Source organism: Podarcis tiliguerta (genome assembly GCF_965153285.1).
Source record: "Podarcis tiliguerta genome assembly, chromosome: 1".
NCBI classification, from domain to species: domain Eukaryota; kingdom Metazoa; phylum Chordata; class Lepidosauria; order Squamata; family Lacertidae; genus Podarcis; species Podarcis tiliguerta.
In genome coordinates, this window is record NC_139534.1 from 97,418,744 (window position 1) to 97,490,832 (window position 72,089).

General features: G+C 43.4%; 1 protein-coding gene across 5 annotated transcripts; it reads left to right on the plus strand.

Annotated features, from left to right (window-relative positions):
* Nucleotides 1-1,847: 1,847 nt before the first annotated feature.
* Nucleotides 1,848-27,122, plus strand: LOC310683616 (uncharacterized protein). 5 transcript variants are annotated; one of them, XM_083453787.1, is made up of 6 exons: nucleotides 1,848-1,896; nucleotides 3,191-3,280; nucleotides 4,747-4,860; nucleotides 6,239-6,398; nucleotides 22,633-22,749; nucleotides 23,270-27,122. In XM_083453787.1, exons 3-6 carry the CDS (start codon nucleotides 4,792-4,794, stop codon nucleotides 23,320-23,322), a joined length of 399 nt encoding a protein of 132 aa, XP_083309913.1. In that variant the 5' UTR covers nucleotides 1,848-1,896; nucleotides 3,191-3,280; nucleotides 4,747-4,791; the 3' UTR covers nucleotides 23,323-27,122. The 5 variants fall into 5 exon arrangements, 2 of the variants coding, with proteins under 2 accessions (XP_083309913.1, XP_083309914.1); XR_014514448.1 differs by lacking the exon at nucleotides 22,633-22,749 and having other exon boundaries at nucleotides 23,523-23,578; XR_014514449.1 differs by lacking the exon at nucleotides 6,239-6,398 and having other exon boundaries at nucleotides 23,270-23,419.
* The last annotated feature ends 44,967 nt before the right edge of the window (nucleotides 27,123-72,089 follow it).

Sequence of the window (72,089 nt, forward strand, 5' to 3'; positions counted from 1 at the left end):
AATCCTTTTTAAAAATCTTGCTCTTACTCCCTTAGGCGGACAGAGTGGTGTACAAAAGCAAAAGGAGAAATAAAATGTAACAGAGAACACATACAATAATTTAACTCTCCCTCTGAAATTAATGGGACTTAAACGTTCCTAATTTTCCAGTCATTGTTCCCCACATGTTTTTATTTTCTGTCATAAGAGTAAACGCATTGTTTCCCCTTCTAAAAACAGATCAATGTGTCAGCACAACCTTGATCCCTGTGTGGCTCAGCTGTGGCTATGACGTGCTCAGAAAGCTCACTGTTGGAATACAGCTGGTGTTAAGGATCATACTGATAGAAACACATGTGTAGCCACCAGTGTTTTAACCTCCTAATTAGAAGTTCGGGGAGGGCAGGCGCTGATGTGATATGAAGTCTTCTTGGAATTATATCTTCAGCTTGGGTGTAGATATTAGGGGCATGCATGGACCCGCACTGTTCAATATTACTTGCACAAGTCACCAATAACTTTGTAAATATTGTATAGATCAGTGCCCTTGTTCTTATTTGTTTGCCACCCTTTCTTCCAGTTCCCTCACCTTCATTCTGAGTGATTAATGAGACATGTGCATTGTTGAAACTGCCTTTCAGGATAGTTAGGCAATTTGGTGCCATGCACATTCATATAAACAGATGGCAAGAAGAAGAAAGCAGATAGCAGGAGGTGAGGTCTTGATTGATCACCTAGGAAGAATCCGGTGAAAAATCCGCCACCATATCCAGATTGCCTTTTCCTTTCCAACTGAACAGAGTGTGAACAAGGCTTTGGGCTACTCTCGTGTTTATCTGGCTTTCATTTAACCTTGTCAGAAGATCAAGGACTCCTGAGCTTAGCAATTTCCATGATGCCTTGAATAGACTACATGTGTCTGGGGAATATCAAAGGCGTTTGTACAACCTGCACCCCATGAAATCTGGAAAGAATCTTTGCTGCTCCCACCTCAGAAAAGTAATATGGGCTTTGGGGTAAGAGGGTGCACAAGTTATAGGTGCAGAGCCCTTAAGCCCTCATGTATTTTGAAGTGATGCCATTAGGTAGTAGATACAGAAGCCATGATGATGATGATGATGATGAAGCTAGATTGTTAGGTGTCCAGCAGATATCCATGGGGTAGATGTGAGGTAAATTTGGAATCTGATGGAATATGGAAAAAGTCCACTCAGAGCTAACTTTTATACATCTGTGAAACTTTCCCTTTAACCCAGGTGAAATGACAAGAATTCTTTATTTGTTTAGCAACCAGTCAAATACAGGTTGAGCCACATCTAGTTTGGGGTTTTTGTTTTTGTTTTTTAAAAAACAGGTCCAAAGAAGGGTAAACCCAACTGCTTTGAGAAATGCAGATCTGAGGTCCTGTGCACCAAACTAGATTTTAGAGGTCCTAATACACCAACAGCCAATTGTGTGGTAAAATCTAGAATATACTGGTGTGTCCTAGACTATTCTAATATATCTTGTGGTATGAATAAACCTTTAGAGGTTCATTTCGACTAGCTTTCGCTTGTAACGTTTTTTTAAAGGACATATTACTATGACAGACGACAGATGTAACTTCCACCAATGCTTCCCACCCCCACACCTTGTCTAGGCCATCTTTAAGGGGTTTCCTCTTTGGACTTTATGCCAGCTGCTCATGGAACAACATTTCGCACCATGCCATGTCAGTCACGAGACTAAAGAAGATAGAAGAACTGGGCGGCCAGCCAATCAGCTGTCACCACAGTTGGCCTGGCAACTGCATGGCGAGTGGAGAAGGGAGGAAGGCAGCTTGGCTTTCTCCTCCTCCCCCTGCTAATCATTCATTTTAAATTAGAACGGTAACAAAAACAATCTGTGGCAGCTCTTTATGTACCCAAGTACAAAAAGGTAAGCTTGTGTTGCGACATTTTTTGTTGCCGCTACTCATTTTGTAGTGTATTTGTGCCTTTATTTATTGAATACAGTGGTACCTTGGGTTAAGAACTTACTTTGTTCTGGAGGTCTGTTCTTAACCTGAAACTGTTCTTAACCTGAAGCACCACTTTAGCTAATGGGGCCTCCTGCTGCTGTGCGCCACTGGAACACGATTTCTGTTCTCATCCTGAAGCAAAATTCTTAACCCGAGGTACTATTTCTGGGTTAGTGGAGTCTGTAACCTGAAGCATATGTAACATGAGGTAGGTACCACTGTATCTTCTTGGTGTCTGTCATCTTTTAAAATGGGAAGCTTTCAGGTAGCCATAAGAATAACTGTGCCTCATAGGCATTTGGTGAAGGTGAAACCCATTCAAAGTGCTTAGCTGTTGGCATTATAAATGTTAAACATGAAGTTTGCGAGGAAGATTTACACAGTATGTGGAAGCTTCAGGTCAATCTGTCTATCCAGTATTGGTATACATATTCCAGTAACAGTCCATATGGAGTATCAATGCAACTTATCAGGATGTGGCTGAGGAACGGCAGGACATTTCTGAGGTTGGGTCTGCATGGGCACAGCAATAGGAATGCCACTGGTGTGCCCACAGTGCCCAAACCCCACCAAAACCCCAACCCCAGCCCTGTCCAGGTAAGATGCAGTGATGAGGTGATGGAAGGGGGCGCTGCTTCAACACACAGGCTGCTACTAGTATATTACCTGCCTGTTTTCTCTGCCCATTTTCCTTCCTATTTTAGATTTTGTTGTGTTCACCCAAGACCTTGGGAACTGTTTGGACTTATTTGCTGATGGGAGAAAGTTGTTGCATGAACTGGATGGAAGCATAGGATGGCTGCTTGCAGTATAATCAGGTGCAGCCTTCCCTAACTTGGTGGCTTCCATTTCCCAATACAGTTGGACCTTGGATCCTGAACGCCTTGCAAGTCGAATGTTTTGACTCCTGAACGCCACAAACCCAGAAATGAGTGTTCTGGTTTGCAAACGTTCTTTGGAAGCTGAACATCCGACGGGGCTTCTGTGGCTTCAGATTGGCTGCAGGAGCTTCCTGCAGCCAATCAGAAGCCACGCTTTGGTTTCCGAAAATTTGGAAGTCAAATGGACTTCTGGAACAGATTTCGTTCAACTTCCAAGGTACAACTGGAATCTGTAACATAGAATTGACATTTTTTGGGAGTTGCCATGTCTTCTTTAGTTCTCTATTTCTTTCTACATATAAACTTAAATTTATTTCATCTTCAAACCAAGCTTTCTTTAATGTTTCTCCTGTGGGAGCACTTGTGATGATAAAGAACATTATTTGTCATGAGCTGGAATGAATGCCAGGCACAGTCTCAGGTAAATATGAAAAACGACACCTTTGAACCATCTGTGTTATTTATATCGGTTCTATGATGGAATATTGCAAAGATAGGTCCTCTCTCAACTCTCATTTATGCTGTCAGATAGGGTCAAACTGATGTAGAAGCAGTAATTAGATAGAACCTTGTGCATAGTTATGCAGGAATCCTAAAATCACATACACATGCAAGCTCAAAGATGGCCTTTATGTATACCAAAGCTTTGCATAAAAGGTAAAAGTAAAGGGGCCCCTGACCATTAGGTCCAGTCGTGGCCGACTCTGGGGTTGTGGCGCTCATCTCGCTTTATTGGCCGAGGGAGCCGGCGTACAGCTTCCGGGTCATGTGGCCAGCATGACTAAGCCACTTCTGGTGAACCAGAGCAGCGCATGGAAACACCGTTTACCTTCCCGCTAGAGCGGTACCTATTTATCTACTTGCACTTTGACGTGCTTTCAAACTGCTAGGTTGGCAGGAGCAGGGACCGAGCAACGGGAGCTCACCCCGTCACAGGGATTCGAACCGCCGACCTTCTGATTGGCAAGTCCTAGGCTCTGTGGTTTAACCCACAGCACCACCTGCGTCCCTAAAGCTTTGCATAGCAGCCCTTAAAGTATTTTCATTATGCCAAGTGGAGCAGAACTGTGAAACTCTAAATTACTGGGTGACAAAACAGGCACAATTGTGGCAACAAATTTTCAGCTGGACCACCCAAATGGATCTTAGGATGCCATGCTGCTAGACCAGAACCCCACAACCCCATCCTGGCACCATTGTATGCTGTGCAGTGGCAATCATTCGTCACAACATCTATAGTTATAGCAGGAAAGGTCTGGAGTTCAGTGGTCGAAAACATCCAGTGCCTACAGAGGGTCCAAGGTTCAATCTCTGGTCTCTCCAGGTAGGAATGAAAAAGATTTCCATCTGAAACTCTGGAGAGCTGCTGCCTATTGATATAGATAATTCTGAACTCAATGGACCAGTGCTGTAAAGCAATGTCCTATGGTCCAGCATTAAGCCTAGATTGATGGAGAGGTCCAAGGACATCACCAGGGAACCTGTTGCTGGGCTCCATTTTCCCTTCCCCCTGACCATTAGACATGTTGGGTGGAGCTAATGGGAGTTGGAGCTGAAGTTCAAAACATCTGGAGCATTAGAGGGTCTCCACTCCTGCCTTAACCCAGTGTTGGAACCCTCCAATGTATTCATGTTTGGAAGTAAGTAGTATTTGTTTTAGTAGTGCTTACCCTTCTAAGTTTATGATTGTATCCATAAACTCACTCCTATATGCTACAACTGTGGGGTGCAACGGGGAGAAGGGAGGAGAAAACCAGAGTGTGCAACCAGACCACCGACCTATCAGTTTTCAGAAATTTAATTTCAGAAGTGTTTACGATCAAGGGGTAGCTAGCCAGGCATGTATACAGTTACAGGCACTCATTTCATTATTTCTCTTTGAAAAAGCTTATTCTCCTTTTCTACAACAAAATGACACTTATTTCCAAATGAATGTGTCCCGCATTAGGACAGCAGAAACAAGCCCCATTTTGTTCCTGTGGTCATGATGGGTGCTATGATGTAAGTGAATTTACAATTTGCAACTTCAGATGATCAGAGTATTTCTCTTTCTATCAGGGCTGGCAACTTTGGTTTGTTTGTTTTTGTGCTCTGATGTATCAGGAATGCAGAAGAAGGGAATAAGGATGTAAAGCAGGGAATGGGGAGGGGGAGGGGTGGGAAATGTCAAGTATGTGATTCACAACTGAAGCAGCATTCGTGGCCATCTAAAATCTCGCAGCTGCACCATTGCATTCACTCAAGTGTAGGTCATACTGTGTTCAGTGGCGCTTACTCCCAGATAAGAGTGCATTGGATTGCAGCATTACACTTAGAGATGGCAACTCTATGACCCCTCCAGCCACTGCTCTGACTCCTCAACCCACAGCAACAGGACTCCTTCTACCTGTTACGTACAGGCTAGATATCAGGGTATGCTGCTCTTTTTGAAAGTACTACAGACTATCCCACAGAGTCTAAACTATGAAGGGAACACATTGCTAAATAAGTCCTAATGCATTTCTAATTGTCACAGATAACTCCTACGCAGAAGAGAACACTCATAGACTAAGCAATTTGGTTTCTTGGTTTTTTAAAAGATATTTGCGAAGTACATTGCTGGTACTTCCAAAACCAATTCATTTGTTTTCTATCTGGACAATGTAATACTGCTGCATGTCAAAGACTTCTGCATATCCTGTGAAGGATGGAGATCAGGAGGGGTGTCCTACCTTGGACAGAATTAGCAAGGAAATGGCGGCTGGCAGGGACAGGGGCAAAGAGACAGAGAATGGTATATGCTAGATGAACCCGGAATATTAGATGCTGTGCTTTGGACTAATCATTTGGGACATGTCAAGTTGATCAATTCAGATTACATCTAGCTCTTAAACATGAGTTGGTCCCTCTAGCGGTGCTGTCAGACTAATAGCAATGCTAAGAAAGATGTCTTCCCTTCAGAGATGAAGCAAGCAATATCCAGGCAGAGCAGAACTTTTTGCCCCTCCTTCCTTCATGACGCTGAATTCCATTCTCAGCTCCTTTAGCAGGATTAACCCTTAGCTTACTAAGGAAGAGATACGGTGCGCAGTGCTTGGGCTTTTCTTCTGCTCAGTATTAATTTCCTCCATAAAATATTTTTTTTCTAAACAGAGTCAAACCATACTGCTGAGTATCAACAGGGTTGCCATTTGGCTATTTTTGAGTGATGCAGCATTGCCTCATGACTTTCTAAGGAGCTTATATTTGGCATCAAGAAATGGGCAATTGAAAGTGCAGCACAATTCTAGATGTGTCTTTCCAGGGGTACGAGATGACTCCCTTCCAGCTCTTCAATTCTATGACTCTATGATTTCAGTGAAGGTTGCAAACTAACTCGAAGAAATAAAATTTTACCCAGCTCTTTGTTGAGGAGATTGCGGTGGTATACACTCCCTTGAAGCAGACTTGTGAGGAGAGAAAATGGCTGACTTTACCACACAAGACAACTCCCTCAACTCCCTCACAAGTATCTCAGCCTATAAATTGGAACCTTATACTAGACCTTCACAACAACAAAGGTATGTTCACAGGTGCATCTGCCACTTAGAAGTTTTGAGTCCAGATCTCTCCCCCCCTTTGTGAGTTTCTATGACATCTTGATTGAAATTTGGAAGTTCAGCCAGATGTTACGGTGGGCAGGAGGCATATCTGGCTCATATATCGGATGTTTTCTACTTTACACACCACATACCTATGTTTTACATCGGTGTCTTCCTTTGTTAAACATATTGGTACAAACAGTTTGTTATTATGAGGTCACACAGTTGTCTTGTTTTATCAGAACACAGCTGTTACCACAATGCCCACAACTGCCTTTTCCTTTAAATTTGATATTTGGCTTTGAAATAACACACATAATCTAGATAAGGTTCTTACAAATGATTGTTATTGACTGCTTTGGGGGAGTATCCAGTTATTATTTATTTTATGCAATTTTCTTACACGCTTTCCCACAATTGTTTCCCCAAATGTCTGCAAAGAAAAGGTCACCAGTGCACCTTAATCTGCTTATCTTTCTCTCCCCTATCTTCATAGCCCTGACACACTCAATCCAAGCACTGTCTATCTGGCTTTACATTTAAAGTAACTACCTCAAAATAGAAAGAACCCTCCAATGTCTGAGGGCATTAATCATACATCGCTGCTGGCATCCATTCCATTGCAAAAGGTTGGAACATTGCTAATGGCCCTGTCTCTGATCTTTGCTTTCATTACAAGAACTTCTGGGCTGTAGATGTTCCTTGTCTATCTTTAACTATTTCTAAACATATCCTCCTACATAACTGCTAGCTACAAGCTATGGGTATGATCCAGCTGAAGTCAAGCACTTTTTGGTCCCATTGGAGAGGTTCAGTTACTTGGTTAACTTATGTTAACCATACAGGGGAAGGTTGTAGCTCAGTTGTGGAGCATCACCTACAGTATGCATGCAGAAGGTCCCAGGTTCATTCCCTGCCATTTCCAAGTAGGTTTGGGAGAGACCTCTGTCTATAATACCAGAAGGTCATTGTCAGTCCATGTGGACAATACTGAGGTAGATGGACTATGGGTCTAAGGCAGTTTTCTGTGTCTCTGTTGAACACAGTGTGATTTTAAAGTGCCTAATTTTGACTCAGTCATGCTCCATGATTCTAAGGAGGTGGGACTGAAAGGCACTGCTTATGTACATTTTAAACTCAATTACAGTTCAAAGTGAGAAGCATTGCCTCAGCAAAGGGTGGAACATGGGTACACAAAAACTGCTCATGATAAAGGTAAAGGACCTCTGGATAAGTCCAGTTAAAGGCAACTATGGGGTTGTGGCGCTCATCTTGCTTTTCAGGTTGAGGGAGCTGACGTTTGTCCTCAGACAGCTTTCCAGGTCATGTGGCCAGCATGACTAAACTGCTTCTGGCACAACACATGACGGAAACCAGAGTGCATGGAAACACCATTTACCTTCCTGCCACAGTGGTATCCATTTCTCTACTTGCACTAGTGTGCTTTTGAACTGCTAGGTTGGCAGAAGCTGGGACACAGCATTGGGAGCTCACCCATTGTGGGGATTCAAACCGCCGACCTTAAAAGAGCACTGGTGAAATGTGCATATTTCAGACATAGGAGACACCAACACAAAGAATTTGGGGACGTATCAGCATCTGGAAAGCAACGGAAGTAGCATTTATGCATATAAATGGGTGTTTTCAGCTCCAAAAGCATTTCTCCCTCACCTCTGAAAAATGTCCTCCATAAAGTCAGGGGTCATTCTGGAATGGCACCCTGCCAAGTGCAAGGGTCTGGCTCTGGAAGGGAATATTGCCTTCTGCATCTTTTGCACAGGTGGAGGGAGGGATCCTGCCTTATTTTTAAAGTTCCTAAAAATAGTTAAGTGTTGTAGAATAATAAGTAAAAACCAAATGGTCCTCCCTGCAGTCTCTGCATGCCAATAACACCAGTGTGACAGGCACAGCGTGAGTTACGATCTTAAGATTCATTACAGGGCTCCTTTTCATCAGGCACCAAACTGGAGTAGTGTGTTGCAGAAAGCTTAGTGTGTGTGCAGCCACTAGACATTTGCTCCCACTGCTTAAAATAGAACGTCTAACTGCGATGGATTAATCTTCCTTTGGCTCTGGTTTTGCTTAGATTACTGTAGCTGCTACTGTCTGAAATACCGCTGTACAATACAAGTATTTCACATAAGTCACTTAACATACTGTCTGCAAAGACCATGCATCTCCTCTGAATCTGCCAACCTTATATATATATCTGTCTATATGACAGAGGAGGAGGTTCAGCTGTGTTTTCTGACAATTTCATTAAGCATTTTCAAGGTCAGATCCACAGTCCAGCTAAGGTGAAATAGTAGGATTTTAAGCCATTGTAGTCCTATTGACGTTAATGGGACTAAATTGGTTTAAGTGCAGAGACTTCAGCATAATAATTGGGAATGTGGATTGATCTTGTTAGTTGCCTCCATTAAATTAAAGCTTTATGCCAGATAATGGCATTATACAAAACAAGCAAACAAACACCCGAAAAACATTAACCTGCAGTCATGGAATCTTCTTTTTCTATGCATTGCAGACCTGGGGATTTTCCCAAAGTGCTTTGAGTCTTTTGAATTGTGCTGAATTTTAGTGGTTGGTGATAAAGTGATAGTGATTTGAGCAGGGTCAGGAACTTGTGGACTTCCAGACATTGTTGGACTGCACCTCCCATAACTCCTGACTATTGGCCATGTCGGCTGGAGATGATGGAAGACAGATATAAATTACAGCTGAGAGGCCTTTAAAGAATCTCTTCTTAAATCATCTCAGTTTAGGGTTGAGCAGTGATGTGGCAAAGTTTGATGATGACACCAGATTGTGCAGAGTGGTGAGGAAAAAAAGTGATTGTGAGGAGTTCCAAAAGGATTTCTCAAAACTTGGTAAATGGGCATTAAAATGGCAGATGTGATTCAATGTAAACATGTGTAAATAATAATAATAATAATAATAATAATAATAATAATAATAATATTCCTATACACTGCCCATCTGGTCAGGCCTCCCCAGCCACTCTGGGTGGCTTCCAACAGAATATTAAAAACACAATAAAACATCAAACATTAAAAACTTCCCTAAACAGGACTGCCTTCAGATGTCTTCAAAAAGTCAGATAGTTGTTTATTTCCTTGACATCTGACGGGAGGGTGTTCCACAGGGCGGGTGCCACTACCAAGAAGGCCCTCTGCCTGGTTCCCTGTAACCACACTTCTCGCAGTGAGGGAACCGCCAGAAGGCCCGCATCACTGGACCTCAGTGTCTGGGCAAAATGATGAGGGTGGAGATGCTCCTTCAGGTATACTAGGCCAAGTAAATTTGAGCAAAATATTCCCAACTTCACAATACTCTTATGGGATCTGAACTGGTGGTGACTGGCCAGGAAATAGATCTTGTATATGGCTCAATGAAACTGTCAAACTAGTGTGTGTCAGTGGCGAAAAAGATAAATTCCAGGGATTATTGGGAAACTTAGATTGTCTTAGTGACAGCACTAGAACCTGGGGTTTTCCAAAGAAGCTGAAGGTTGGAAGATGTAGCGGTACTTCTTCAGCCAGCACATAGTTAATTTTTAAACCTATCCAGTTATTTATGCATTATTATTGTTGTTTTTAAAAACCATTTTAGCTGCTTCCATTATATGTTTGTAAATTACCTTGATACACATGTAAATTCAGTTGCAGTAGCAGTAGTAGTATTAATAAATTCACGACCACACAATAGAGTAATGACCAACTTAGATGACTTTAAAAGGGGATTAGAAAAAAAAAATCATGGAGCTTAAGGCTGCCCATGGCTTCTAGCCATGATGATTGTGTATTACCTCCAGCAGGAGGGCCAGTATGCCTCTGAATGCTAGATTCTGTGGAACCCAACTGGGGAGGATGCTGTTGCGCTCATTTCCTGCTTGCAGGTTTCCTACAGGTATCTTGTTGGCCACAATGAGGACAGGATGCTGGAATAGATGGGCATTTGGTTTGGTCCAGCAGGGCTTTTCTGAAGAGCCCACAGGCAGTGTTCAACTACAGTGGTACCTCAGGTTACATATGCTTCAGGTTACATACGCTTCAGATTACAGACTCCGCTAACCCATAAATAGTACCTCAGGTTAAGAACTTTGCTTCAGGATGAGAACAGAAATTGTGCTCCGCTGGCGCAGCGGCAGCAGGAGGCCCCATTAGCTAAAGTGGTGCTTCAGGTTAAGAACAGTTTCAGGTTAAGAATGGACCTCCGGAACGAATTAAGTACTTAAACAGAGGTACCACTGTAGTCCAGCCCACCAGGGCAAGGATTTCTGCTTCCCGTCTCTTCTCCCCCTGCACATACTTGGCACTCTCTTCAGATATACGACAGAGGGCTGGAAGAGCCCGAGAACAGATTTAGGCATTGCAGGAAGGAGGGAAGAGAGGGAGAGAACATTCCCTTGTTGAAGAAGTACTTGCGCTGTCCGTGGAGCTCTACTTTGGATACAACCCAAGGGGAGTCATGTAGCAGGGACAAAGGTGGCAAATGCTCCCGCCTTATTTATATATATATATTTAAAAATCAGGGCCAGTCCTTATTTTCTAAGAAATGCTGCCTATATTATGTCCAGAAGTATCACTTAGCTTGCGTTGGCTCTGGCATCTTCTGATTACACTACAGTATATAATGGGATTTCCTCCCCCGCCCTTCTTTTTGCAAATGCTAATAGTTTTGTTAGTGAAAGTGCTGGACTTCTCTCCAATCTAGCTCTGATGCTAGATTACTAAGCAATAACAAGGAAAAAGTAAACAGGGGATTTGCTGATGAATTGGGCCATTGGCCAAAAATAGTACAACATTAAGAGTAAACCTAGTTACTATAGCAACAGAAAGGGAGGGGATGTACCCAAAAGCTAGGGCAGGGTGACAAGACACTTGGGAAGTGCAGAAGCAATAGGGGCACAGGAAATAGCCAAAAGAAAGAGTATGTGATCAACAAAATAATATATCCCCCCCCAAGAAGGCCAGAATATGTATTCTCTATTCACTGTTCATGGAATCGTTAAGCTGATTTGTGCAGCTTTGCAATCAAAAGCCTGGGAATTGAATCAATTCCCTCAAGGTAGACAATAAGTTATGCATGTCATCTTTAAGACCTGGTCCAGAAGCAAGTACAAGCGATAAATTATATAAGACAAATTGTATCTGGGAACATATAACACAAGCTGGCAGAACACAACATGTTTCTGTAATCCAGGTGTAACCTTAGAAAATGTCATCCCAGATGTTCAGGGATTAGTGGACTCAGGGCTAATTCAAAGAACAGTCTGCATATAATTTAGCATTTGGCAGAGCAAAGGTGCACCAATTTATTGTATATGTGCTTATTTATTTATAATCTGTTTTTCTAAACACAGCTGGAGGTATGAATCTGCAAAACCTGGGGCATCCTCTTGTGTGAGAGGATGTGACATGCAGGCTGTTGAACCCAAACCCAGAAGTTTAAACTTAATTAAACCAACGTTTAAATGGAGCTTTCTGGACATTGTGAACTGTGCAGTTCAGTCGAAACAAGGCAGTAATACACTTGATGAAAGAGTAGCAAAAAACTGCTGGAGAAGTGAATATAAACAAAAGGCACATTGAATAACCACATAGCACAGAGCTCAGTATAATAATAATAATTTTATTTATTCTAGTCATACCCCACCCATCTGACTAGGTTGCCCCAGCCACTCTAGACAGTTTCCAGCATATACAAAAACATAATAAAACATTAAATGTTTAAAAGCTCCCTAAACAGATGTCTTCTAAAGCTTGTATAGTTACTTATCTCCTTGACATCTGATGGGAGGGCGTTCCAAAGGGTGGGCGCCACCACCGAGAAGGCCTCGTGAGAAGTCTTGTCACCTTCAGTGCCATTCGGGCTTCACAGGCTTCTAGTAAGATAAACAATACACATTGGCAATCTGTGGGGCAAAGGCAGTGCTGCCCCCATGGGGGTACTCAAGGGTACGCAGTACTGGCACCTATTTTTCTAGAAGGTAATGTTCATAACCGGGATGCTGGTGGTGCTGTGGGGGACGCGGGTGGCGCTGTGGGTAAAAGCCTCAGCGCCTAGGGCTTGCCGATCAAAAGGTCGCGGTTCGAATCCCCGCGGCGGAGTGTGCTCCCGTTGCTCGGTCCCAGCGCCTGCCAACCTAGCAGTTCGAAAGCACCCTCGGGTGCAAGTAGATAAATAGGGACCGCTTACTGGCGGGAAGGTAAACTGCGTTTCCACGTGCTGCGCTGGCTCGCCAGATGCAGCTTTGTCACGCTGGCCATGTGACCCGGAAGCTGTCTGAGGACAGCGCTGGCCCTCGGCCTCTTAAGTGAGATGGGCGCACAACCCTAGAGTCTGTCAAGACTGGCCCGTACGGGCAGGGGTACCTAATGTTCATACCCATTCTATGTGTGCCCTGACACGTTGAAAGGCACTAATCAGGAGCAAAATCTATAGCATTAGCCTGCCATGGTATGCCTTTTTTGGTTATCAGTTGCTGGCATGCTATATATGCATGACCACACACACACACTAAGGTCCTTCAGTTTCAACAGACTGGTGTGCAAGTTCTGTCACCTACAATGGAACTACACAGAAAACATAACTGAAGTCACTCCAAAAGAAGATACTGGAGGAATCTTTGCATGAGTTAATACTTTTTAAAAATCCTTTTTGAGCTGTATGGTATCTTTTATTTCTGTCCTTCCAGGCCGTGATGCTTTATAGTACACATTTGTGATTTACCATGTATGTGCACAGAAAATAGTAGATCTGAAAGGCAAAATAAGGAGATCTGCATTTATGATTGCAAAATTGCTATTATTCTATAATTATAAGATTATTATATAATCTTAGAAAGTTGTCTATGCTTAGAAGGGGCATGCATTTGAGGGGGAGTAGTTGTAACTATTATGAAGGGAACCTGCACTTATGAATTTTCCACTACCCTACTGCATATGTACACTGGCTGATGAATATAACATGCACACTTAAACAAATAAAGGGTATGTGTGGAATGTTTGCATGAGTAAATGCTTTCCTTTCAGGACACATAATATATAAAGCGGGCTTTGTGCAACGTGTAAGCAAGACAATGAAAAGAAAGGAAGGAAGGAAGGAAGGAAGAATGGAAGAATTTCATGGGAAGATATATAGTGGTCCCAAAGCTCCTAATGTCTTGGCAGCAGTGACTTTTTATTTAAATATGAAATGTCACCTTTCCTCCCATTTAGAATTATTCCTAGTAACTTCACATCCCTGCCTTCACTTGCAAGCACTTTGTCCTCTTGGAGCTGCAAGCATCTCCCGGAGCTCATTCTGCCTCTTTGCACCACTGCAGTCCAACAGCTGAACTCATTTGTAACAAGCTCCTATTTTCCAGTTTGATGTTGCGCTTGAATATTTCCCCTGGCATCTCCGCAGGCACAGCCTGCGTTCTATGATCTGAGCTGCAGAGTTTTTCCACTCGCATAATAACATGCAAAGTATGGTCTGGCGGGTGTCTTGACTTCACCCGTGAGCCTGGAAATGTGATTGATGCACACACACAGCTGAGGTGGGGATTAATTTGTCAACCTGTGCTGAGAAACGTCTACAGTGCACCATGGAATAGCTTGCTAGAGACAGGAGAGTGAGGCTTTCCCTGGGCCAGAGCAAAATGTATCTGCTATGGCAATAAATAGCTCTAATACTCTCACTATGACGTTCATCTCATTCCCACAGAATGGCTGTTATTAATTATTGTGTATTAAACACCAACTGTGTGCTTGACCCTGTAAAAGAAATGTTCTTTGCCAAAGGAGCTTATTAGCAAAGGAAATACATAGCCAGCACACACAGAGAGAAATTTTAGCTTTTGTCATCCAAGGCATAGTAAAAGTAGCCTTTGGGTGGAATTCAACAGTGCGCTAATAATATTGTTCTGTCAGCACAAGCATTTCCGTTTGCCAGACAAAACCATCTCCCCCCCTCCTTTCCTGCATGCTGTTTTGGGGGTTCTCCTGACCCTCCAAACTAGATTTGGAGGAGGTTGGTGTGAGAGGAGAGAAGGAAAAATTCTTTTGTTCTAGTGCAGGTCCTTGTGCTGGCTTCCATTAGCCCACCTGGTTAGCTGAATTGAGCCATTTGTGTGGGACAGCTGGGCTGCCCGGGGATTGGGACAAACCATTGCCATATCCAGTATGCACCAAAGAGCAAGTGATTCTGGCTATAGGACCCATATGATGTGTTTCATTGGTGCAACACCTTCTTGGACTGTACCACTTAGAGCTGTAAGTGGGGAGGCATTTCCCAAGGTGCAGTCAAAGTCTTTGCACACACAAAACTTTAATGGCATCTTTCTGATTTGCTAGCTGAATGTGTAGGTGGAGCTTCACATGGTTCAGTGCTCTTCTCTGATACTCCACCTGCAGTGGGAAATGATACAGTCCAGGAGAACATATAACACCTGGACCTCTGCATTTGTAAACAAGGCATAATTTGACATTGTGGGTTCCTCCTCCAGTACAACCTCTTCTTTCTTCTTTCTTTATTTGTTGAATTAGTTTACTGCTCTTCATCCGAAGATCTCAGTGTGTTTCACAGAATGAAAATACAAGATAAAAGCACTAAAAACATAATAAAAACAAGAACAAAACAATACCCTCGGCCACAAGCACATTTAAAAGGACATAGGATGTTAATCAGCCAAAGGCTTGGTTGAAGAGGAACATTTTCGCCTGGGGCCTAAAGATATATTAGGCACGAGGAGAGCCTCCCTAGGGAGAGCATCCACAAAGGGGGGGCCACCGCAGAAAAGGCCCGTTCTTGTGTTGCCACCCTTCAGATGTCTCATGGAGAATGCACACAAAGAAAGGTCTCAAATGATGCTTGCAGGGTCTGGATAGATTCATATAGAAGGAAGAGGTATTGTGGTCCTGAGCTATTTAAAGCTTTATAGGTCAAAACCAGCCCTTTGAATTGGGCCTGAAAACTAATTGGCTGCCTGTGCTGTCAGGCCAGGATCAATGTCATACGCTCAAACTGTCATGTCCTGGCGAGCAACCTGACTGCTGAATTCTGCAATAGGCAGGATGGAGAACTGGGCCACAACTAACAAAATGAATTTCAAGGGAGCGAAATGTAAAGTTCTGCTGTTAGGTAGGCAAAATAAGAAGCACATAATGGGTGACATCTGGCTTGTCAGCAGTACATGTGAAAAGGATCTGGGTGGCTGCTTTTTTTAAAAAAGTAGATTGCAAGCTAAATATGAGTCAGCAGTTCTGTGTGTGCAAAAAAACAAAAAAGGCTCACGAGATTCTAGATGACATCAACAGAAATATGATGTTCAGATTACAAGAAGTATTGATTCCACTCTTGTTTGCTTTGGTCAGATCTCACCTGGAGTGCTGTGTCCAATGAAAGTACAAACTGGAATGTGCCCAGAAGAGGGTAACACAGATTGTGAGTGACCTAGAGACCAGTCCTCTGATGGAAGATTTTAGGAACTGGGCATGTTCAGTCCAGAGACAATTAAAAGGTGATATGTTAGCCATCTCCAAATATCTGAAGGGCCCTTACACAGATAATGGAGCAAATTTGTTTTCAGCTGCTCCAGAGAGTGGACCCTGAATTTACAGGTTTGAAACATAGGAAATAAGATTTCAACAAACAATTGAAGATGGTGGAGTCTCTTTGGTTAGAGGGTTTGCCGCAGAAGCTGGATGACCATCTGGCAGGGCTGCGATTTCCTGAATTCCACATTATGCCAACTCATATATGTGAATACTCAGCAGCATGCAGATACTACTATGGTTGACTAGCTTCCACACTTTATGTGAGTGGCCTGATTGCATAAGCAATGCCACTTTGGAAGAATGCACTCACACCTAGTGGCCACTTCTCTTTCATGGACAGACACACAAAAAATCACAACTGGCATACTTCCTGTTCATAGAAGAGAAGTCACGTGTGAGCTGCTCTTGGTAGCCTTGGCATTACTCTCACACTTGACCCATCTGTAAACATGGGTGGACTGGAAGGGGTACAATGAGATGGTCCTGTACAAATCTGTGTTAATAGGAGATGGGAACATAATAATTGGCTACAAACCTGCCAGGTAGGGGATTATCCAAAAGTCAGGAAAGATGCCTCCATCGAGCCATGCAAGCAGCAAAATGAATAATCCTCCAACTTGGGAAAGCCACACCAAGAGCAGAAAACAAGACATCCTGCAACTAGGAGCCCATGAGAAAATTGAGCTCCAGAAACTACAAAAAGTCAAGTTTCCAAGATATTTGGAGTACATTTTTAGAACTCTTCGCCAAGACTGAGCAAGCTAGTTTCTTGCTGATCCAGAGTGTAGGGCCATTGAATTCAAATTACAAGAAAGGAGATTCTGACTAAACATTAAGAATAACTTTTGGACAGTAAGAGCTGTTCAACAGTGGAAGGGACTCCTTTGGGAGGTGGTGGACTCTCCTTCCTTTGAGATTTCTAAGCAGAGGTTGGATGGCCATCTGTCCGGGATTCTTTAGTTGTGATTCTTGCATTGCAGGGCATTGGGCTAGGTGACCCTGGGGGTCCCTTCCAACTCTACAATTCTTTGAGTAATACCCACAACCAGGAAAAGTGGGAGGCACAATGCAGGGATGGAAACTTCTACAATTGTTCATAATCATAAACTTTATTGCACTAGCCAAAGGCCATGGCATCATCTAGAAACACAACAATTTTTACAGTTGTTAACCTGGGATTCCAATGCAGATTTGACACTGACTGATCCTAACTCTTATCTGAGCATGTGAGCTTGAGCCCTGCATGGCACACCAAAGAACTGAACATCAGAAGTGAAAATGCTGTAGCTGTAAAGCAGGGGTGTCAAACTCAAATTCATCGGGGGCCGCATCAGCAGTTTGGTCACCCTCAAAGGGCCGGATGACACCGCCTTTAGCACAAGGAGGAAGATGGCAGCTAAAATATAACTCATTCTCTTTGAAGGCATGCAGGCATAGATGGAAGGGGGTATTAGTTCTCCGCAAAGGTCGAGGACCCCAACATACACTCATGTAAGAAAACTTTTAGGTGCAGCTGCCCCCCATTGAGAGAAACAAGCGTCCTTTCACTATGTACAGCCTCCCTTGATTTCCCACAGCCCCACATAAAGGCAAACCACTCTTTAACATTCAAGCGTGTGTGATTAAAAGAAGCAATTTGCTATCATTCCCCTCCACACACACCCTTTGTAAATATGGGGAACAGATAAATGACGTCTAAGGGTTAGGTTTCATCCTTCATCCCCCAAGGAGGAGGGACGTAAATACTTAAAATAGGGAGGTGCCTTTTCTCTCTCTGTTCCCCCCCCCCTTTTCCCTTTTTGGCAGGCGATAGAGCAAGTAGGTCTTAGGGAGTGGGTGGGGTCGGGCTTGACTTCCACACCTGCGAAGGTAAATGGAGGGAGATAACGGGGTGAGACGCGGGGGGGGGGGGGGCGTGGAGAAGAAGATATGAGATTGGAGGGAAAGAAACCTTGCAGCCCAACAAAAGCAGATAAACGTGCTAAGCCTCCAGCTTGCCCACAAAGACGACTCCTCTTCCTCCTCTGGTGTGTGTGTTGCTGCTGCTGCGACACGGCTACTACTTACCCCTCAGGGAATCGGTTGATTAAATGCACATTTCTATGCCACTGAATTCATAAAATCTGTATGGTGGCGGTACCAAAGAATGTAAAAGGAAGGAAAGAGTCTCTCTCTTCCTCACCCCCACTTCCTCACCTGGGCACGCAGCTGGGCGAGCTCCGGTCCACCTCCCAGGTGGCGTAAAGGTTCATCTGGACCGGGCGCCCCCCTGCCGTCGCCGCCGCGCCGGACCCGGGAGCCCCCGAGCCGCCTCCCCCCTGGGGCCAGAGAGCCTCCTCCGGGGCCGAGAGCGGCCGGCTGAGACAACGAAGGCGCCGCTGCTGCCGGAGGAGGCACCAGCTGCTGCTGCTGTAGCAGTGCTGTCGGCGGGGGAGGCTGCCCTGAAAGGCTCTGTGCAGCCGGGGACGCCGAAGAAGCTGAGGCGCTGGATGCTGGCTGGTGCAGCGGAGGTGTGAGCGAGCCCCGCTGGCCGCCGAGCGCCCCTCTCTCCGCCATAGCTGAGGAGGAGGAGGAGGAGGACGACGAGAGACTCTCTCAATCCCCGCCAGCGCCTCAGCCGCCTTCTTTCCCCTTCAGCCGCACAGAATAAAAGGTGAAGGCTGGTGGCCGGCGGCGGCTACACGGGCCACATGACGAGGTCTGGCGGGCCGGATTCGGCCCGCGGGCCTTGTGTTTGACACCCGTGCTGTAAAGGGTGTAGGCATGAGGGCAGATGGAGGTAGGGGGTTGGCTGGGCTGGGAGGTAGGGAGCAGTGGGAATAAGAGAGTATACTGTTTTATTGTAATGATGTGAAACCCCTCATAAACTATAGCTAAAAAGGGGAGAGGTTTTGGCACATACCATGCCTGTGTAAAAAAGAGATCCATCAGGAGCAACAGGCATAATTGTTGTCTGGGAGTGATGCAGGACTGACATTATAAAGATGGATAAAAGGAATCACTTAAAAGGGAAGGTTGAAGGGAAACTTGTTCAGGTAAGGCTTAATAATGAAGGAAAAAACTGGGGAAAGCAGAAAGGATTTAAGTTATACAAAGGAGAAGAGGACTGGGCAAAAAACACTGTGATGCTTGGGATTCACTTGAGTGCCATTTAAAGATCCAACAAGAGAAACCTTATGATGAGTAGGAGTCCTGACCTTTCTCAGAAGCGAGGGATGTATCAGGTGCACTCTGAGATAAGAGCATGCTCCGGGATCTGGAGGGTTCTCTGAAGCTAGGTCTTCTGATATCACACTGCTCATGTCAGTAGGCAAGGGGTTTCCTGGGTTACTGGGAGTGCTTGTACAAGTAAAAAAAAGTATCCGAATTGTCCTTTTTAGTAGACAAATAGGCTTGGTCCAGAGTCACCAGTATAAGGTGAATATAGTTTGAAAAATAAATAATTGATAGGCTTTATTGTGGTGCTGTGTGTGGTCCAGAGGGCCATGCCACAATACTGGGATGAAGGTGGGCTCTCAAAAAGGCAGTACTTAGTAAACAGTGTCCTGAGCTTATAGCCATCTTAAAGCGAGTACACCCTTTTCAGTAAGTCTGTGTGGTGTAGTGGATAAAGCATTGGCTTAGGGCCAGGGAGTCTGGTGTTCAAACTTCTACTCATTCATGAAGTTCACTGGGTGACTGTAGGCCTGTTGTTCTCTCAGCCTAATCTACCTCTAATCTACAGGGTAGTTGTGAGGGTAAAATGAAGGGGTGGGAAATGACCATAGATGGTACCCTGAGCTTGTTGTGGCAAGGGTGACAGAAATAGATAACCCACCTTTATTTTATTATTGCATTATCTTCCACTTTCTCACAAGAAACCCATGATAGTATAAAACAATTATTTCTGTTACACATGTTATCATCAACCCTGTGAGGCGGGGGGATGGGGAGGGGGAGAGAGCTGGCAACAAATTTGTGAAGTAGGTGAGGCTGAGAGACTGTGACAGGCTCAAGTTCACCCCACAAACCTTTTGGCTGAGTGTGAATTTGAACTTGGGCCTCCCTGGCCTTTAACACTCTATGACCCCAGTAAGCAGAACCAGTTAGAGGCTCTCATGTCAGTGGCTGAGCCAAATTCAATTCCTGACTCTGAGCCTGATATTAGTTATCAGGAGACTACTCTGTCTGATCCTGAACCACTTCCCATGGCATCAGAACCTGTAGAGACAGAGTCAGGACCCTCATGAGTGCCTTCACCTGTGCCTGATGAACTGTGTGCCTCCCAAACCACCTTGACAGCTCAATAGTGCATGGAGTACAAGAAAATGCCTGTACAGTGGTACCTTGGGTTAAGAACTTAATTCGTTCTGGAGGTCCATTCTTAACCTGAAACTGTTCTTAACCTGAGGCACCACTTTAGCTAATGGGGCCTCCTCCTGCTGCTGCTGCGCTGCCGGAGCATGATTTCTGTTCTCATCCTGAAGCAAAGTTCTTAACCCGAGCTACTACTTCTGGGTTAGCGGAGTCTGTAACCTGAAGTGCCTGTAACCTGAAGCGCCTGTAACCTGAGGTACCACTGTATTCAAGTCAGAGCATTGGCCCTTTAGAAATTCTGCTTCTCAAAAAGGAAGCGGAGCTTAGGAAAGACAAACTTGGGGACACAGACTTAGCTTGAGTGAGTTGGTGTGAGTTGCTCTCCTGGAGCTCTCCATGGTGCTGCCATGCTTCACCTGCTTTGCTCCATAGAACCAGAAGAGGACACTCTAGCTACAATGCCACACTAGCTCTCAGTGATCTTTCCCAGCCCAGCTGCTTGAAGTTATTTTTGCAGAAGATGCTGAAAATGTAGCCTGGGACTGCTTTGTATGGGCAATTCAACTAACTGAATAAGCCAGCACAATAAAATGGATTATTATCACCAATCATCATCATCATATTTTTTTTTTAATCAGCATCAAAGCATAATATAAATATGTTAGGTAGCCCTTCCCAATTTGTGTATTTGGGTAGGTTTTACCTAATGAGCCACGTCAGCAGAAGCCCTGATCAAGGACTTCCTGTGCAATGTGGCATCCCCACCCAATTGGCTCCGGGAAGGGTCAGAAAACAGCCCCTCCCCGAATAGAGCACAGGGGGCAGAGAGGGGGAATCATTCTGTCTAAACATTCATCATAGTGTGGCACTGAATTTTGCCCTGTGTGTTTTAAAATCAGCGCATCTCAGAAAGTAGGTTTGACTTGAATACTAACAAGTTCCATTAGAAATGGTAAATTTCCTCCATTTAATTTACATTGGCCACTTCTTCTAAACACTACTCATTAAGCTCTGGCAACTGGGTTTCCTGGCTGTGGGCGCTCCCCAAAGGCCTTGCTCTCCAGCGATGTACCAATGCTGCAGACACTGCAGATCAGCAGAGCTCACAAATTTATATGTGGAGTTTAAAAATAAATGATGTGTCAAAGTAGGGTCAGTTTCCCTGTAGGGTGTTTATGGCAAGGAAAAATAATCTCGTATCTATTGTTCATTTACTTTCAGGGAATTAGCTCTTCGGATGTTAATTCAAATAAATAAACTGAAGGTGATAATGGCCGAAATAAGTTTTCATGCTGCTTGTAAGCAAAGGGACATTGAAAAGCTGCTGTGTTCTTTTAAAAATGCATAGTTAAGGTTTTATTCAAAATGCCATTAATGTTTTAAAGAGCTGGCATACAACAAATCATATGAGACATGCAGCTTTCAGCCTTATGAAATTTATGGACAGGCTATGTTGAAAAATGAAAGAGAAGAAAAGACAAGGAAGGCACTTAGATCTGATCTTGTTTTTGAAGCAAATGCCGTCATTACACTCTGTTTTGAATTGTAATACAGTTTTTGATGGTCTGAGATCTAGCTCTGAGAGCCTTCTGGAGGTTCCCTCACTGCGAGAAGTGAGGTTACAGGGAACCAGGCAGAGGGCCTTCTCAGTGGTGGCGCCCACCCTGTGGAACACCCTCCCATCAGATGTCAAGGATATAAGTAACTATACAACCTTTAGAAGACATCTGAAGACAGCCCTGTATAGGGAAGTTTTAAATGTTTAATGTTTTATTATGTTTTTGTATATGTTGGAAGCCACCCAGAGTGGCTGGGGTAACCCAATCAGATAGACAGGGTATAAGAAGTAAATTATTATTATTATTGCTATTATATAAATCTAGGAGTAGCATTAGTATTAGCCATCTAACAGCTCTGTTCATCTCAAGCATATGCTTAGCAATGGGGGGGGGGGACATAAAAAACATCAGTTAGGGTGGTTTGATAAGAGATATGCATCTTGTGTTGGTTGTAAATTAAAAAACAAAACAAAAAAAAAAATCCCAGGTATGGCAGGTTTTACACATTTATGTACCTGCTATGTGCCAGTCCTTAAAGATTCTCTAAATATGTTTGGGTGTTTGAAGAAATCAAGTGTGTGTGTGTGCGTGAGAAAGAGAGAGAGAGAATGAGAATTTCAGTTTCAGTGCCTTCCCTTAATGGAATGATAGAAATGTAAGCACATTTTTTTATTAAAAAAATTAAAAATTAATTTTAGCCCTAGGATTTGCATTTCAAATCACATAATAATGGAATAATTTATGAGCCTCCTTTAGTAGTCTGCATGGAAAGATTAAGTATTAACCACTTCCATTACTTTTATCATAATCTAGAATGGCTCACTCAAAATCGCATTCCTTTGCTGCAGTGTGAAAAGCTTTCAGTGCGTGGCTGGAAGGTTGGAACGATGAAACAATTGCTGACGGGTTTCAACATTTGTGAGATCACAAGTGAGTAGCAATGGCCAGCTCAAAACTTTTTGCTGGCTGAATAAAGGACCAGACCATGTCATTTCCCATATGCAGAAGCTGGCCAGAGCAGCACTTAATTCTTACTTCAAGACTCATGAAAGTCCTATGCTATACCTGAGAGAAAGAAGCTGATTTTAAGGGATGTTGGGCACACCTGACTCTCCAGCAACCTGCTGCTGATTTGTAGCTCCCCAGCACCTGCTGCCTGAGGCAGCTGCTTTATAAGACCAATGACCCATTTAGCCCAGCATCCTGTTCTCACTGTGGCCAACCAGATGCCACTAGTAGGACCCAAGCACAAGAGCTCTCTTCCCTCCTGTGGTTTCCAGCAACTGGTATTTAGGAACATTACTACCTCTAACTGAAGTAGCAGAGCCATTGATAGCATCATCCAGGTCTTTATGTGCAGTTATCATTTGCCTTCCTGGAACCGCTGGCTCACAAGTTACTCTGGGCCTGGAGCACATTATAAGTTTTTTGTGGGTTTTTTTGCATTTAGAAGTATATGTGCACGAAGCAGAGACATCACCTTGCCAACAAAGGGCCGTATAGTTAAAGCTATGGTTTTCCCAGTAGTGATGTATGGAAGTGAGAGCTGGACCATAAAGAAGGCTGATTGCTGAAGAATTGATGCTTTTGAATTATGGTGTTGGAGGAGACTCTTGAGAGCCCCATGGACTGCAAGAAGATCAAACCTATCCATTCTTAAGGTAATCAGCCCTGAGTGCTCACTGGAAGGACAGATCCTGAAGCTGAGGCTCCAATACTTTGGCCACCTCATGAGAAGAGAAGACTCCCTGGAAAAGACCCTGATGTTGGGAAAGATGGAGGGCACAAGGAGAAGGGGACAACAGAGGATGAGATGGTTGGACACTGTTCTAGAAGCTACCAGCATGAGTTTGACCAAAGTGCAGGAGGCAGTGGAAGACAGGAGTGCCTGGCGTGTTCTAGTCCATGGGGTCACGAAGAGTAGGACACGACTAAACAACAACAACGACATGATTTGGTTTCTATCCATACTTTTGTGCACTGCCCTGGAATCTTTTGGATGAAGGGGTCTTTGAGAAATAGTTTTTAAAAATAAATGGAAAATTAAATGCAGATTCCGTAGCTTATTTCCCTCTCCCCCCCACCCTGCCCATCTCCTCTCCAACCCCCAGTTTGCTTAACATCCAGTTTCATGAACACCTGGAAAACATGCTCATGATTTTATGGCCTTCTGCTTTTTCCTAATAACAGTGTTGCCTGACTGTAAATTTGGGGGTTTTCCTTATGGACTAACTTGGCTTCTGATTTTGTTGTGCCTTTGTGTGTGTTAACATGATGATTCATCCTGAAATATCGACATTTGGAGGATGCAAAGTGAAATCTACATATTCTAAGAGCCAACCAAATGATGACACATTGCACAGCTTTAGGATTGCTCTTTTACAAGTCACACCAAGCAGCTCTAGCTGTGTGAGGAGCCTACAGACTCTTACCCTGTGGCAAATTGAGCTGCGCCAAGGGACTACCTCTTCCTTGCTCCCCTTTCCCTGTGGTTTGGGGGCTACAATGGGATCCTCAGCTTGCCACATTCTTGGTGCCAAAGAGCTTCCTTCCCTGTGATCATAAATTAAATGGTCCTCTGTATTTATGCTATGCAGTGTAACAAGGAGAACAGAAAAAACCCAATTAAAAAAACAACACACATTTGCAGCTGTACAACCTTTATGAACTGGAATAACTTTATTCCCTTCACACTCCAGTGAAACAATACCTTGACAAAATGATTCATTGAGAACAGATGCTGGCAGTTTGACTGAGGTGCCTGTAGCAAGTTTAAAGGCAACTTTACATCTATCTGATCTAAGGCCTTTGACTACTGGAAAAGCCCTCTGTCTCTTTTCTAAGTACAGCATGGAGAGGCAGCAGAAGTGTTCTGATTAATTTTTATAGGGGTAAAACTGCTGCAAGCAGAGAACCTGTTCCATCAGAGGAAAGAAAAGGAAAAGAAATAAGAGTGAGAGAGTCGTGTGTTTTAAAGGGGTTCCTGAATAACTTTAGTTGGTGTTTATTGACTCGTTAATGGATGGCAGTGGTACCTTGACTTTTATATTTAATGGTATGATGAAAAAAGATGCTCTTCAATAGGTGCCACAAAGGCATTGCAGAAGGGGTCTGTCTGATACGGAACAGCAGTGCATTCAAAAGGGCTAATGCCTCCACACTAAAGACCTAATTCCTATACCAGAATAATAAGTTTCCCCAGCCCTGCCCTAGCCACTCTGGGCGGCTTCCAACAAAATATTAAAATACAGCGGTCTGTTAAACATTAAAAGCTTCCCTAAACAGAAGATGGTGCTTGCCTAACACCATTCAGGATTGAGTTGAATAACTATGAGGCCACTGCTAAGAAGGCCCTGTTGTTTGCCTGCCAACCTAATTGCCTTTGAAGGTGGGCACTGAAGCATGCTGCCTTACATGGATCATAAGACATGGGCAGCTGTTATGGGTCCAGGTGATTCTTCATGTCACCTGATCCCAACCTGTTTTGGCCTTTAGAGGTCACCACTAAGCACTTTGTATTGGGTACAGGTGCGATATAGGTGTAATAAACTCCAACGTTCTAGTCGATTCCTGGGCAGCTGCATTTTGTACCAGTTTAAGTTTCTGAGCCATCTTTAAAGGCAGCCCCATTTAGAGCACCTTCCAGTCTGGGAACAGAGCCCTAGAGAATAGAGCTTTGCATGTTAGATACATTTAACACCACGTGTATACTGACCCTCGGATGACTACAGCCTGCAGTGTAGCTCAGCTAGGACCTTCTCCAGAGAACTGATTTACAGTATGAAACATCTTTCGGGTCAACAACAAGTATGGACATTCATCCTGCAACTGCATGGAAGAGGAGAATAACATTGTCACATTGCATCCTCCAGTTGTCCCCCCTCGAAATCTGAGCGACGGAATAAGGAAAGGCAATTCTTCTGTAAGAAAGTTGGGCTGTGCCCTCAATTTGGCTGAAGCCCAAACTTGAACCATATTGGGCTGATTTGGGCAGAGAGATCCTGACATCAGCTAAGTTGGGTGGCAACAGCCCCACATCACCCCACAGAGAGGGCGCTTGAGATGCAGCACCCAGGAGGATTAAACTTCCTGTTCTCCATGCAGCTGGAGGGGAGAGATGCAGTATCTCCTTCTCCTCCCCCCCAAAAAAACATTAGCTCCCCCCCCCAATTTATTCGGGGCCAGATCTGGATCGGGTGTATCTCATTCAGCCTGGATCGGATGGGTGGGTGTGCTGTGCACAGCTGTTTAAGAAAGGCCTGTCCACAAGCCCATTCCATTGATCAACGTCTGAGGCAGAGAGCCATGTCTTTCTCTTGGCTTCCCCATGCCCTTTGTCCACTGAGTTTTCATAAGATGATATAGCACCTGTACCTTTAATAGCAACATGAAGGGGAAAGGGCAGAATTCAGCAGCTACCTTGTCCAGCACAAGTGAAGAGGTCCTCTTGGCTTCTGCCTGACACACAGTTGTGAGAATGGCCAGAGTCTTTCTCGGGAATAAAGATGGCACCCCTAACCCCAGGAAAATCCCAGAATAGACCTTAATATGAGAGTGTACTCCCTTTCACCTAACCTTTGGCACATATTTTTAAAAGCCACAAGCGCTTTTATCAAATTAAACTCTGACCTTTTAAAATTAAATTAACCTCATAGTGTAAATCAGATTAGACGTGAGACAATCTCAATTTATCCTGATTTCTCCCCGATTATGTGTCATTAAAATCCGCCCTGTTTGAATTTCACTTGCTTTGGATGACCTTAAGAGAATTAACCCAGAATTCTCCTACGATGCCACAGTCTTGCTCACTGCATTGAAAAAAGAAGAGCCAGGCTATGTCCCCCTCCTGCTCCTTCCGAATTGTACCGATTGTAATTGTGAGAACATACAATTCTACATTGTTGTTCTGACACTGTGAAGGATAGTGTAAACCTCCGAGACAAATTCTTTAAAATCTCATCAGGTGCTTGAAGGTAGACATTTAGACAGGATGACTGATTTTACAGAGCCACAAACTAAGGCCAGAGATAACATGCACTTATCTTGCTCTGAGAAGGTGTCTATCTGCATATAAATATTGTTTTATTAGTACTATCGCTGAGGAAGAGTTGGATCAACATGCATTGCACACATTTTTATCTTTTTTGATGCTGCAACTGAGTGAATCTGTGAACATTGTCATATGATGACTGGTCTTATTTAGGTCACAGAAATGTATATGACCTGCGTTTTGGGTCTTGCAGCTGATTTGAATACTATTTTGAGTATTGCTAGTGTAAAGAGATGCATAAAATAAAATAAAATAATTATGTTGCATATCTTTTTCTATACACTTACTCTGTGCATTGTGGGATGCAACCATGACCCTACCCTCCAAAAAAGTAAACCCAGAGAGAATTAACGCACAAAGCTACCCTTATCTATGTCCAAACTGAGTTTGTCTGCCTAAGATGCAGATGGCAGAAAACCTTCCTGCCAGGTTTTGTAGCATTGCATGGAGGACCGTTTTGCTGGCTGATGTCAGCAGACTAAAGGTTAAACTTCGCTATAAATTAAAGATTACATTCAAGCTAAATATAAAGACCCTTATTTTGAATTATACATACCGGAAAAGCTATTGCTCTCTGGTAAAATTTGAATGCAAAGTAAATACAGTCACGGCTTGAAAAATTTACATTCGTTCACATTAATTTTTAAAAAGTTAAGGAGTTTCTTTTTTGGCAGTATCGCTAGGTATAAACAGAAGACAGCAATGGCTCCAGGACTGAAGAGCCCTTGGCCTTCTCTTCTGGGCTCCTTCCTAGGATCTTTCAATACTGGTATGGTCATTATCAGAAACCTGCATTTACACAGAGAAGCTGTGCAAGTGCCACTTCCCCTTTGCATATGCACATTCCACAAGTCCTACCTTAGTTGTGTGCACATTTCCCTAGTTCCCTATTTTTTGTTTATTTTTGAAATGCTAATATTCTCAGGGCCTCCTTGGTGGTTGCTCCCAGACTTTGAAACACCCTTTCCACAGAAGCTAGACTGGCTCCCTCCTTGTTGTATTTCTTCCAGCGGGTGAAGGCTGTTTTATTCTGACTGGCCTTCGGGAGCTGTTTTTTAAGGTAAGGGCTTTAATAGTGCCATGCTGTTTTTATTATCTGTATTTTAATATATTTTTACATTATTTTAATTCTATTAGAGTTTCATTGCAGTGGTACCTCAGGTTAAGAACTTAATTCGTTCTGGAGGATTGTTCTTAACCTCAGGTACCACTTTAGCTAATGGGGCCTCCCACAGCCATCGCACTGTTGCCATGCAATTTCTGTTCTCATCCTGAAGTACTATTTCTGGGTTAGCGGAGTCTGTAGCCTGAAGCATCTGTAACCTGAAGTGTCTGTAACCCGAGGTACCACTGTACTTTCTAACGATTCTCTTTTATGTTTTTAGCTTTGGTATGTTATTTGTGCTGTTTCGATTTGGGTAAGCTGCCTTGAGCCTGGGAAAAGGTGAGATATAAATAAATGCCATCATAATTTCTTTTGAATTTTTATAATTTGAATTTGCATGTTTATTCTTTGTGAGTCGCCTTGGGTGGCATTTTTCAGTCCCAAAGCAGCATGGAAATAAGCAGTAACAAAACAACATGTATTTAAAGCATGTTTAAAAAGCACATGGCTTCCCCCAAATAATCCTGGGAACTGTAGTTTTCCCCTTGCACAGCTTCTATTCCCAGCATCCTTAACAAACCACAGCTGCCAAGATTATTGGGATGAAGCCATTTACTTTATATGTCTGGTGTAAATGTGACCTGTGTAACTTGATTTTAGTTGTGGACCACGCCTGTACAACTAGCATGCCAGGATGTGATCAAAAAGGCCTCAGGCATGTAACTCTAATTGATTGGCTTTCATTCCACCATCATTTTCCACCATCATTTTCCCACAGTGAATAAGAGCAGAGAGTCTCTTTATATAAAATTGATTGTTACCGCTTCTTAGGTATCTTTGCCATAGAGCCGCTTCCTCTGTGTAGGGAAGGTCTTTCATTTCCTTCAGGCATTTTCCTACATTTGAGCATTTCCTTCCTTCATTTATATTTTTCTGACAGGCTAAGGTGAGTAAGGCTAAAATAATTTCATCACAATTTCAGTATTAGGCATTGTTAGAAAAATTCCAGTCAAGCTTTTGAATAGGTTGTGGTAATGGCAATTGTTTTAATGAGAACTTGGCATTCCCAGCTGCAAATCTGCCTTTTGTTACCCAGTAACATTTGCTGGGCTGACGTGGATGGCTTCTAACCATCAGAGACCACTAAGAAGACACCTGAAATAATTGCTCAGAGAGATTCCCTCTGTCCATACATGAGAAAGGATTATCAGTTGATATGTGTGGCGTCTTGAGAGTGCTTATTTCATTCCGCATTTTGAGGGAGACACTGCCTGTGGAAATTTGAGACTAGAAATTAAATAAAGCATCTAAGGTTTCAATGTGTCCAAATTGGTCAGGGTTGGAATGAAGGATTTAGTCTTTCTTTGTTTCTGAAAGTGACTCAACATCCACCTGTGGGTTCCAGCTCACTGTTTGAGAAATACTGGGATCAAGTGTTCTGGGAAGTTTACTATTTGCTTGAGAAACCATAAGAAACAAATGGGGGTGGGGATGCACAGCATGTGCTGTTATCACCGATGACGAAACATCAATGGCCTTCATAAGTAAGTAAAACAAGGCTCAGATGCAGACAGCTTTCACCAGGGGAGATTTTAGTCTTTCAAACGTTCAAATTCAAACTTTCTGCCTCTCATTTTCCATTTTCCTCAATTCACCACAGTGGTACCTTGGGTTAAGAACTTAATTCGTTCTGGAGGTCTGTTCTTAACCCGAAACTGTTCTTAACCTGAAGCACCACTTTAGCTAATGGGGCCTCCTGCTGCTGTTGCGCTGCCGCTGCACGATTTCTGTTCTCATCCTGAAGCAAAGTTCTTAACCCGAGGTACTATTTCTGGGTTAGCGGAGTCTGTAACCTGAAGCGTATGTAACCCGAGGTACTACTGTATGTTATAGTTGAGGCACCCTGTGGTGTCCCCCTCAACTTGGCACCCAGTGTGGGGCAATTGGTCTCACTCTTCTAAATCTGCATCTGCCTTCACCATTGGTAAGTTTAAAATGGATAAATTGTTAGGAACTATTTCATAAGCAGGCTAATGCATATAAACCAAGCAATGGAGAAATAATCCTTCACAAATTGGACTCAGCGGGAAAAGGAAGCCACACACTCTCATAATTCAAGTCGAGAGCAAGTTGTTTCATAACATTTAAATATGTTCAGTGCTTAGATGTGCAACTCAGGCAAGACAATGAGCAGAGCAAAGAGATTATTTATCCTGTGGGCCAGTTGTGCATGAAACTGACCAGAGAAAGTAATCTAATCAGACCTTATTAAACTGAATCTGCAATGCATACTCAATGCCCACAAGCATTGTCTGAGCTGGCCAGTAGTCTAATCCGACTTTAGGATGCTTGCCAGTGCCAGAGCCTTTTCACAGCAGCATCTACTGCTAAGTTTAACTGAATTATTCAAAATGTTCTTTTTATTAAGGGTGTGGGGGAGACACAATACGGACATCAAGGTCACATTACCCATGGAATTTCCGCACACAGCAATGGTACATGTTTTATTTATCAAGGGATGAGATGGATGCGGATCTTGATTTCTGTGCCAAGAACAATGCAATCTATAACCAGAGAACCAGAATTCTGCAATCACAATATATTGTGCAAAACAGAGTAATTGGTTTGATTTATTTCCATTGTGAAATATGGATTTGTGGGAACTTTTGGAAGGGACTAGGTTACAATAGAGGAAGAGATGAATGGGTTTCGTGGCAGAGATGCTGAGACAGGTCAACAATACTGAAGAAGTATGACCAAAGGATGTGGAACGGATGCAGTCACAATCCAGATCGGACTCTGGCTATTTATTTTTAAAAAGTCATTCAGGCAATTGTAGCGTTTTTATTTTTTTTAGATACACATGTTTACTTGTTGGAGTTTTAATTCATTTTCTAAGAAATGTTACAATCACTTGAATGATTTTGAAAAAGTCAACAAATGGGGGGGGGGGACTGGTTCATGACACCACCACTGATGGTTAATTGCAGACATCTAACTCAACTAACACTGTTCAATAACAAAAAAAATCTCCGTATCTGCCAAAATGAAAGTCTCGGGCTGAGAAATACTTTTTATTTTCTTCCCTTTTCTCTGCCAAGATTTTCCTTGTCATCACCTATTAAATGTCCCAAATGTTGATTGATTTGCCCTGAAGTTTGATTGGTTCATGTTAGTGTCAATATGTTCAAGAAGAGGGCTCAGATAATGACCCTCAACATTTTCCGTTTTCAGCAGTTCCATTCAGCTACTGTTTAATTAAACATTGAGGAGGTAACTTATCCCATCCCCATCTGGTTCCTAGGTTATGATTTTGCCCACTAAGCTCACCAACTCCTGTCCTTAGAATGGATTAATCTCCTTTTCTGGCCGTTGGGAAACAGGGCTGTTGTGTGCTCCGGGACAGTTTAACATTATGCTATCTGACAAGTTGCTGCAGGATTGTACACTTCAAGTATCGTCTGCAGGATCAGCAGAGCCATGTGCCCTGCCTATGACCCTGATGCATAATCTAGAACAGGGGCTGTCAAAAAAGTTCTGCATGATCTTGGATAAAGATCACAAGCTCTTCCAACTGGCAAGGACTCTGGGAACCGGAAGAAAAGGAGCTGAGACATTGCAACACGGCAAGCATGGCCAGTGGTAGTTTCATTTCTAGGCCCCCATTATGTAATTCTGCAAATCCAACTGTCTCCCAGGCTATGTTTAATTGATTGATTTGTTTGTTTTAAATATTTATACACTGCCTTTCTGGACAAAGTTCTCTCAAGGTTATGAACAATGATAAAAACATGAAAATTTAAATTACATTGCATAAAAAGAACTTTTAGAAACTATAAAACATACAGAAATAGGTAGCAATATTTTCAAACAGGATGCAGGCAGTAGCTTCAAAGAGATACATAGAATCATAGAATCATAGAGTTGGAAGAGACCACAAGGGCCATCGAGTCCAACCCCCTGCCAAGCAGGAAACACCATCAGAGCACTCCTGATATATGGTTGTCAAGCCTCTGCTTAAAGACCTCCAAGGAAGGAGACTCCACCACACTCCTTGGCAGCAAATTCCACTGTCAAACAGCTCTTACTGTCAGGAAGTTCTTCCTAATGTTTAGGTGGAATCTTCTTTCTTGTAGTTTGGATCCATTGCTCCGTGTCCGCTTCTCTGGAGCAGCAGAAAACAACCTTTCTCCCCCCTCCATGTGACATCCCTTCATATATTTGAACATGGCTATCATATCACCCCTTAACCTCCTCTTCTCCAGGCTAAACATGCCCAGCTCCCCTAGCCGTTCCTCATAAGGCATCGTTTCCAGACATTTTTAAACCTTTTTTTAAATATCATGACTGAAAGGGCTGATCATATATCTTTTGGGAGGGAAGACTGTAGAGTGGGAACTAACACTCCAAATGCCACCTGTCATGGATGCCTTAGTTGTGATTGGTTAAATGGCCATCTGTTATGGATGCTTTAGCTGAGATCCTGCATTGCAGTGGGTTACACTGGATGACCCTTGGGGTCTGTTCCAACTCTACAATTCTATGATTCTATGGCCCTGCTCATAGTGTTATTGATCTAAACAATCTTAAAAGTGGTCTAATGGGCAGAATCTTCAATATCTCTCCTAAGGCACAGGCAGATTCATGCTGTCCTTTGAACAACTTGATCTCTATACTGTTAAGGTCTTTTAATAATGACCTGATACAAAATGTAGCAGTTGTGTTTTTTCTCCAGGTGACTTTTTCCAGTCTCTCTCTGTGTGTGCATTTTTACTGACTTTTTGCATATTAAGGCTATCAGTGGCTACTAGCCATGATGGCTGTGCCTGTGCTCTGCCCCAATGGTTGGTCCAGTGTAAGTGTACATGGCCTTCCACATGACCTGCAGATTCATGATGGGGAAGTCTCATATATTAATGATTTCTCACTGTTAATGTCTGGCAGGGACCCACTACTGCATTTAGGAGTGGCAAGAAATGATATTTTTGGCCTCCCTGTGAACTTCTTAACTGTTTGTCTGAGGGCCAAACTACTGGAGAAAACAGACACCCGTGGACTGATCTACCATTGCTTTAAATGTTGGACAAGTGCAGCTATAGGAACACCTAGGAAGGGAAGAACCTGTCAATTTCTGCTCTCTCCATTTCTCCAATGTTAAACTCCATTCACATTTCTGTAGCAATTTGCAGATCTTCATATATATATATATATATATATATATATATATATATATATATATTCTGAAAAATTCATCAGCATTATAGAGAGAATTTCTCTGAACAAACAGAATGTGTGCATTTCTATGCACACTTTATTATGTACATTTTTTTGTAAAGATTGCTTGGTTGGAGAACTGCATCACAAAATTTGGATAAGTGTCAAGTTCAAATGACGGATGTGTTTCAATCCTGATATTATTTTGGAAAGTGAAAATTTGATGGATTCACTTTCAAATGCCAACCAAATTAATTTTTTTCTCCAAACCTAGGAATGCCTGATTCAGATGGACTGTAGCATTGAGGAAAATGAGAGTCAACTGTTTCTCCCGACATAAATGTGAGGTCCTAATTCACCCCTAGACTCTACAATGTCTAATGCAAATAGCCACTTTACTCAACTATCCATTAGGCAGCTTCCTCCACTTTTCTCCATGAACAATGCCACAGTCACTAGACTGTGAGTTCCGATTGGCCAGAGTCCCATTGGGACCTCCCTGTTAAATCTAAAACCTATTGTTATTGTTATTTTGGAGTTCTTCAGAGCACTCAGCTATAAGTGTTCTTTTACATGCCTGCAGGGAAGTGTGGAATCTTTACTGCTAAAGCACAAAGAAAGCTTTCTGTTTCAAAGTGTGAAGAAAGAATTTCTGACCGATGACTTGAAAGCAGTTAAAAAGAAAAAGTTGCTTTCCCAAAGAATTAGAATATTGACAAGCCTTGTCCTTCGTAACTATTCCAAATGTCTGGAATGCCCACCCGGAACAGCTACATGGTGCCAGCTATTTTCCTTCCTCAAATTGCTCTTGAAAATGCATGTTTGATCAGGAATTGTGTCCTCTCTGCTTGTAATTTAATTAACAAAACTTGGAGAAGGAACAACAACACTAGTGGACAATATAGTGGGGTGGTGGTGCTCACTTGACCTCCCAATAGCTGAGTGAGGAAGGTGAGCTGGTGGTGGGGTCACACGGCTTCATATGCACCATTGGAACAAATCTGACACATCTTCCAGTGCATTTGCCTAGCACTGACCTCCCTGCTATTTCACTCTCTCCGCTCTCTTTCCTAGTAAACCACAGTGACTCAGCTGTTGGGAGGTAAGGTGTGTGCTGCTGCCCCACCATGGCATCTGCTACTGGGCCACAAAGTAAGTGTAACATGCAGTTTGGCCCTGCCTGTGTGGGAAAAGCTATGGGAAAGGGGTGGAAATTGCTGGATTTGTGCCTACCTATTACTAGCCAGGTGCTGAACTGTTACATGTTGAATCCACCTCTTTTATGCTGCCCTCACAGGACAGTAGACTTAGCCTCTATACTATACCAGTTATCAGGAGGAAGCTGGTACTTTTAAGATCTTGTGGATAGTGATAATCTAGACAAAGCTCTTCAAGCATATGAAAACATGGATTAAAAAGGATTTAAAATAGCACAGCATTGATAATTTGGGGCAGAAAATGCCAAATATATTATATTGTTAAATTTTGACAGAGCAGACTAAAGCACTGCCGTGTGGATGTCCTGCTCTCAGTTGACACAAAGGGATAATTGGCCAGTGCAGCAAAAATCTATTCTTTATTTGATGATAAATAAAACAATAGGGAGTGCTTGAATCATGGAATAATGGTTGGTTTAATGCCTCAGACAGTCAGAGCAAATGTAACCACACACCCACGACACAACTGCAATATTGTTTTGTGGTTCCCAAATCAACACATCTGAACCAGGCTTAGAAACATTCTTAATTCTTTGGAGGATAGGAAAGGTGAGGGATAATTTGTGAAGAGATTTCATGGAGGATATCTCTCCCCGGGGAACCCAATCCAGATGTCCTCCCACTCTTTCCTCTGCTGCTAAACTGTTTTAATAGAATAGGAAAGAGCAGATAAGGGAATGGGATTGTGGCATTGTCCTTGGCTGACTTAACAGGCTGGCGGAGGCTGAAACTGAGAAATTTCCCTTACTTCTCTGTACAGCCCAGAAGAGAGGAAGCTGAACGAGAGCTGAAGGTCTAGTGCCAGCCCTAGACATCTTCCCATCTGAAGCAAACAGTGCAAATGACACATCACGATTTGTAACTAGTGCTCAGTGATGGGAGATGGAGAAAGGAAATGGTACCCTTTCTGGAATCTGTCAAAGTGACTGCTTCACAGTAAGTCTAGCGGAGGTGAGGAAAGCTGGCTAAGGTGTAGAACCTTGTGAGTTGCAGCTTTTCTGAGGCCCCAAATGAATCTCAAATGGCCTGCTGCTGTTGGCCAATCTGAATGCATTTGTGAGGTATCAGAAGTTCAGAGTCAACAATCCCACACATTGTGCTAAAGAGAAATATATGATAAAAGTTTGTACAGTGCCACAGGAAGTCGGCCACCGAGGCTTTCTTTCAGAACAAGAAAGAGGTCAGCCTTGCATTTGGTTGTTATAGCCTGTCAAAATTTTTGAATGATGCTTGCGTGTGAATAGGAAGCAATATCGGAAAAAGTGGTGAACAAGCAGAATTTCCCTGCCCAAAAAACCAATAATAGAAATGCTGTCACTAGCAAATCAGCTCCCCAGCTCAGGGCAAAGTAAGCTGGGAATAGTACAACCTTCAAGTGACTATTTACCAATAATAGTAATGTGGGTGTGCCTTTGTGAAAGAAGCAGTCTTAAAGAGGGAAACAGTGTATTTCCCCTCAGGCACTCTACAGAATACATCAGACAGGCAACATCAGACAGGGACATGGGCACAAAATGTCTTCATAAAGAAAGAGAGGGCAATGAGGAATCTTTCAGTGGGAAGATGAAGAGGAGAACCACTTGGCTGCTGAATGCAAAGCAATGATCATATCCCTGCTTCTACTCCTAGTTTGTTCCATTTGCTGCACAAATATACATTTCTACTTAGAATTAAGTCTCATTGTGTGGATGTAGGATCGTAGTCCTATAACAATAGTCTGTCAATTCTGTTTTTTCTCATTTTCCAGTCTTAAGTTCAGCTTCCCCCTTTCCACCACAGTTGGCAAACACTTTTTAAAGAAAACCCTGCATGAAAAATTCACACGCATTTTTTGTGTGCATTTCTGTTTATACACATTTTTGCAAGCCATTTCTTCTAATATCGTGCACCCCCCCAATATACACATTTTGCTGATATCCCTTTCTTGTATGCATTTTAAAAATCAGCATAGTACATTACAAAATTCAAAAAGCGCAAATCATGAAAGGGAGCTGTGTTCTGGTTCACATACAGTGGTACCTCAGGTTACAAACGCTTCAGGTTACAAATGCTTCGGGTTACAAACTTCGCTAACCCGGAAGTAGTGCCTTGGGTTGAGAACTTTACCTCAGGATGAGAATGGAAATTGGTGGCACGGCGGCAGCAGAGGCCTCATTGGTGAAAGTGCACCTCAGGTTAAGAACAGTTTCAGGTTAAGAATGGACCTCCGTAACGAATTAAGTTTGTAACCCAAGGTATCAATGTATTGATCTGGAGAGTGTGAAATAATTTTGAATTAAAATGAGAACTGAATAATGTCTTCCTCATTGCTTCTCAATGGTGAGAATTTCTAAGCCTCACAGCTGTGTGTGTAGGTATATTCTTGGGAAGGAAGGAGTAAACCTCCACTGCTCACAAGCTGATAATCCCCGCCCATGGATGCAATTATTCTAAGGAAAACACTATTCAGTGGTGGATGGTCTAGCACCGTGGCATACCTCCTCCAGGTGAGTTGCTGCTGCTTACCAGGAAGAGGAGGAGTGGGGAAGCAGTGAGGTCTGCGCAGTGCAAAAGCATCAGCAGTGCCAATCTGGTGCTCCTGATGGTGTGTTTGCCCTGCATCTTGGAGCACCAGATTGGCTCTGCTGATGTATTTGCACTGCACAGACCTCACTGCTTCCCCAATCCTCTTCTTCCAGAGAGCAGCAGCGACTCACCTGCTGGGAAGTCAGGAAACTGTCTCTGTCCCACTACACAGTCTATGAATGATAATATACAGTCAGTGTAATGCGCAGTTTGACCTTCAGAGGTCACTGTTCTAAATGAATCACTTTGCCACATCATTACAATATCCCAGAGAATTTTGTGATATTGGCACAACACATTTACCCACAGCACTAGGTTATCAAATTAATAGGGTTTTAAAAAAAATTTACCGTAATTTTTCTCTATAAGACTCACTTTTTCCCTCCTAAAAAGTAAAGGGGAAATGTGTGTGCGTCTTATGGAGTGAATGCAGGCTGCACAGCTACACCAGAAGCCAGAACAGCAAGAGGGATTGCTGCTTTCGCTGCGCAGCGATCCCTCTTGCTGTTCTGGCTCCTGAGATTCAGAATATTTTTCTTCTTCTTTTCCTTCTCCCAAAACTAGGCATGTCTTATGGTCTGGTGCATCTTATAGAGCGAAAAATACAGTACTTGCTTTTAAATTATTATTTTTCTATGTTTTTAGCAGTCCTTATTTTTATTTTAAGCAACCTCGAGTCCCATCAGGGAAAAAGATGGAGTATAAATAAATACACCATCACCATCAAGGTAGTTTCTGCACTCAGTCCTTTCTCCCTTCTTTACTAATAGATATCAAGTGACAGACCAGGCCTTAAAGAAGTTCCATCTTGGGAAATAAGCTCAGGTGAAGCCAGAGAGGCCCTGGATGGCCTTAAGGAGTAGAAGTTTCACATTGTGCGCTACGAAAGTAATGCTCCCGAAAACATGACTTCAGATTTATGGTATCTTGGAAGAGATTTCACTGAGCAAATTTCACAAATGCAGTGAGCAGAAAAGACAAGTCATTTTCAACCAGCGCTGCATGTGGAGAGGTTGGAAAGTTTAAATGCATTAAATCTATGCCAGTGACAGAGGCAGCACAGGCAATTCTGTGAGAGGACAGTTTGCCAAAGAGCAGCCCAAGGGAATGTATCTAAAAATGGGTTCTGAAGTGCTTGACTCTAAATGGATTTCTCATTAAGCGTGTTCTCCTTCATGGAGAGCACGTGTTGCGGTGGGGGCCTTCAGGACACTCCAAAGTTGGAAGGCGGGCTAATTGATTGTTGGCCACTGATGCGATTGGGGCTTCCCTTGTTGTTGGGAAGAAGTTAATGTTGCCATTTATTGATTGACAGCCAGAAATACTAAAACTCCTTGCACGAGGCTAGGGCTTCCTCTTTTCGCCAGTGCATCGGATTGATCACAGCGAAGGGAGACGGTTGTATTTTTCTACTAATTACCTTGTGTCTTTGGCCTGCTTTAATTGCGTTAGCTTCTATTTAATTGTTATTTTAGTCCTATTAAATTTTCTTTTTTCTCTGTAATATTTTCTTTTACTTTTACTCTGCTTTCCCACCCCCCCTTTTGGTCTTTAATTCCCCCCTACTCCCCCCTCCCCCTCCTTTAGCTTACCTTAACGTTGGGTCTTCTAATTTGGTGGCAGGCCTCTCCAAGGCCTGTTTTCTTTAATTTATTGCCCCGGCTGCCCCTTTTCTGCCAGTCCCGGGTGAAGGGTGGGCCTGGCTGAGGCCTTTGCCAGGCCCTTATGAGGCCTTGCCGTGAGGCCCCCCGTCCTATTATTTAAAGGGCCGTTTCGGCCTTGTTAGCCTGGCAGGCCTTCCCTGTGAAGCAGGGAGGCCTGGTGTCTGCCAGGGCTGCAGGGAGGCAGGCGCGGCCTAATTGGGGCCTGGGAGCAGGCCCCGTTGTGATTGCCACTTTCCCTGCTTCTTTTTGGCGGGAGCGCCATTTTTGAGGCCTAATTTGCTCTCATAGTTTACTGCAGCGCTTGTTTACTGCAGCGCTTGTTTTTATTGCATTATTTTAGGCTGACAATGGCCGCTCTGAGCATTGCAGCCTGTGTAATTTAATTGTAAAGAAAATGTTTTAGAGACGAGCCATTGTGGCTTAGTGGGTAGAGTGCAGGACTAGGTCCTGGGAGACAGGGTTCATATCCCTCACTTAGCCATTGTTATAACAAAACAAATCAAAATAAATTTAGGTTTCTTGAGCGGATGCTTCCCTCTAAAAGGGCAAGCAGGGGTACCTGGACAGGCAGTGGGCTGCCTCAAGTCTGTTATCTCATTGGAAACATTTTATGTCTGGCCCAGCAGGTGATCCTAGGGCTTTGCTCAAGAATTCGATGGCCTCTGGCAGCAATTTCCGACCTGAATAGCGTCCCCATGTGGTGCACAAAGCATTGGTTTCACTGGTTCCTCACATTATTTAGTTTTTTGCAGACTATGGCAGGGCCTTTGCAGATGCCTCCAGAGCTTGCCTCTCCTGCAGAGGATGTTTTGCTGATGCCCCAGGTGCCTTCTTTTGGAAGAAAGCTTCTTCAGAGGCGGCGATCCAGGAGGGGAGGGCAAAGAAGAGCAGAGATGATACTTACACTTCCTCACAGGTGTTTCATCCCTGGGCTCTTATGACGATTCAGACGTCACCTTGGACCTCTATGGGGTCAGGGTGAGGCTCTCCCGGGTCTTTAAGGATCATCCTGGTTAGCTCAGCAGGTCAGCACGTGGTGCCAGTAATGCCTAGGTTGCAGGATTGGTCCCTGTATGGGACAGCTGCATGCTCCCCCATCGTTCTAACTGGACGGAAGCCGGGTTGCAGGGGGCCGGGCAGAGGGCCTTCTCGGTGGTGGCACCTGTCCTGTGGAGAGCCCTCCCACCAGATGTCAACTACCAGTCTTTTAAAAGACATCGGAAGGCAGCCCTATTTAGGGAAGCTTTTAATGTCTGATGCATTACTGTATTTTAATATTTTGTTGGAAGCCACCCAGGGGAAGCCCAGCTAGATGGGCGGGGCATATTATATTATATTTATTTAATTATTTATCATTATTATTATTAGGGAGTGGACTAGAAGATTGTTGGTGTCCCTTCCAACTCTATGATTCTATAAGTAGCAATTCACTATGATGGGAATGTTAGACACAGGGCTGCCATCATCCCCACAGCTTGCTGGGATCGCAGGGACGGGGACGTGTGGACCACTTACGCAGCTCCACATTTCAAATGGAAATTCCCTGAGCAGTAGAACCTGAAACTGGTGTGCAGGAAGCTGGCCCGGCGGCAACTTTGTTGTTTAGGGGTTCTGGACAGTGGCAGCCCTGTAAATTCACACATCTTAGGTGGCAGCACAAGACGCCCCCTGCCCAAGCGGGGGCTGGGAGCTGGCAAGCAATAGCTCCTCATCTTTGGCCCATATTCCCATAAAATTATCTCCCTCGAAAGCCTGGCTAAAAGGTTATCTAGAGGGGTCAGCGACTTTGTGCTTGTGGAAAGGGTTTTCTCAAGGTTTAGGATTCCTCTGGCTTTTCAGCCAGTGGCTCGGAATACAGCAAATCAAAAGTCAGTTAGAGAGCCACCTGAGGTAGCCAGAAAGAAGGTCAGGTAGCAGCTTGCATTGGGACATAAGTGGGACCCCTAAGAAAGCCCCATATAATTCCATCTGATCCTTATTTATCGCATCCCTAAGGCACCTCAGTGAATGATGCTATCCTTAAGGAATTGTTCCGCGAAGTTCACGTCTTTGGAGCAGGCGGTTGAGCTTACCACAAAATTGGAAGAGGTGCCTTGTTGGCAATATGCTATATTGAATCGGCTGTTAGGCTGCTGCTGGTTCTCCCGCGAGATTTTAAGTGGTTGGGCTTTAAATTGGACGGGGCTCCTTAAATTGATAAGGCGATGCCGATGGGTTGCGCAATAGACTGTGCAGCACTCGAGTCCGTTAGCGCCTTTCTGGATTGAACAGTGCGAGTCTATACACATTTAACTGGGGGTACCAATTTTTGGATTATTTTACTGGCTGGTTCATGTGACACCAGCCTCTGTGTAGGCTTGCTAGACATCCTTTATTCCCTCTGAGGAGCTGAGTGTTTCATAGGCAGTGGATGGGACCCCCTCTTAATATTTGGGGGTTAGCTGGATACCGTTACTCAAACATCTGCTTGCCTGTGGGGAAGCTGTTCGCCTTCAAGGAAGTTATTTTGTTATACTTCTTCTGAAGCAAGTGTTGCTTTGTCAAATCCTTTCATTTGCTAGGTCAGTTAAATTAATTTTGCATGCAGATTGGTTGCCCCAGGCCACCCCTTCCGTTCCCACTTGGCCAGGCTGCCTGTGGCCCGAGGTCCCCTTACCTTTGTGTACGCTTACCAAGTGAGGGGGAAGGCAGATCTCATGCGGTGGTTGCAGTTCCTAAATGGATGCAATAGTAGTTCACCATGGCAGGATACCTTGAACCTGCACAGTGATTTTCAGGTTCATGCTGATGCTGCTGGATCTTTGGCCTTTGGTTTTTATTTCAGGGGCTGCTGGTGTGCAAAGCCATGGCCTCAAGCCTGGTGTGGTGAGGCTGTCATGTGACCTAACTTTGCTTGAGTTTTCCCCATTGTAGTAGCAGTTCACATCTGGACCGAGGAGTTCAGTGACCGGTGGATCTGCTTTTGGTCTGATAACCAGGCAGTGGTGAGCATCTTGGCGGAACAGTCCTCGCGCTCCAGCAGAGTCTCCGCCCCTCCGCTCACGCTTTTGAGCTGCACTGCTTAAGGTTTAATATTGTGCTTGCTGCTCACCTGATTATGGGATCCTCTAATGATATTGCTGACACTCTAACCCATTTTCAGATGGAGTGCTTCAGATCCTGGGCTCCAGACCCTCAGCTATTGCCAGACTTTTCCGGACCACCTGTTGCACTTTGACAACAATTAGTAATTACAGGGAGTAGCAGTTTCCATTCCCTTCTGCTTTTAGCTCTTATGAGAAGGCCTGGATGGATTTCTTAGGGTTTAGTTGACAGCCCTTGGCCATTCAGAGGAACTTGCCCCCATCCGCTGAGCAGATCCTGCAGTATTTGGTCCACCTGCTGCAGATTGAATGTGCTGTTAAAACTATCAGTATTCAGTCCGCTGCAATGTCTTGTTATAGTAAAGCTTTAATTTGCAGAGACCCTTGTATAAAGTCTGTCGTGCGCAGGGCCTTGGAAGGTCGGAATAGGCTCCAACCTCATACGACAGTGGGCAGGAAGTCGGTCAGTTTTTACCTATGCAGTATCTGCAACAAGTTATAACTTGTCTGCTGGTTAAAGATCAAGGCGAGACTTCTTTCAGTATTCCATTGCAATTTTGGTGCACTGAGGGTTGGGGAAATTGTGTTGGAGCCAGCACGGGGCTGAGAGTCTGGAGGCTTATTGCTTCAGGACTTTTCCTTATCTGCTTTGGAGCTGGTCATTAGAGTTGGGAACTCTAAAACAGACCTAGTGGGCAGGAGTGCCGCCATCAGGCTTCCCCTCACAGGTGAGGAGGGCCTTTTGCCCAGTTATGGATACCAGAAATATTTGGCTTTTCGTTCCCTTGGGGGCTGGCCTGCTCCTAGTCCATGAAAATGGGTTCCCATTAGCCAGGCATCAATGTGCTTACATCGTGCACCAGTTATTACGGCCTGCGGCTTGCCTACCGCTGAACACGCCTCATTCCTTCCGAATGGGGCTGCTGCAAAGGCTGCACACTGAGGGCCTGTCAGTAGACAGGATTGTGAATACGGGTCATTGGAAGTCTGATGCTGACAAGGGTTACATCAGGAAGTGTCACCAATGATGTCTGTGCTGATGCCTGTCTGTTATTTCCTTTTTTCATAGGAGCAGCTGTGCACATTTGGATTGTCGGTCACAGCATTGTACACTGGGCTGGCAAGCGCGCTGACGAGTCTGGACTGGGGCGCCATCTCAGTCTTCCTGCCCATGTGAACATATACTGGGTGTCCAGATGCGGAATGCTTTGGAAGGAGTTCCTTCCTTTGGTGCGGTCGAGTGTGACATGTGCAGGTCCTCCCGCAGTGCTAGTGGTGCAGCTGGACGAGAATGACTTGCCGTCTTCTTACAGCATAAGTTTGCGTTCCTGCATGCAGGAGGACTTGGATGAGTTGATGGCAGCTCTCCCTGGACTCAAAATAATTTAAGGCATTGGTTCAAGGTGGTCTGGAGGGGGTCGGAGCACCTGTCCCCTCCAATGCGTAAAGGTAATCCTTTAAAGGAATTCAAGGATTTGCCATGCTTTTGTCGACCCCTTTCGAGGGGTAGGGCCACGCAAGGGTCCCTGGAGCATTTGGGGTGCGCTTGAGTCTGATCCTGGTTCATTGCTCCCCCACGATGTTTGCTTGTACTGACGATATGGTGGAGCCCAGTCGTCAGTGCTGCCCTGCTGAGGTCAGGTGCAGATAGTCGGAACCACCGAGCAGGCCAGAAAGCATGTTAATAAGGCGGTGGAAAATAAAATAAAATAAAATAAAATAACCAATAAAATAAAATAAAATAACCAATGAAATAAAATAAAATAGGTCCTTGCTTTAGGTGGTTCTGTGATATTGCACCCTGCTATTTCCTTCAAGGCTGTTGCCCTCTTTAGGGCAGATGGAGTGCATCTTTCCCCTATGGGGAACGACACCTGGCTGGATGTGGTTGCTTTGGGATTGAAGGAAGGGTTGCAGTTGTGAGTGGTTGGCGGCGAGCTTGAGTGCTCGGTGGCGGTTAGGCATTGGTTTATGGTTTGGTTGGTTGAGGGGCATGGATTGGCTGTGCCTGCCCCTCTAATGCTGCTGCTGCAAGGGATTCCGTTAAAGGAATTGGGAGCTAACTATTGCTTGTCCACTCTGTCAAGGGGGCTCGGACCATAGCAATGAGCTCCTGGTTGCATTTGGGGTGAGGGCAGGTTCCCTGCTCCGCGTAACCCCCAAGTGTATTCCCCCATTCTGACTTTCGCATCGTGCGGAATGTCAGTCTGTCCCCCATGGTGGGGGCAGATAGTCGCACCTGGTTGCATTTGGGGTGAGGGCAGGTTCCCTGCTCCGCGTAACCCCCAAGTGTATTCCCCCATTCTGACTTTCGCATCGTGCGGAATGTCAGTCTGTCCCCCATGGTGGGGGCAGATAGTCGCAACCAATGCCTACGCAACCACTCACAAATTTGTATTTTAATAAAGTTGTGGCCAAAATTATGCCAAAAATCTTAAACAAAAATTTCTGTGTGATGTGTGAGTTATTTGGGGTGGACCTGGGGACCTCGACACGCAAAGCGTGTTCTCCTTCATGGAGAGCACGTGTTGCGGTGGGGGCCTTCAGGACACTCCAAAGTTGGAAGGCGGGCTAATTGATTGTTGGCCACTGATGCGATTGGGGCTTCCCTTGTTGTTGGGAAGAAGTTAATGTTGCCATTTATTGATTGACAGCCAGAAATACTAAAACTCCTTGCACGAGGCTAGGGCTTCCTCTTTTCGCCAGTGCATCGGATTGCCCATCCCTCCCTCCCTAGAATTAGGGTTGTTCGCTTTGACCTTGCTATTGCCTGTCATGGGGTCGTCTGCTTTGGAGCGGGGGCCTGGTAGGAATTTGTCCATCTGGCTGATTGGCTGGGGCCATTTGGTTTTGCCTACTGCATAGCAAATCGTCACAACTTGTAAGGTTCGCGGTTAGGCATTGGTTTATGGTTTGGTTGGTTGAGGGGCATGGATTGGCTGTGCCTGCCCCTCTAATGCTGCTGCTGCAAGGGATTCCGTTAAAGGAATTGGGAGCTAACTATTGCTTGTCCACTCTGTCAAGGGGGCTCGGACCATAGCAATGAGCTCCTGGTTGCATTTGGGGTGAGGGCAGGTTCCCTGCTCCGCGTAACCCCCAAGTGTATTCCCCCATTCTGACTTTCGCATCGTGCGGAATGTCAGTCTGTCCCCCATGGTGGGGGCAGATAGTCGCACCTGGTTGCATTTGGGGTGAGGGCAGGTTCCCTGCTCCGCGTAACCCCCAAGTGTATTCCCCCATTCTGACTTTCGCATCGTGCGGAATGTCAGTCTGTCCCCCATGGTGGGGGCAGATAGTCGCAACCAATGCCTACGCAACCACTCACAAATTTGTATTTTAATAAAGTTGTGGCCAAAATTATGCCAAAAATCTTAAACAAAAATTTCTGTGTGATGTGTGAGTTATTTGGGGTGGACCTGGGGACCTCGACACGCAACCACACTGAAAAATTGAAAGCATGGTCTGGTTTTTCCCCTGCCCCATTCTGCTCATCCTCCAGCTGCAGAATCTTGTTAAATGGAAAGGAATGTCAGGACTGTGTCCCAATAAATATGGAACTCATTTCTGTCATTTTAAGTTATTTTGAACTGTCGTGTAGCATTGCATTTTTATATTGTGCTTTAACTGAGGTAATAATAATAATAATAATTTTTACTTCAACATGCTCCACCATAGAAGTTATATTGGCAGAAAGAATATTTCAAGCAATATTTCCATTTGTTCAAGATGAGCATGGAATACGCAGTAAAGTCTCATTATATAGTAATACTTACTTATCAATTAACTAAAAGAAGAAGCATCTGTCTGCAACAGCAGTTTCACACCAACTATCCTTAACCTGGGTCCCCAGGTAGTGTTGGACTACATCTCCCATCAGTCCCAAACAGCCTGGCCAATGGTCAGAGATGATGGGAGTTGGAGTCCAACGTCTGGGGGCGTCAAGACTCTTTCGCAGTTTGTCAATTCATGGCAGCTTGTCCAGGGAAAGCTCAAACCACCTGTGTATAGGAAGACATTGGAATGAAATTTGCAAAAGCGTTGCCATTTTAGTTTACTGCAGCATAGAGATTGCCATCTTTCTCTCGTAACACTAGAATCAAAGTCAATCAACGGTATTTACCAGCAGCAGGTTCAGTATAGAAAAAGGAAATATAAGATGCTCCATAATAATTTGCTACTTTCCCCAGCATGTAATTGTTTCCTACTTATTTCTTATTTCTTACTTAAACGGGGAGTGACACCCACTCCAAAACACACACACAAACACCTTGTGATTTTATAGAAGTGTGGTTGATAAGGAACAATCCACAGATCTGAGACGAAGAAAGGAAAATAGTTTGTGCAAGTGAGCACGGGTAGGGGACAACGGAGGACAATGAAAAGTAAATGGAAATATGAAAAACTGCAATTGAGTTGTGTAATTGAGTGGCACATGCAGAGGCTTGCTTCTTTATATTGTTTAGGTTGAGGCTGAATTGGTTCATGTTATCTAGAGGCAGAGAGTATGCAGTTCCCCAAGCCCCAGTGCACATCTTGAATTATTTCTTCCCATTCCTTGATTTACAATGCTATTCAGCCGTCCTGTTCACATTTTATGATTAAATCATAATGTTTAAATGGAGTGTCGGGGGGGGGGGGGGAATCTGGGAGACTAAGTGAGTGGGGGTAGACTTATATGGCAAACTGCTGTGTGTGTGCATGTGTGTGTGCTTGTGCAGTGTTAGTAATGTTTATCCTTTCTGCTCTCAAAATAACTCTCCTTAGTTATGAGTAAAAAGTGTGTTCTGCTATCTTCTTCTTCTTTGGCAATCACTCGTAGCCGAGTAAGATTGTCTTCCATGAACATGGTCTTAACAGTGAGTCCATAAGTGACTGTGGAGGCCAATTTTGCATCCACATGGCCTTCCACAGTGGGGACATAGGTTTCCGGGTGGGAGTTGATCACAGTGAGGGTTTGCCAAGCATGCCTTCCTCTTAGCATGTTTCTGCCTTTTGTCCTGAGTTTGAGCATCTTCAAAGTCCATGACACCTTTGGCAAAGGCTGTTCTCCAATTGGAGCACTTGCAGGCCAGTGTTTCCCAATTGTTGGTGTTTATACTATTTATTTTTTTTAGATTTGCCCTGAGAGAGTCTTTAAACCTCTTTTGTTGACCACCAGCATTACGCTTTCCATTTTTAAGTTCAGAATAGAGTAGTTGTTTTGGAAGATGATAATCAGGCATCAGCACAACATGACTAGTCCAACAAAGTTGATGTTGAAGAATCATTGCTTCGACACTGGTGATCTATGCTTCTTTCAGTACAGTGGCATTAGTTCGCCTGTCTTTCCAAGTGAAGTGATTCCGTTGATGGAATCTTTTGAGGAGTTGGTGATGGCGTTTATAAGTAGTCCATGTTTCAAAAGCATACAGTAAGGTTGGTACTACAATAGCTTTGTAAACAAGCTATCGCAAGAAAGCTACACTTGCAGAGATCAGGCAATGCTGGATTTCGGCATCAGTGTTGGCCCTTATGGAAAGAAACTGCGCAGGTAGGAGAAGTGATTGACACTTTCCAATGTTACACCATTGAGTTAGATTTGTGGTACTGCAGAGTGATTGTTTTGTGCTTGTTGGTGCAGTACTTTGGTTTTGGGGATGTTGAGCGATAGGCCAAGCTTCTCGTAAGCTTCTGTGAAGATATTTAGGATGGTTTGGAAGTCATCTTCTGGGTGTGCACACACTACGTTGTCATCAGCATACTGAAGCTCTATGAAAGAAGTTATGGTAACCTTACTCTTTGCTTTCAGCTTTTCATCTGTTTGATATATGATTTCTACTCCAATGGGGACTTTTCCTTTGACAAAGTGTAGGATCATGGCAATGAAAATAATGAATAGAGTTGGGGCGATAACACAACTCTGTTTAACACCTGATCCCACTGTGAATGGTTCACTTTGAGAGCCGTTGTTATCTGAGATTGTTGCTGTCATATTATCATGGAGGAGCCGAAGGATGTTCACAAATTTATCTGGGCAGAACTATAAACATGGACAGAATCTAAGTTATGTTCATAATTCTTCTCTCTCTCTGTTTTTAAAAAAGATGAATACCCTTGATTATAAGTAAATGTATGTTTCAATGGGGAGATAATTTGACTTGTGTGGTTGGTGGAAGCTTGTCATTTCCTACCGATCTACCTTTCTTGTCATTTCTGATCTAAATGTTTCAGAAGTGAAAATAAGAGAGAAAGTCACATCTAGACTTAACAATGAAATGGAAACTAACTGCACAAGTCTCGCTGTCAGTCCAAATTTACTACAGATGAGTGGCAGGAAAAGAGAGCCTCTTTACACATTAGATCTTAAATGGTACACACCTAAGATGTCTTAAATATACACCAGAATCAGCCTGCTGGGTGGGGTGCAGCTGCTGTTCTACATTCACAGTGTGTGGTTTGCTGCTGCATACCGAGAGGGAGGGGGTGAAGTGGTGGGCACTGGTACAGCCAATCTGCACCCCACGCCTGGCATGTCACTTCTGCTGTACACTTAAAAAGGGAAAGCAATCTTATATTTAACAGTTCACCCGGTGTCAGCAACCTCTTTGAGGTCAAGGAGCACGTCTCGAATACTGAGGAAGTCCCATTGGCACGGCATGCAAATTGGCTGCTGTGGGGTGTGTGGCCTTAACACAAAATGGCTGCCATACCTAAATGAGCTGCTCTGACTTGATAGCGAGCTCACTTGGAAAGATCTACCGTAGCAGTCTGCTGAAGCCCTCCAGGAGTTTTGGAATGTGTATCAGGTTGGTGGAAGCAGTGTTACAGGCTCTTAACGGTACAAGGACCTGGTTTACATAAAGGAGGCCTTCCAGATGTCTCTGGGATTCCAGAAAAGTCAAGGTCTGCCACTCTGAAGCCAAATATCTTAAGGAGTTACTACCATACAGCATGTGACACTACCCATGCCCGTTGTGAAAAACATAGCACTGCATGTGCCATGATTTCACAGTGTCAGTAAATTGACCTGTGTTCTGCTTCCAAATTTGGCCAACAAAGGGCTCTTCCATACTACCGTACTTATTTATTGAGCATTCATCTTGATTTGCTGGCATAGTGTTTGTTCACCTTCCTGTAAATCATTGTTGTATTCCACACTTTTCAATGCATTCCCTCACCACTTTCCTAACTGCAAAAGATCCATTTTGTTTGCAAAGTGGGTTTGTTGCACAAGGGCAGCAGAGCGCTTTAACCTACTTTAATCAGACAGACCTAAATTTCTCTGTATTCACTTGAATCCTGCAACCCAGCGACAGTCGGGAGGGGCTCTGTGGCGAATGAGGATGTGTCCCCCCCACCTTTGTCTGAAGGCGGCAAGTTGTTTGCTCCTACTCTTGTTAAATAACCCTGCAGAAATATGTGGAGAATAATGCGTGTTGCTGCAGTTTCCTCGGGAAAATTCCTAAAGCAGCCTCCTAAAGTTTAGCTGACATCAGCTGCTCTGCTTGAAAATGAAATTAAAGTTGAGTGTGGCAAGATGAAGTAGTGGAGGAGGAAGAGAGTTTATTTTCCTTGCAGCAACTCTTATGGTCTCACAGATGCACTCTGATCCACCACATTTTTCTTTCAAAGAATGGTTGTCAGATAGCCCTCCTCTTTATTTCATTGCTAGATATTGTCTAAATGCTTAAGCCTTCAGTTGTAACCAAACTGTAGTTTACCAATGCTGAAGGAAACAGCACATTGGAAAACAATAATTTTGTTATTAGAGCAAAAGGATCTTGAGGTGGGGCTGTAGTCAGAGGAGCGATTAAGGGGCAGTCCGGGCAGCCTGAGCCCTGAGTCTTTTCTACGAGGTCCCAGCTCTCCTGACCCTTCAATCCCCACTTTTAAACCATTAAAAGAAAAAAGTGGCCAGACACAGTGCAGAATGTTGTGCTTGTTGTTTAGTCGTTTGGTCGTGTCTGACTCTTCCTGACCCCATGGAACAGAGCACTCCTGTCTTCCACTGCCTCCTGCAATTTGGTCAAACTTATGCTGGTAGCTTTGAGAACACTGTCCAACCATCTCGTCCTCTTCTCCTTGTGCCTTCAATATTTCCCAGCATCAGGGTCTTTTCCAGGGAGTCTTCTCTTCTCATGAGGTGGCCAAAGTATTGGAGCCTCAGCTTCAGGATCTGTCCTTCCAGTGAGCACTCGGGGCTGATTTCCTTAAGAATGGATAGGTTTGATCTTCTTGAAGTCCATGGGACTCTCAAGAGTCTCCTCCAGCACCATAATTCAAAAGCATCAATTCTTCAGCGATCAGCCTTCTTTATGGTCCAGCTCTCACTTTCATACATCACTACTGGGAAAACCATAGCTTTAACTATACAGACTTTTGTCAGCAAGGTGATGTCTCTGGTTTTTAATATGCTGTCTAGGTTTGTCATTGCTGTTCTCCCAAGAAGCAGGCGTCTTTTAATTTTGTGACTGTCACCATCTGCAGTGATCATGGAGCCCAAGAAAGTAAAATCTCTCACTGCCTCCATTTCTTCCCCTTCTATTTGCCAGGAGGTGATGGGACCAGTGGCCATGATCTTAGGTTTTTTTATGTTGAGCTTCAGACCATATTTTGTGCTCTTCTCTTTCACCCTCATTAAAAGGTTCTTTAATTCCTCTTCACTTTCTGCCATCAAGGTTGTGTCATCTGCATATCTGAGGTTGTTGATATTTCTTCCGGCAATCTTAATGCCGGCTTGGGATTCATCCAGTCCAGCCTTTCGCATGATGAATTCTGCATATAAGTTAAATAAGAAGGGAGACAATATACAGCCTTGTCGTACTCCTTTCCCAATTTCGAACCAACCAGTTAGTCCATATCCAGTTCTAACTGTAGCTTCTTGTCCCATATAAAGATTTCTCAGGAGACAGATGAGGTGATCAGGCACTCCCATTTCTTTAAGAACTTGCAATAGTTTGCTGTGGTCGACACAGTCAAATGCTTTTGCATAGTCAATGAAGTAGATGGAACTCTATAGCTTTCTCCATAATCCAGCACATGTTTGCAATTTGGTCTCTGGTTCCTCTGCACCTTCGAAATCCAGCTTGCACTTCTGGGAGTTCTTGGTCCACATACTGCTTAAGTCTGCCTTGTAGAATTTTAAGCATAATCTTGCTAGCGTGTGGAATGAGCGCAATTGTGTAGTAGTTGGAGCATTCTTTAGCACTGCCCTTCTTTGGGATTGGGATGTAGACTGACCTCCAATCCTCTGGCCACTGCTGAGTTTTCCAAACTTGCTGGCATATTGAGTGTAGAACCTTAACAGCACCATCTTTTAAATTTTTTAATAGTTCAGCTGGAATACCATCACTCCCACTGGCCTTGTTATTAGCAGTGCTTTCTAAGGCCCATTTGACTTCACTCTCCAGGATGTCTGGCTCAAGGTCAGCAACCACACTACCTGGGGTGTACGAGACATCCATATCTTTCTGGTATAATTCCTCTGTGCATTCTTGCCACCTCTTCTTGATGTCTTCTGCTTCTGTTAGGTCCTTACCACTTTTGTCCTTTATTATGGTAATCTTTGTATGAAATGTTCCTTTCATATCTCCAATTTTCTTGAACAGATCTCTGGTTTTTCCCATTCTGTTGTTTCCTCTATTTCTTTGCATTGCTCATTTAAGAAGGCCTTCTTGTCTCTCCTTGCTATTTTTTGGAAATCTGCATTCAATTTCCTGTATCTTTCATTATCTCCCTTGCATTTTGCTTGCCTTCTCTCCCCCGCTATTAGTAAGGCCTCATTGGACAGCCACTTTGCTTTCTTGCATTTCCTTTTCATTGGGATGGTTTTTGTTGCTGCCTCCTGTATAATGTTACGAGCCTCCATCCATAATTCTTCAGGCACTCTGTCCACCAAATCTAAATCCTTAAACCTGTTCTTCACTTCCACTGTGTATTCATAAGGGATTTGATTTAGATTGTGTCTTACTGGCCCAGTGGTTTTTCCTACTTTCTTCAGTTTAAGCTGGAATTTTGCTATAAAAAGCTGATGATCTGAGCCACAGTCAGCTCCAGGTCTTGTTTTTGCTGACTGTATAGAGCTTCTCCATCTTTGGCTGCAGAGAATATAATCAATCTGATTTTGATGCTGCCCATCTGGTGATGTCCATGTGTAGAGTCGTCTCTTGTGTTGTTGGAAAAGAGTGCATTCCAATCCCCTATAATGAGAAGAACATCCTTCTTTGGTGTCATTTCTAGAAGGTGTTGTAAGTCTTCATAGAACTGGTCAATTTCAGTTTCTTCAGCACCGATAGTTGGTGCATAAACCTGGATTACTGTGATGTTAAAAGGTCTGCCTTGGATTCATATCGAGATCATTCTGTCATTTTTGAGATTGCATCCTAGTACAGCTTTCGCCACTTTTTTGTTGACTATGAGGGCCACTCCATTTCTTTTACGGGATTCTTGCCCACAGTAGTAGATATGATGCTCATCCGAACTGAAATCGCCCATTCCCGCCCATTTTAGTTCACTGATGCCCAGGATGTTAATATTTATTCTTGCCATCTCATTTTTGACCACATCCAGCTTACCAAGGTTCATGCTTCTTACATTCCAGGTTCCTATGCAATATTTTTCTTTACAGCATTGGACTTTTCTTTCGCTTCTAGGCAAATCCACAACTGAGCGTCCTTTCGGCTTTGGCCCAGCCACTTCATCAGCTCTGAATCTACTTGTACTTGTCCTCCGCTCTTCCTCAGTAGCATGCTGGATGCCTTCTGACCTGAGGGGCTCATCTTCCAGCATCATAACTTTTATATGCCTGTTGTCTTTGTCCATGGAGATTTCTTGGCAGGGATACTGGAGTGGCTTGTCGGTTCCTCCTCCAGGTGGATCACGTTTGGTCAAAACTCTCCACTATTACCAGTCCATCTTGGGTGGCCCTGCACGGCATAGCTCATAGCTTCTCTGAGTTATTCAAGCCCCTTCGCCACGACAAGGCAGTGATCCATGAAGGAGAGAATGTTATGCTAGTGACACGTTACACACCTGCCATCTTAAATTTCTCCAGAGGCAAATTTGTGTCCTGGCCGCAGACCCTTATCCACAACTCAGTGGGAATATGACCCCTGATCAGCTTAATGCAGGAGAATGCTTTCTGCGATGTTCAAAAACCATTTTTAGCCACTTCAGATCTAGACTGAAACATAGGAATATCACCTTTTGTTCAGAAGCTTAAAAGGGCAGACTGAATTCATGGAAATGATTAGCAACTGTGAAGGTGAGCACTGCAAATACAAAGATGATACAATATCATTTTAGCATGCCTGAAAGAATCTACCTTCCTTGAGAAGCCTTTTCCTTTTGGTCACCAGGAATGTAAATGTCACACAGAGGGGAACAAGTTTATTGTTTCAGATTGGTTTCACATGGATTGAACCTTAAGTCGTTCCAACTCCACCTTGAAATGAAAGTATATTAAAACCAGCTGAAAAGCTCACTGGTGACATTTGTGTTCAGCTTATCTTAAAATTTGGTTGTTTAAATAATTTATATACTGCTTAATACTGTACATTTTTAGCATGTAGCACTGTGGGGGCCTTCAGCCATTTCCTTAGCTTTTCTATGAATGTGATTGTTTAAATGTCTCATCTGTATTCCCTCCCTTTTACTGTTCTTTGGCTAAACAGGGCCTCCCCTATTTAGTTGGCAACTAGCTACCATCTATTTGTCACATTACCAGCAAGCTAAACTTTTAATAACCTTCTTTATTGTACTGTGTGCTAAAAATATTCCCTATTCCTTTGATGAAAACTATATCTCAACACCAAACAGCATCACAGAAACAACAAAAGATGACTATTATCTGCATTTTTTTCCCTATGAACAAACTAGTTGTGATTTTTTTTTGCAGGGCATGCAGAAAAATTGGGGCGGGGGCTTCTTCTAAAGATATTAACTATTGATTACTTGCTGATGGTTTTTCAAGGAGAGGATTATGGCAGTGTTTCACTATTGGCAGAAGAGATTGTTTTCCAGTGTTGCCAGTAACTCATACATAAACAATATTATGGCAGACAGGAGCTCAATTTTACTGTCAGTATGTAATAGCTCACCCATTGAAATATGTTTGAAATATCCATTGAAGCAAGAAGAATGAGGCAGGGAGAAGCGAGAAGGGGAGTATAACAGAGCAGACATTTCAGGAATATGAATAATCTTCTTACCTGGATATACCTACATAATTTCATTTTTTTACACAAGGTTGTGATCCCTCCTGGTTCAGCTCTTGAAGTGGGTATGAGGAGTTTCTTAACTAGGCAGTTGTGATCTTCAAGGAGAAGATTTTTAAGTAGGTGCTAGTGTGACAAAGTACTGAAGTTTTCCTGGAATAAGATCACAGATTACCAAATGTCCAATTCTGCTAGAGGCTTGCAGGGAAGCAGGCAGTGTCCAGTCACTAATCTGATTCGAGCAAACCTTGGACAGCTACAAGAAACATTTTCTCTGCTGGGAGCTAGAGCCAACCAAGGCCTTTTGTAGGCTGAGCAAGCTAGGCTTTACTTCTCTGATGGAGCTAGCTAGCTGGTTAAATTGCAAGGCTGGGGAAACAAAGATACTGCAGGGGACTCATTCCCTAAATCAGAGGATGATCACAGGGTTGTGTCCTCTGGCAAGAGGAGCCCTGAACAAGGTACTTGGTGATTCTCTCCCTGAGCTTGTGCCTTGCCTACTTTGGATTCTCAGCTGTGCAGCACAAGGGCATCTGGGGTTAATCAAAGCACTAGTTTTCTTATGTGCTTCCACACCAAACTGGCCAGAGCCCAAGCTGAATGGATTTGAATTTATGCTAGAGCAGCCCTATGTGACTATCTCTCTTATCTATGTTTGCCCAGGTCTTAAAGTATTATTTGCTTTCAATCTAAGAGCTGTTGCCAGTGATGGGGTTTGGGAAAGGATAAATGGGATAAGGGACCCCACTCATAATGTGGGCTGGAGGCCTCTTTAGGCTTCGTTGTCGTTCATGGTGAAGGTTGACCGAATCTCAGGGGCATGGGGGAACTACAGTGGGTTAAGAGCTTAATTCATTCTGGAGGTCCGTTCTTAACCTGAAACTGTTCTTAGCTAATGGGGCCTCCCGCTGCCACCGCGCCACCGGAGCACGATTTCTGTTCTCATCCTGAGGTAAAGTTCTTAATCCGAGGTACTGCTTCTGGGTTAGCGGAGTCTGTAACCTGAAGCGTCTGTAACCTGAAGCATCTGTAACCCGAGGTACCACTGTACTGAATATCTCAATGATCAGAATATCTCAATGATCAAGGGAATCATAAAGAATTGGGTAATTTCTGCCATGTGGAGGAACAGGTAACTAACTTTGCTTCATTTGCTAGGATGCCTCTATAGCTCAAGTGGTACAGGTGTTTGGCTTACAGAGAGCTGGGACACCTGCATAGAAGCTCACCTCCTGATAGGTACTCATTAGCAAGAAAGCTAAGGAGGAATTTTCACAAGGGGTGGTGGCATGGAGCTTCTCCCCTGACTAAACAGCCCCAGTGACTGGTGATGATGTCCATATAGTGTGATTCTTCTACCTCTGAATTAATTGGTTATCATGACAGGGTTTGGAATAGAGGGATCTGTGGAACAAAACAAAGCTCTAATTATCTCTTGTCTATTTATGCAACTGAATTAATTCCTAAAAATAGAATCTGCTATTATTTCTAGTCCCTCTCATTTTAGACTTCATGGGAAACTTGTGGTCAAATTGTTTCTTCAGAACATTACTGTCTACCCTCCAACTTTTCTCTGATGAAAACAGGGACATCCCATTCCCTAATGATAATTTTACTATTCATACCCCACACATCTTACTGGGCTGCCCCTGCCACTCTGGGCATCTTCCAATATATATAAAAACATAATTAAACATTTAAAAAACTTTCCTATACAGGATTGCCTTCAGATGGCCCCGGGGTTCAGATAACTCCATACCATCCAACATTTATCCAGTGAAAATTGGGACATCCTAAGGAAAAGTGGGACATTCCGGGATCAAATCAGAAACCGGGATGGCTTCTCTAAATTAGGGACATACCTGGAAAATAGGGACACTTGGAAGGTCTGTTACTGGATTTTTTGTATACAACAAAACATTATACACTCAGAACCTACCTGGTAGCACACATCTTCTAATCTGCTGGGCTGTGTGTGAGAGAGAGAGAGAGAGAGAGAGAAGATATATTATTGCATAAAGATGAAGTGTTAATTTAAGTCCATTTTACTCACATATTACTTTATTGGGAGTACTCCTACATGTTGCTGTGGACTGTCTGCATTGAGAAATACTAGGAGTAGCTCCTCATGCCTGGGCTTCCATGAGATTAGACTCCCTGCAGGGATTTTGATTGTGTGCAAGTGTGGTTGCACACCTGAAGTGATAACTAATTAGTATAAAGGCAGAAAAAATTATCACCATCATTGGGACAAAATCACTTCCTTCACACTGGGCTCTTGGGAAAATGTTCTTTTGTTTATGCCATACGTGCGATTAAATGGTCCAAAATGTCACAAAGATATTACATAAAGTTTCCACATTGTACATGGCCCTGTAGCTGGTATTTAACCATCTGAAAACACCTTCCTTCCAAAGCAGATGCAGGGATATCAAGGCCTTGGCTAGGGAACACCAAATCTGTCATGAAAATGTCAACTGTAGCTACCAGAGGCAGAAACAGAAGGTCCTGAATCACTTTAGCAGCACTAATTCTGTATGTGGACTATTCTTTCTGCTGGATATATTATTTACACTTCAAGTATCAGATCTATTATTCACTGGCTTTCCTTGTTTTCGTTTCTTTAAGAGTCAGTTCTTGTGCGTTATTTCTGATATGGTACAGCCTTCCTACAAACACTAAGGGCGCCAGAAGCACATAACTTGGAACCACATGTGTCCCATTTCGTACAGTCATACAACCTTCCCTGAAACAAGTTTAGGGGAAGCCACCTGTTCTTCCTGCTTTCAGCTGAAGGGGCTGTAGTGTGGCCAACTCTTGTAACTATTGTGAAGCTCCTTTTCCTGACCAGTTTTTCATTATTAAGCAAACTTACAGGTGTGTGCTTAAATGATCCCATAGAACTATAGATTTCTGCTATATACAGTCGTATCTTGGCTGGCGAACGGCTTAGTTGTTGAATGTTTCGGCTCCTGAATGATTGAAAACCAGGAGTGTTCTGGTTTTCGAGCAATTTTTGGAAGCCAAATATCTGGCGTGGCTTCTGCTTGGCTGCAAGAAGCTCCTGCAGCTAATCGGAAGCCGCGCCTTGGTTTTCGAACGGTTCCAGGAATCAAATGGAGTCCCGGAACGCATTCTGTTTGTCAACCAAGGTACGACTGTAAATCTATTGTTATCTGAAGATTTCATAGATCTATAGTTTATAGATCTATAGTTTACATTGCATTTGGTTGCAGGCAACCACCATAGATCAGAGTCAAGTGCAGCAGCAGAAGACATCCACCACTAAAATGCTGTCTGGGGGCCTGGAAGGAAGGGCAAGGAGTGATGTTACTGCTGCCACCACTGAGGCCACAAAAACAACAGGAGGGGGGGGGAGTGTCACGGTGCATTGAAATGTGGAAGATGGGTTTGGGTTGGGTTGGATACTATCAGTGACATCATGCTGAAGGTCTCTTAAAGTTTTCAGTCAAGGTGCTGTGGAAACACTCAGAATGGTGGCAGAGCTGTGCCTCTTAGCAACAAGAGTGGCTTATAGAATCAGAGCATTAGGGAGTGATAATACAGCGGTCACTTTAGCTTTTTAATTTTCAGAGCTCTAGATACTGTGGAAGGAATTCAACATTGCACTAAAGCAATTGTTCCATCAGGAGAAGCATTTTCCGCTTTCCAGATGGAATGATCCCCTTTTCTCCCCCTGCACATTGTTCTGGGGGTTCTCCTGACACCCCCAAAAGCCAATTGGGAGGGGCAGAGGGAGAAGGGGGGAAAGTGGAAGAGAAAGTCCTTGCATAGGGTTTTTGTTGATGGGACTCAGCTGAATCCTGCCCTGTATCCTAAAACTGACAAAAGTGTTGACAGGGTCTCAGTGCTCAGACCTCATGACACCAATTCCTTCTCAGCTAATTGACTGCACACATTGGGGTCCTCTGTTTGGGGGGCATCCAGTGGAATTTGATTAGAAGTACTGAAATATTTTACGACTGCTGTTATTATTAGTACACTGCTTGAAATCCATACGGTTTGTCATTATTTTATATGTATGTTATAAGGCACCTTGGGAAGATAATATGCTTTGAAGGGTGGCGTATAAATTTGGCATCTAAAAGGAAAGGAAATTACTAAGGAGTATTTCAGGGGCCACTGGAACATATGTTTCTTCTGTAAGCATCTGTTGTCATTTCAACTGAGTCACAATGTTTAATAAACCACCAACACGTTTCTCTCAGTTTCTCCCAATATACCTATTTTGGGAAATAGCCACACACCATCGGTGTTGGTAGAGATAACACCTTTACATTCATGCTGCTCGCTGACCTCAAAAGGAATGTATGAAAAGGTCAAGGCTGAGGAAACGGTGGTGAAATCGGATGCAGCATTCTGACCAAGTTATGCACGCTCCATATTATTTGGCATTGTGCCACTATGTTCAGAATTAAAAGATGGATTATTGTGGATTTGTTTTCTTTTGGGAATTAGGACTGGCACCGGCTTAGCTTCAGTGGAGGTATTAACCGAAATGCATTTCTGTCTTACAGCTTCATCCCATTTAGCCACTGTGACTTTGGAGTGACTTCCAAAGCAATCCAATCAGAATGAGTCGGCAGATTAACATTAACTTTTATGTCAGGATGAGCGGCGATGCAAAATGAAGCAGGTGATGCGGCAGCTAACGATATAAAAAAATTAGAAAGAAAACATTTCGTGCAAGCTATTGAAGCTTTTCAAAAACCCATAAAACCCAGTGCGCATTCTGAGCTATCTAAGGCGGCATCCGCACTATAAATTTGAAGTGCTATAATACCGCTTTAACTATCATGGGTTCTCCCAAAGAATGCTGGGAACTGTTAGTTATCTGGAAACAAATTAGACAAATATCTCTATCAACGGCTACTAGCCACAATAGCTATGCTCTGCCTCCACATTGGGTCTGAATACCAATTGCTGGAGCCACAGGAGGGGAGAGTGCTTTTCTGCTTGAGGGCAAGCTTGGTATTTAGCCTGACCTCAAGCAGGCACTTCTTATGAGACTCCTAACAACTATTCCCCCCCCCCCTACAGCTACAATTCACAATAGTGGTTTTAGGTCCTGGGCAGGAATAGTGAGGGGGGAGGGAGTGTATGCATTTTCTCATGAAACTACTTAATTTAGTCTTCCCAAAACAATATGCAGATCAAAACAATTATCCTTTGAAATTTGAACTTCTCTGAATTTTACAGTGCAATTCTTCCACCAAAAGCATGGCCTTCATCCCCCCCCCCTTTATTGATCATGCAGGATCCAGTCATGGATTATACACGTCATGGGCAGGGCAGCGGCAGAGCAATCCGATCAGGTGCCCAGGGTGGCACGTGTGTCCTGCGCCCAGGGGTGACGCCAGCCGCCTGCAGGGCGGGGTGAGCTGGAGCAGAACACTCTGTGCCTGCCTCCTCCCCCTCAGCTGCCCTCCAGCTGAGGGGGAGGTGGTGGGCAGGCTGTTTGGGGCAGGAGAGACACGTGGCTCGGACGCATTGCAGGCCCCGCAGTGAGTGCAGCCGAGAATTTTGTCACGCCCCTCAGTGGTGACACCTGGGGCAGCCCGCCTCCACTGCACCCCCTTCTTCCGCCTCTAGGGAAGGGATGGGGGGAAATTGATGCATAAATTTGCACAAAAAATGCTGATGAATTTCCATGATTCAAATTGCTGCAGAAATGTAAAGAGTGGAACTGAAGCCTGGAAAAATGCAAATCTGAGAGAAACTGAACTTGACAGACTTGTCCATCTCTAGTAATGGGTCATGCGGCTGCCCTTATATGGCTTCCTTGAATGGTACAATCCATGACCTAGTCCATGGAGATAGCAAATAATGAATTAAACATGTTTCTGGGCTATATCACATCATACTGCAAGTGTGGGTGTGTGTAAGAGGATGTTAGATAGATCGCTGATTCCCCTTTTAAAAATCGTTACAAATAGAAATTCGTTTGGTATCAAGACTAGCCTAACATCAACACAAACACATTCAGCAATATCTGGAGAAGGAGTGGAAGAAAAGATAATGCATCACTTTTGGGTACAGACTGGCAAGCTTTTAAAAAGCTTTTCCTAAAAGAGAGACAACGATTTTCTTAAGATGGCAGTCAAGAAATTGGTATTTTCTCTTGTAAATAGGTACAATTTAAGCATGTACCATTAACCCCTCAACTCTGTGGAAGAGCTAAACATAAAACCATAAAAAATGTGACTATGTCTTAAAATATTCCATGTTTGTCTTTGCTAATCTATTTTTTAAAAGACATGCAGAATTTACAAATGGAAAAGGCTGATCAATAAATCAGGCACACCTGAGCTTCCCTTTACAGTCTTGTGTCTAATTCACTAACACAACTTCATACACATCAATATAACCCAAGGCCTTTCCATTTCAAGTAATGTAACTATGAACTGTTAAATTTGCTAACAGGGATATTTTATTTGACCATTTAATATCACTTTCAGATTAAGATTTCAAATAAGGCTAATCCACGATTTGTTTTTTCTACTGAATATGCTTTATGGGAACTGAAGGCCAGTTGTCTAGACAACTCTGATGAAAGCAGATTTCCTAAACTAAGCCCGTTTTCTGTATGGTGTGTTGTGTACTGCACGGTCACAATTAAGTCAAAGCCATTTGTGAAAATTCACTTTCATAGCTGTACCAACCCAATGGTCTTTATCCTCTGATAGCTGTCTGGAGTTTTATAGCAGTGCAGGTGTAAAGGTAAAGGTAAAGGTACCCCTGCCCATACGGGCCAGTCTTGACAGACTCTAGGGTTGTGCGCCCATCTCACTCAAGAGGCCGGGGGCCAGCGCTGTCCGGAGACACTTCCGGGTCACGTGGCCAGCGTGACATCGCTGCTCTGGCGAGCCAGAGCCGCACACGGAAACGCCGTTTACCTTCCCGCTAGTAAGCGGTCCCTATTTATCTACTTGCACCTGGGAGTGCTTTCGAACTGCTAGGTTGGCAGGCGCTGGGACCGAACAACAGGAGTGCACCCCGCCGCGGGGATTCGAACCGCCGACCTTTCGATCGGCAAGCCCTAGGCACTGAGGCTTTTACCCACAGCGCCAAGACACTTTAAACATGGAAACACGGTTCTTATTGTAGCACCTTAAAGCTTAAGACCTCAGTTACACTTAACATACAAACTAGAAATGCAGACTGAGCCTATGCATGCTTACCTGGAAGTAAGTCCCACTGTTTTCAATGGGGCCTACTCCAAGGTAAGTGTGCATAGCAATGTCCCCTTCGTTTCTGAAATAATAGGAGTTTCTTGGGGTCCAGATTCACAATACTTATTGGCAGAAATATATAAGGAAATGCAAGAAGTCTTTAGAAACTGATTGTGGCTGTATCCTTCAGTCTTCCAGCTCTCTGATAAAATCACTAGCACAAAATTATACAGTTAGCTGGCAAAGCTGGAGAAGCAAGCACTCTGATGGCTCTTCTGAAACTGGTTGCATATATGAAAGACCAGTGCAACCAACAGCTAAATCTGAATTTTTGGGCTGGAGGGTTACATAACATTTTAAAGGATTGGTAGGGTTTGAAGTGTGTTAGGAATCATAGAACAGAATCATAAAGTTGGAACGGACCACAAGGCTCATCTCTCCAGCCCTCTGCAATGCAAAACCTTTTTGCCGAATATGGGAGTCGAACCCACGGCTGTGAGATTAAGTGTCTCATGCTCTACCAACTGAGCATTACCTAGCAGAGCATGATCGCAGGGTCCTTCTTCCAATCCACATCAGGGGTAGATATAACTCCCATGGCCAAAGCTGAGGGATCAGTGGCACTCTAGAGGTTGTTAGACTACAAATCCCATCATCCCTGACCATTGACCATGCTGGCTAGGGCTCATTGTCCAACAACATCTGCAGATGGGAACCAGTTCCACACCCCAAGGCCACTGCAGGACAAAGGGGAGGGTAAAGGCAATCTTACAAATGAAACAGGGCCCAAAGCATGGCATTAATTGTGGGAATCCTAGTAATGTGCTGGTTGAGAAATACAATAAAATTGCAGTTGCAGGGATGCCTGACTGGCAGAGAATGGGGAAGGAGTGTTTAACCCTTGCCCCCAGCTGACATCCACAGGCAACCCATAAGTTTCACTAAGTGCAGAATAGGAGAAATGTGAAACAAAGTAGAGGATGAGTGATCTGAATTAATCTGAATGAACCAGGTGTGCGTTTTATTCTGCTGCTCCCTTCTGGATTAGGTAGGCATGCCACCCTCCCCAAACAGACCTACTGAATGTCATCAAGAAGACCACAGGCTCAGAATTTTCATTTTAGTCTGCTTCTGTGACCCATTCTAGGGCAGCACTGCCTTTGCAGAGACAAGGCTGTCTTGCCCCAATCAATGGAGAGCATGAAACTATTTAAATGGACCAATGTGGAACGAGAGACCAGAAAGGTGTGCTTTGAAAATAGGCTGAAGCAGGCCTTGATCAAGAACAGGAATTCTAGTTTTTAACTGAAATAATTTGAGAACTTCGCATGAGGTGTATGGAACTCTTAATACTTTCCAAGCTAACTGTCTACTAGATGAGACAAATAATGGAAATTCTGTCATGTAATTTCAAACCATTGTCAAGATTAATAATAATACCTCCTCATTTTCCAGCTTGAAGCAGTTTGTGTTTTCCCTCCCCAATATGATTCACCAGAAACACTTCATTTTATACTGTCCATTAGCTCACTCTTCCACACAATATCTCATAGCATTAGTCCCGTAGCAGTAATTTCTTCAATAGTGGTTCATTACTGGCACTTAACAAGCCCCTTCTGGCCTCTAATTAATTACCTTGTTTCTTACTCTTGTTGAATGGAAACTACTGTCAGGGGCATTGTTTGCTCAATTACCCAAAAGCTCTAGACAAATGTTCAGAAATTAATGTAGACAGAAAGTGCTCACAATTCTGTCCATTGCATTGTTTTCTGGGGGGTCTTTTTTTAAAGCAAATGCTGTGAAGTCTGAAAGTCCTATTCTTTTTGTATCATGATTATCATTTGTTGGTTTCGGTAGCCCAGTTTTCTTGCTGTGATAAAACATTAACTTGATTGATTGATTTTATGTGATTTCCCACTAACCCTTCACCATAAAGATCCCGGCTGGGTTACAACAATTTAACCATACGAGTATAAACAAGTAAAACAAGTCCAAACAAAATCAGCACAGTACAGGTTAAACAAAACAGAAGAGGTGGGCCCAACAAAATTACTTTAACTAACAAAGTCCAAAGGTAAAAATGTGTATCTTCATCATACATTGGAAACTGAATATTGTTGGAACTCAGTGTAGGCAGTTGCACGATTTACGGGCTGCCAGAGAGAAAGTCCTATTCTGGGCTGCAATTTTCCGCACTTTTTATGGTGGCAGAATTATCAAGAGAGCGCCTTCTGCTGATCTTGACTCTTGAGACAGTCTGGATGGATGGAGAGCGTCTTTGGGACCTCAGTACTTTTAGGGCTTCCAACCTTGAGTCTGGAAAGTTGGCAATCATAGTTTATGGTTTAGTGTGAATATAACTGTAAGGGTTCTTTTGCTGCTTTCTGGTTGCACTGGAGAAGACAAAGCATAATCCCTGCCTTAGCATCACATCCAATCCATGTATCGTGGTTTGTTTCAGTACAATAAACCACAGTGAGAAGTCAAGAACAAACTTTTGGCTACTGATTGTGGTTTGTTGAGAGTGAAATAGCAATGATCCCTGGTTTGGACATAATGCTAAGTCTTGGCTGTTTCCTCCATGCAATAGTGGGAAGGAGTGAAACAGACCAGAACTACACAATCCTGGTATAATTTAGCATTACACATGTAAATGAAGACAGTGAGTAGCAATGGGCTAGATGGTTGTCTCTTTCAGCACAGAACTGCTTCAATCTTATTTTCTTTCTACTATATACATTGGAAAATGTATGTCTATTCTCCATGCATTTGGACACCTCTTGAGATATTGTCACCCAGCTGGGTGTGACAATTCCTGAGGTGGAGGAACTGGTTTTCCTCTACGTTTTCATTTTGAGTCAATATGGTGGATCCAAATGTTTTGAACTGCACCAAGATTGCCCAATTGGGTGTAAGGGTTCCCAAAATCAGGCAGCAGGTTTTGGTCTATGGTCTACTTTCAGCCATGTTAAATGGGAATGCTTTCTCTCCTCTCTAAACAAGCTTTCCCTTTAGGATTGACAGTTAGATGGTAGCATTTGCAGCTGGGTAATCATTCTATATTTGGCACCGGAGTGTTTCAAAACAAATAAAAGATGTGGGAAGGCAGAAAGCTGGTAGGCAACTTACTCACTATTTATTGAAAGATTCAATATATTTAAATAATTTCTCAAGTTGCTAAATAAATATTTGCTTCATTTCCCTCCGAATTGTGCAGCATTTTAATAGCAATGTTAATCATACATTAACTCTAGGCTCCCTGGCTATCTTAAAGAAATTGAAGCGTGATTGAAAACCTCTGTCAAACACTCCACTGTTACACCCATTCCTCAGATTAGTGTCCATGATACGCAAAGGTTTTTTTTAAAGGTTTTTTTTTGGCTTGAATCAATAATTGCTCATAGTCTTCTGAGCATTGCTACCTACCTATCAATTCTAAATGCCCCATAAAGCCAATTGCTGCATATTTGCACAAGAATAATCTGCAGTATCTGCAAGCGATAGCAGAGTGGAGTGCGAGGAGTCTTGGTTTGGTTTTGGTTTTAAAAAATGCTTTGTGCGTCTGCATCTAATGTTGCCCCTTTCTAAAATTTATATATTGGTGTGTGGTTTTCTTTTTGTAAAACTACCAGAGAATAAAATAAAACTACACGGTGGAGGTCATGGGTGCCATGCTGCATTGGCCGGGGGGGGGAGCACCTGCCCTTCTTCTGATAAGAAATGTTCTGTGGGGGACACAAAAAAGGGGGGTCGAGGAGGGTCAGTCAGGAGGGTGAGTGAAAACTGCCCCTATTTTCATCTGAGGAATGTTGGAGGGCATGGAGATGCTTCCGTGGGGAACTTCAGGTTCATTTTGCCTTAGTTTGCTGGATCTGACAAAAGGGAAGCCATTTTGAAGCCAAAATGCTTGGGAAGGAAATGCAAGATGGACACAGAATATTGCTGTCTGGCAACAACAATATTCATAATGAAATTTCTTGTTTGCTTTTTAATTTTATTAAGCACTGTTTTTTGAACACCAGACAGAGAATGCAATCAAGGCACATTATTTTGAGGTGGTGTAGCAGAATGATCGCTTTCACACAACGTAGCAGGCAGAACACATTCATCAGGATCCTCTTGCGATTTGTAATGGCTTGGAATTATGTGTATGTTGTCATGGGAGTTTATATACTCTCTTTCCCTGTCCATGGATCTAATTATAAAACACATTCATTTATCTTCTGAAAACCATCAGCTATCGTGACAGCAAAGCCATCGCTCGTATTTTTTTTCAAACACTCTTAATTCCTGCAGAATGTTTTGTGCAAATCGCAAGAACTCATGCTGACACCGTCTTATGCAGTATGATCGAAATGTCACCTCAAGTCTCACTGCCGCTGCCCCTTCGAAGATGATGATAATTAAACTAGTGGCATGTACATGACAATCCTTCAGATACCAGGGTAGAAAACCCTGGCCGCCTCTGCTGCAATGATTTCAATCCATTAAAATAAATAGCAACAAGGAGTCAACAGAAATTTGTGTATTGAGAAATATGGCAGGTTCAAGAACCAGGCAGTTCAAAAAATTTCCATGCAGTCCTATTCAAAGAAAATTAAAATGCAGGCATACTTTAACATCATATCATGTTGAATCTTCAAGTGCTCCAGGGACTTCTCCCAGACAAGATCCACTGAAGTGAACTCGGGAAATGCAGGGTCAACATTTGCTGGTATTTGTGTATTTAATAGGCATATTGAATTTAGAAGCAAGTATTACAGAATCTGACAAATGTTGAGTTAGAATGGAAGGGTTTATTAAGAATGCTGTATCCTTGGGGTAATGGGTGGAATAATCCTTGGGGCGGGGAATGAGTTGGATAAATTTATAACTTAGAAAATAAGTATTTGTGAAACCACATGTGTAAATGTAAACATTTCTGCATTTATAAATGAATACCTGGAAATATCTATGCCATCTATCTAAGGATAGTTAATGAAAGTGTTTGGGGTGCGGGGAGTGACTTCTCCAGTGTTTGGACTTACATCAGTGGGCTGATTTCTTTTTTTAGGGTATATTTAATAAGTGCACCATACTTGAGATTGCTTAGTATTATGAAGTACGTCACAATTGCTGCAGGTCCTTCTTCTCCCTCAGTTCAATGCAGCATTCAGGAGCACAGGGTGATAGTCCCATTCTCGTTGTGTGCTCATGTAACGCCCCCCCCTCTCCCTTTCTCAAAAAAGGATGTTCTGAAGCTCGTGATGCCCCATGTAGCTGTCATGCTCTGAAATTTAGGACATTCATTTTCCTGCATGCCACCTCTAGGCATCACTCCAACACAACCTATGACAGCCCATCAGTGTAAAATATCTTTCTCGTCCCAAGGTCATCTCTGCTACAACATCTCTGCTCAAGTTTTCAACTCAAATCTTTGACACATTACAATTCCTTACAGTGGCTAACAAAGCACAGTATACCAGAGGTATCACGTTAGATCCAGTATACAAGAGGTATCATGTTACAATCCACCTGAAACACGTTCAGGAGGTGAGCAGGCGTTGAACTTCTATTGCAAGAGGCAGGTATACCACATTTCATTGTGGCTGCAATCACACCATGCATTGAAGGCACCATAGTCATGGCTTCCCCTAAAGAATTATAGGACTTGTAGTTTGTCAAGGGTGCTGGGAGCTACAGTTATCCAAGCGGTGTGGGTGAGAAATGTGGGTGTCCTTTATTGGTGTGTGTTTTTCGTTTTGTAAATCTACCAAAGAATAAAATAAAATAAAATTAGAATTCAGGGGGTTTCTGAGGATGTTAGAGCATGTTTGTGCTGTGCCACATTGGTGTAGTGTTGGGGGCACTCGCCCTTCCTTGGATAGGAAGTGTTTTGAGGAGGGGGGGGGACAAAAATGGGGAGTCAAGGAGGGTTAGTTGGGGAAGGGGAGTGAGAAATGTCCCTATCTGCAACTGAGGAATGTTGGAGGCTGTGGGTAAAACAGTCATTTTTACTATTAATACCAAGCACTCAAAGAAATAGTCATAGTGAATAAATTGCAAGAGATCTCTAGGCTAAAATATGTTCACACAACTCCTTCAGGAACTCATTTCAAATAATGATCAGATACATAGAAATGAACAACTCTTCAAAGATAATTAATGAGAAGGGTTTTTTAAAAAAATTACAGTGAATTGATCAGACAACACAAGCAATGTGTGATGGTTATTGGTAATGAAAATGCACTTTAGAAACTCTCAGGGAAGTCAGAATGTATAGTGAAACAGAGTTGTTTAATTGTCTTAAAAATTGAGATGCATGGAATATCAGGAGAAGAAAAAGGGGTTGTCATATCCACGGTGTTGCCATTCATCAGATCATCTAATTTCATACTGCAAAATCTTACTAGGCACAGAAAATAACAACCTCGGCTTTCAGGTCCAACCGACATCTTTTCAGGGGCACAGAACCTACAGCAGGATGGTTTTTCCCAGGAAAAACCTTGGTAGCATTGACCGTCTTAGGCCATATGGAAGACATTTCAAACCATGGGGTCTTTCAAGGCAACATTGCTACAGTTTCTAGAAGGGGCAACACTGGTTTGGGCTGTATCTATAATGGGCTGTGGGGCATTTTTTCAGCCTGAAAAAATGAAGAATTTGTTTCTAGTATTGTCATCATCATCAGTAGCAGTAAGGACATCCTGGCCTGTGTGGGACTGACATCCAGCCTGCAACAGCCAAGAGATTCAGCTGAAAAAGACCATTCAACTGTAGTGACTATTGAATCACCGTCTATTTTAATTGTTATTTGACTATATACGGAAAGCCACATTGAGAACTCTGGTTAGTAGGTGGGGTATAAATTGTTCCTAGACAAACAAACAAACAAACAGGCAGGCAGGCAAGCAAGCAAGCAAGCAAACAAACAAACGTTCTATATACCTTGATGTTTCGTTGTCCCTGCCTGGCAGTGCTTTATTCCATTCTAACTAAAGACTTTAACCAGGAAAAATAACTATTGCTAAAAGGAAACAAAGAAAAGAAAACTGACCCCAAAACGATCCCATTCATTCTTTATCTTTCCCACCACTTGTTAAGAGTGAACAAGAGGCAACTGAATGAATTAACCCATTCTTCCAGATGCAAGTGTTTAATTTTAACGCAGGATCATCTATAAATAGCAGAGTTACTTAAAACCAGTTGACCTTATCTTATTTCACATAATCCCAGATACAAGCCCTGTCATTTTTTGTTAACTTCAAACCTCTGGCTACCCACTCATAGTGTCTCGTGACAATTTGAGAGCCGCAAGCCAGTGTACTGAAATGGGAAAACATACCTAGAGTTGAACATGGGGAGATATCATAGAGGGAAGAGAGTGCATGACCTGATATTTTGAACTTTGCACCATCATTTGATTGAAACAATGCATTTCCCTTTCAGTAACATTTCAGCCTGTAGATCAACAACTTGATCAAAAATAGGACTTTGTGAGCCGTGCTCATTTATCACATCAGACTACAGTGGTACCTCGGGTTATGAACTTAATTCGTTCCGGATGTCCGTTCTTAACCTGAAACTGTTCTTAACCTGAGGCACGCTTTTGTTAATGGGGCCTCCTGCTGCCGCTGCGCCGGCGGTGTGAGATTTACGTTCTTATCCTGGGGCAAAGTTCGCAACCCAAGGTAACTACTTTTGGGTTAGCGGAGTTTGTAACCCGAAGCATTTGTAACCTGAAGCATTTGTAACCAGAGGTACCACTGTACTTATATCCCACCACTCGATCCATAGATCTCTGGGTGTGTATTCCAAAAAACACAACAATACATAAAAAATATTATGTGGCACCAGTGTCAAGGAATGCCCTCCCTTCTGAAATATAGGCGTGCCCATCAGCATTGGCATTCCACTGGCTCTTGAAGACATACCTGTTTACACAAGCATTCCCATGACCTCTTGACTTGAACTTCCTGTGTTAATTGCTTTAATTGCTGTTTAAACTCTTCTAATTGTTGTGCTGAAGCTGAGGCTTCAATACTTTGGCCACCTCATGAGAAGAGAAGACTCCCTGGAAAAGACCCTGATGTTGGGAAAGATGGAGGGCACAAGGAGAAGGGGACGACAGAGGACGAGATGATTGGACAGTGTTCTCGAAGCTACCAGCATGAGTCTGACCAAACTGCGGGAGGCAGTGGAAGACAGGAGTGCCTGGCATGCTCTGGTCCATGGGGTCATGAAGAGTCGGACACGACTAAACGACTAAACAACAACAACAATTGTTGTGCTGCTCTAATGGGCTTGTTTCAGTCTACATTTTAATTGTGTCTATTTTAATGTTATGATGAAATTGCATTATTGTGTATTTCAATTAGGTATGTTTATATTTTTGTTATTGGTTTTAAATTTGCAAATAGTTTAGAACCGTCATGGCAATTAAGTGATATAAATTAACTAAGACTAATACAACAGACGCTTGTAGGTTGTGCTGTTGTGTTGGCACCAGGACTCTCCTGTGAGCGGCTGTACTCAGGTTCTGCACTGTGCAACCCAGCTGTCAAATAAATGTCTACCACTATATTAGCACTCCAGCCATAGCTCACTAAATCAAAAAATGGACCCACCCACTGCTATGGCTCAGCGAGAAGTCTCTCAAGCCACCTGAGAACACCAGCATATAGCAGATGTGGTTGCCAAGCAACCATCATTATTTCTCAGTTGCTAAAAATGATCTGACTGGACTTGACCTTAGCTTTATATTAAGGGCACCCCTGAAGCTTTTCCCAAAATAGCTAAATTCTGTCAAACTGCCAGAAACAAAATTCTGCCATTACTCTAAAATTTTGCAGCCCATTAGCCCAGAATATGATCCATTCCCTTTAGGTTTCCCTGGGGAACGAAAGCATACATTACAAACTGATTTATTTCATTTAGAAATAACTAACTCCTCGCCGCTTATGTTTGTGTTCCACTGCACAATCCAAATTCTGCTGCATTTAGCCAGGTTAGATAAATTTTTACTCCTAAACATAGTATTGCCTTGTTTAAAGAACACACTATTGAACACAACAGCAACATTAATCTAAAAAGACATGCTATTACAAAGGATGTAGCAAACATGCTTCAAGATCAACATTGCTGTACAAATACAATGAACTTATCCATGTGCTTTCAGAACTTACTGGGTTGCCACCATGGCCAAGAAATAGCCTGGGAGAGGTACTTGGTCATGGATTCATTGAATGTGTGCAGATTTTGCAACACTCCTTATCTACCATTAAGGCTGAGCTGTCTATGAACAATCTATGGACAGATAAACAAAACTGATTTGTTCATTATATTGACAAAAAAAGTGGCACTTCAATTAGCACCTGACAAGTCAGAATGAAGAAACAGCCCTTAATCTCTTGACCTGAGCCTCCTGTTTTAATTGCTGTGTTGTTTTAATGTGATTGTTTTAATGGGTGTTTTAATCATGGGTGTTTATATCCTAAAGTTTGTGTAACTAGTTTTAATACTTCACAAACTGCTTAGAACATGATTTTGGCACTAAGCAGTATATACAGCAATAATAATCACGTTGAAAATGCATTTCACTAAATATGAGAACACATGAAGTGCATAAAATAAAAGAGAAAAAAAGAAGAAAAATGTCTGTCTGTTAGTTACATAAAGGAAACTATTCAAATTATTCACTCTAGAATGACACCCAGCTGATCTAATTTCTGTTAGGCAATATTTTCCCACACAATCTCTCCACTGTGATCATAAATTAAAATAATACTCCATAGTTCTTTACTTATTATGTATTCATTAGTTCGCACCCACTTCTATATCTTCCAACAGAAGACTTTTAGTCTGCCATGTTCCTCCCCCAGAAGCATTTTCAACTACAACATGATTATCCGCCATGTTGCATGTGTTTAAAAAAGTAAGTAACTGTTTGCTTGTTTATCTTTAATCCACCCTTCCACTCCAAAGGGTGTCGTTGGTGCCTAGCAACTTAATATCTGATGAAGTTCAATACACAATACTTAAACTGACAGTTAGAAAATACTACAGTGCTGGACAGAGCAATCTGACAGCTACTAGCCAGGATGGCTCTGCTCTTTTTCCATGTTTGGAGGCAGAAATGCCTTTGAAAATTCGTTGTTGGAGGGGAGAGTGTTTGTGCTGAGATACTGCTTGTGAGTTTCCCATTGACATCTGGTTGGCCTCTGTGAGAACAGGATGCTGGACTAGGTGGGCTTTTGGCCTGATTCAGCATGGGCTCCTTATGTTCTACGTATAGGAAACAGGCATGTTTTACACCAACATAAAAGTTAAGCAGGGGTATGTTACCAAGGGGCAGCCTGTCCTGTTTCGCCATCTGATGTGAAATAGGATAGTGCCGCCAACCCCACTGCCCTACTGCCAAAGCCTTGCTTACCACGGCCACATGATTACAGCTTCTGGTGAGATCTCATGTGATGGCCTGGGGCTGGGGCTCGGACTTGGAACCAGAGGGGTCTCAGTCTGCACAGATGTGGTGGTGTCTGAACCACTTCTGGGGCCTGATTCTGAAGAGCCCCAGTCTACACAGGTTCCCCTGCAACAAGCACCAACTGGGCCGAGTCAGAGGCCTGAGCCTGCCCTGGCTCCAGATGTGGGGATTTACCTCATTGCCTTCAGCTGGGCAATCACTTACAGCTGCTCCACTACCAGTTGGGTCAGGAGAGGCTGACATCTCCCAAGCTGCAGAGACTCAGGTCTGAGAGAAGGAGAGACCTGAGTACTCGCAGGAGGAGTGCTCACCTTCGGGCGAGACAGGGAGGTGAGTCACCAGGGGATCAGGACTGGCACACAAAGATAAAAGGCTGTCGGACCCCGCCCCAGGTTGTGGGAGCAATATTGCTGTTTGCTAGAACCTGTCTGAGTTCCTGTGCCTGACCTTGCCTTGTGTCCTGCCTTGTCCCTGTCGGACTGACTCCTCATGGAACCCTTGGATTTGGGACCAGACTTGG

What these genes read in the sequence shown, in the direction of transcription:
- LOC310683616 (XM_083453787.1), top strand. Translation starts at nt 4,792, where the DNA reads ATGTGTCCCGCATTAGGACAGCAGAAACAAGCCCCATTTTGTTCCTGT. An exon ending in GTCATGATGGGTGCTATGAT is followed by an intron (nt 4,861 to 6,238) that starts GTAAGTGAATTT and finishes AATTTTACCCAG; the next exon opens with CTCTTTGTTGAGGAGATTGC. An exon ending in CAACATTTGTGAGATCACAA is followed by an intron (nt 22,750 to 23,269) that starts GTGAGTAGCAAT and finishes TTTTGCATTTAG; the next exon opens with AAGTATATGTGCACGAAGCA.